This window comes from Camelina sativa, chromosome 4 (assembly GCF_030686135.1).
Source record: "Camelina sativa cultivar CO46 ecotype springtype chromosome 4, ASM3068613v1".
NCBI lineage: Eukaryota > Viridiplantae > Streptophyta > Magnoliopsida > Brassicales > Brassicaceae > Camelina > Camelina sativa.
The window spans coordinates 8,803,725-8,875,813 of record NC_141883.1 but is presented as its reverse complement, the minus strand read 5'-3'; the positions used below and the strand labels follow the sequence as shown (position 1 = coordinate 8,875,813).

General features: G+C 34.7%; 3 protein-coding genes, 1 long non-coding RNA gene and 4 pseudogenes across 9 annotated transcripts; 2 read left to right on the top strand and 6 right to left on the bottom strand.

The window, feature by feature from the left end:
• Nucleotides 1-6,092: 6,092 nt before the first annotated feature.
• On the bottom strand, nucleotides 6,093-10,920 carry LOC147945619 (uncharacterized; annotated as a pseudogene).
• Nucleotides 10,921-15,933: 5,013 nt separating this feature from the next.
• LOC104780210 (basic leucine zipper 43 pseudogene) lies at nucleotides 15,934-16,704 on the bottom strand (annotated as a pseudogene). Its single transcript, XR_015596132.1, has one exon. The product of XR_015596132.1 is annotated as a basic leucine zipper 43 pseudogene (transcript).
• Nucleotides 16,705-27,484: 10,780 nt separating this feature from the next.
• LOC104780209 (putative E3 ubiquitin-protein ligase RHC1A) lies at nucleotides 27,485-28,473 on the bottom strand. The gene has a single exon (XM_010504710.3). It carries the CDS (start codon nucleotides 28,441-28,443, stop codon nucleotides 27,862-27,864), a length of 582 nt encoding a protein of 193 aa, XP_010503012.2. The 5' UTR covers nucleotides 28,444-28,473; the 3' UTR covers nucleotides 27,485-27,861.
• A 797-nt stretch (nucleotides 28,474-29,270) lies between these two features.
• Nucleotides 29,271-30,877, bottom strand: LOC147945618 (uncharacterized). 3 transcript variants are annotated; one of them, XR_015596667.1, is made up of 6 exons: nucleotides 30,687-30,826; nucleotides 30,387-30,512; nucleotides 30,203-30,298; nucleotides 29,970-30,032; nucleotides 29,772-29,875; nucleotides 29,271-29,545 (listed from the first exon to the last, which is right to left on the bottom strand). It is a non-coding gene; the product is annotated as an uncharacterized LOC147945618 (long non-coding RNA). The 3 variants fall into 3 exon arrangements; XR_015596665.1 differs by lacking the exon at nucleotides 30,203-30,298 and having other exon boundaries at nucleotides 30,687-30,877; XR_015596666.1 differs by lacking the exon at nucleotides 30,203-30,298 and having other exon boundaries at nucleotides 30,387-30,506; nucleotides 30,687-30,839.
• A 6,671-nt stretch (nucleotides 30,878-37,548) lies between these two features.
• Nucleotides 37,549-40,162, top strand: LOC147945617 (uncharacterized; annotated as a pseudogene).
• Nucleotides 40,163-40,340: 178 nt separating this feature from the next.
• On the bottom strand, nucleotides 40,341-40,881 carry LOC109132469 (uncharacterized protein At1g43920, Chloroplastic pseudogene; annotated as a pseudogene).
• A 1,801-nt stretch (nucleotides 40,882-42,682) lies between these two features.
• LOC104780208 (amino acid transporter AVT6A) lies at nucleotides 42,683-45,292 on the top strand. The gene is made up of 6 exons (XM_010504709.3): nucleotides 42,683-42,992; nucleotides 43,199-43,634; nucleotides 43,737-43,889; nucleotides 44,021-44,224; nucleotides 44,329-44,794; nucleotides 44,908-45,292. Exons 2-6 carry the CDS (start codon nucleotides 43,217-43,219, stop codon nucleotides 45,041-45,043), a joined length of 1,377 nt encoding a protein of 458 aa, XP_010503011.1. The 5' UTR covers nucleotides 42,683-42,992; nucleotides 43,199-43,216; the 3' UTR covers nucleotides 45,044-45,292.
• A 152-nt stretch (nucleotides 45,293-45,444) lies between these two features.
• On the bottom strand, nucleotides 45,445-48,153 carry LOC104780207 (uncharacterized). 3 transcript variants are annotated; one of them, XM_087510078.1, is made up of 7 exons: nucleotides 47,858-48,153; nucleotides 47,301-47,742; nucleotides 46,754-46,790; nucleotides 46,427-46,663; nucleotides 46,288-46,335; nucleotides 45,761-46,197; nucleotides 45,445-45,687 (listed from the first exon to the last, which is right to left on the bottom strand). In XM_087510078.1, exons 2-7 carry the CDS (start codon nucleotides 47,597-47,599, stop codon nucleotides 45,615-45,617), a joined length of 1,131 nt encoding a protein of 376 aa, XP_087366204.1. In that variant the 5' UTR covers nucleotides 47,600-47,742; nucleotides 47,858-48,153; the 3' UTR covers nucleotides 45,445-45,614. The 3 variants fall into 3 exon arrangements, with proteins under 3 accessions (XP_087366204.1, XP_087366205.1, XP_087366206.1); XM_087510079.1 differs by having other exon boundaries at nucleotides 47,377-47,742; nucleotides 47,858-48,146; XM_087510080.1 differs by lacking the exons at nucleotides 47,301-47,742; nucleotides 47,858-48,153 and adding an exon at nucleotides 46,887-47,190.
• Between the last annotated feature and the right edge of the window lie 23,936 nt (nucleotides 48,154-72,089).

Sequence of the window (72,089 nt, the reverse complement as noted above, 5' to 3'; positions counted from 1 at the left end):
ACTTCAAGGAGAGAAGGCCAAACCAAGATGGATTGACACCCAATACCTCACCTCTACTCTCATTCTAGCCAAGGAGATGTACCATGGGAAGCACCTTTTCAACTTTGAGCATCCAACAGTGGGGAAGACTCAGATTCTTCTATCTAATCAAGCAATCACCACCATAAGAGAAGGGCTAAACATTGACTTTTGGCCAGCTGCTGAATTGTTGTTTGATGGTACAGATCAAGCTGAAGATGTGGAGATGGCTGATGGGGAAGAGCAGTTATATTTTGAAGATTATGAGACAAGTCCAAGAGATAATAGAGGAGTTAGAGAGACTAGCAAGAGGGTGGAACAAGTGGCATGGCAAGATTGTGGATAAATTGAAGAAGAAAGTGGTGAAGTTGACTAAGTCCATCAAGGGAATGAAGAAAGAGATTGCTGAGTTAAAGAGTGGAAATTCATCCCCAACACAATCTAACCCTTTAAGGAGGAGTAGCTCAACTAGAGCATTGTATAGGGTTGGAAATCCGGTGGAACCAGCAAGAGCTTCACTACATGAGCCAATTTAGAGGAAAAAAGGTCCAGCTCTAACAGAACATCAGTTTCCGAGGCACTCGACCGGTTCACTCGAGCCACCACTCGACCGAGCACCTCTGGAGCACTCGACCGAGTACCTGCCCAAACCTCCTTATGGTTTTTCAGCTCCTACAGGCTATCCATACTTTCCTTATGGCCAAGTTTACCCACCCTACCCACCACAATACTTCATGGACCCTGCCCTCATGCAACACTATTATGGTCAGCAAGGTCAACCATTCTACCCACCACCACCGATTCGACAAATCCACTCGACCGAGCACTCGACCGAGCACTCGACCGAGTCCCAATCGAGGGCCATAGTCGAGTTCCCTCCTTCACCATCAGCAAGTCAATTCCAAGCTCTAGGCTCCAGCTACACATATGATAGCATGAGTGAGGATGTGGATAGCTTCTTCCACAACCCATGAGGTACCAACATCACCCATTTCATTATAAATACCATTGCATTTCTTGTTTTTGTTTAATTTTAGGTCTTAAATCATCTTTCAAATTTCTCTTACACAGAGAGTGTGCAATTTAAGTTTGGGGGAGGGTTTGAGATAGTATTTGACACTGTTTTCTATCTTCTTATTTCAAATTCTTAGCATTGTCATGTTTATATTTGCATTTCATCTAAGACATAGAAAAACCAAAAAAAAATTGAAAAAGTTTGCAAAAAATCTTTACAAAAACAGAGTGTTCATGTAGTTTGCATGCATATTAGGATTTTGTTAACATGTTTCATATAGGACTGTTTCATAATTTGCATAAGGGATCTATGATGAGTTTTGCCTTGTTAGCTTGTTTAAATTCACTACACTAGGAACAATGCCCAAGTTAATAGTACTTTGATGCTAGTTGAGTAGCAAAAAACATAAGATTGAACCAAGCCTTGAATTCCTACATTGCATTTTGGTCTAAATTGAAGCATGTTGTGATTTGATGTCATTTCCTATTTATAAGAACCTAATATTGACTCTTAATTATCATATTATGCATTGCTTTAAACTCATGGATACCATATACATATATGGATCATCTTTCCCCTTTTTACCACTCTTGTTGATCCAATTATCTGATTTCATCATTAAAATCAGTTTTCCCTACCCTTAACCAACCTTTCTTTCAAACCATGTTTATTCTTTTGTTTATGAGGCCTTTTTGGGATTGAGCTTGGTAGAAAGTGTTAGGTTTCAGCTGACAGGAATAAAGCCTTGTGTAGTTCTAGTTTGCAATTTTCAAGCTAGATAGGACTAGGTGGTTTAATTTCTGGGTTTGGGACTTGGTTTGTTTGAAAAAGAAAAGAAAAGAGGGAAAAGAAAAAGAAAAGGTTAGAGTCTTTAGGAGGGGAATGTGTATAAGAGAATTTAAGCTCTAGTGGAAGAATGGGGAAGTTTGAATGTGATAAGAGATGGTTCTAGTTAAAAGAAAGAAAGAAAAGAAAGAAAGAAAAGAAGAGTCTAGCAAAACGCTTTGATGTCTTAAGAAATAGAAGAAACGGGAACCATAGCTATAAGAAAGAAACCTCCATTCCACTAGAGAATTCAAATAAAAACCTCTCCTAAGGCTTATAACAAAAAAAAAAGGGTATTTGAGAAAAGATGAAGATAAAGGGTAGAACTAGGATCATTTGGGCATAGAATGATAAGATCAAACATTTTGGGTACTTTTGGGTAGAAAAGGTTTTGTTCTTGTATGTGTCTAAGTGTTCTTACCTTTAGTCTTCTTCTAAAGCTCAATCCATTTTTATGAGAGAACCTTGATATTGATAAGCCTCACTCTAAAGAGAGACCATCATTGTCTCTAAGCCTTTTACTACCAAGCCAAATGAGTTTAAGCATTGGATAAATGTTCATGTTCTTATTTAATGAATGTTAAAGGAAATGGTTGATTTGAATGCATGTGGATGTCTAAGGCTTAAATCATTCAACTTGCATCATAGTATTAGTAACTTGGACATTGATTCTAGCTAGTTTATTAGCAAGCTTTAGGAGCTGAGATCCCACTTTTAAAGCTCACTTCCCTACTTATGTCTTTTTTATTTGCTTGAGGGCAAGCAAAGACTAAGTATGGGGGTGTTGATGTTCATATATTTCACTATGTTTTACCTTAGTTTATTTACACCTTTTGCATGATTTACTAGCTTGTTTAGCCATTATTGAGTAGTTTAAGTACTGTTTGTGCATTAGAGTAGGTTTGCATTGAATTTGCATGGTTTCTTGCATAAACAGGTGATTTGAGACCCAAAGGAGCATGGAGAAGTGCTGAAGGAGAGTGGAGCCATCAAGTGAAGCAGACAAAGGAGCTAGAGCAGAAGAGAACCAAGGTCTGGAAGTCCACTCGACCGTGTGAGGAGAGGGACTCGACCGATTGGAAAAAGCAGAAGAAGAGGTCACTCGACCATGCACTCGACCGAGTAAATGGTCGAGTTGACCGAGCCGCCTCTCTATTTTGTCTTCTAGCCATTTTAGGGCTTCCCTTCCCTCCTATATAAACCCATTGTACTCTATGGCCGCAAAAAAAAACCACTATAGAGAGAAAATATCTGAGAAACCTAGTTTTTACCCTTTTGGGAATATTTACTTTTTGCTTAGATCATTAGCCACCTTTTATTGTATTTTCTCTAGATTTTTGATACTTGTTGGTTCTATAACTTTCTAAGTATTAAGAATTTGAGTTTGCTTCCTTGTTCAATATTGTAGATCTTTGTCTTATCTTTCTAATCATGCAAGTTTCATTAATTTCTGGGTTTATGATTTTGTTCATCATGTTTAGTGATTCTGAGTAGTGTGTTACGATCTTAGGGATGGATAAGGCTGGATAAGAGTTATGGTTGCTTAGACTGATCAAGATTGATTGTTTTAATATCTCTTCTAGATTAGATATGCTCTATGATGTTCTTATATCTGAGAGGGTAAGGATAGATTTTAAGCTTCTTAGCATCACACCAATGTCTAAGTTGTTAGATAAAGTTAATGCTAGAGATTATCATACTTAACCTGAGAGATTGGATGTTTAAGGTGATTTTTGACATTGATGATCTGGATCTTTAATGCCTGTTTTTATATGTCTTAGCTAGTGAGAACTAGGTCTAGCAGTGTTTAAACTTGATTGTCATTATCATGAGAATGGATTAACAAGTATTAGAAGATCATTGTTTGGAGATAGCTCTTTGTTGATTGAGGTTTGTTGATCAGTTTAGGTAATTATAGCTTGAGTCCAGCCCATGAATCCATCTCTAGGACCCACTTTGTTTATTGAATTCTCTATTTGATTACTGTTATTCGCTTCCTGTTTGATTTACTTGCATTTTGTTCTGTTTTGATTGTTGAGTTTGATTATGTTCTTCGTATCAATCCACTCGATCGAGCATACGATCGAGTGCTTGCTCGAGCTCAGTCCAGAGTTCTTGTTTACATTTTGCATCTTTCCTGTTCCATTTCTGTTTAGTTGCATCCATTCCTGTTTAATCATGCTTCATCATTCATATTGCATTAGAATAGTTCATGTTCTTGTTAGTTCCACTTCTGTTCATTTGCACTGTTCTTCTTGCTTTTAGTATCTTATCTTAGCAATTTTACATTCTGCATTTCATCATTGTCATTAGGTTGTTAGAATAAAACCATTTTCATAATTGGCTTTTCTTAGATAAGTGTTCACATCCTGATTGCTTGCATCTTACTCATTATGGATTGACATCTCTTATATTACAACAACATAAGAGTAATTGAAACCTCTTGCATTCCACCTGATCATTCATCATCATCACTGCTTATGTCTCTAATTGCATGTTTGCATACATTCATTGCATAAGTATCATCTTCATCACCACACACCCACAAAAAAGTTTATGTTTCATCAATGAAATGGTAATTGAGAATTTTGAAAAGGGAGCATACAAAGCCCTGATCATGCCAGTCCCAAATCTTCGTGTGGCATACAAAGCCCTGATCATGCCAGTCCCGAATGTAGCTAACCTAACCCCTTCACCAAACGATGATGGTGGAAGGAAACTTGCTCCACCGTTTGTTCGAAGACCACCAGGACGCCCACGCAAATCTCGTATATTTTCGAAGGGCGAGTTCAAGGTAATTACTGTGATATTAGATAACTATTGTAGTTCCTAACGAATCACTTAATTTAGTAATGTTGAACCTTGAATCATTGCAGCGGACTTCGCGGAAGAAGTGCACACAATGCCGTTCACTGGGGCATAACCGTGCCACGTGTTGCGGTCCAATACCGGTAAATATTATAATCAAACTACAATTAATTCCACCCTTATAAGAATATGATACTAGTAAGTTCTATATGGTATGTCTAATATTACAATCGGGTTATGTCGGTTGATGCAGGATGTGTAAGATCAATAAAGGGAACTGTTTTTTGGCTGTGAAGCATGATGTAAGATCCATGGTCCAACAACTACAAAGTAAGCGGGAGACAGAAGATTTCATTTTTCGATGTTAACAGACGAAATCTTGCTGCGAAAGGGTATCTACTTCACTTCATAAGGGAGTCGGCTAGCGTTAGAGAACATTTTCACTGTACATAACCTAACTCTAACTACAAATGTATAATTATCAAGAAGAGGGAAGCCTCATCCATATGTGGAATCAAAAATGTAATGACCATGGAACCTAAATGAATATAAGCATGCTTAATTACAAAGTTGATCGCTCGGGTACACAAATTTTGGGTAACATTACAGCCGACGTGTATTATGATTTAAACAGTTATCTACACACCTTGTTAGTTACGAACTAAATGATAACTTACCTCGTTTACAACAAGGTCTTGTGTCTGCTTCAAAACAATCCAGTAGTCTCTTAGATGCTAATATTGTTATCAATACTTGTTTTTAATACTTGTAGTGTTAGATGGTCTCCGTTATCTGGTAACAGTTGAGTATCTAGTAGATATATTACCTGTTAACAATGCTTTAACAGGATAATATGGGCTCTTTTGAAAACACTGTTATTAGAATATGTAAACTGTTAGAAGGGATAAGAAAATGTTATCATTTAGATGCTAATGTTATCAGTGTTATCAGTTCGTTGTAAACAGCACCGCATAAATATATAAGGAAAAGAAAAAACACTACCGAACAGAGGTAACCGTTTAAATTTTTTGATAATACTTAAGTTAATCACTAACATAACGGCTGTATGTACAAATTGCAAAAGATAAAAAAATTGCAGACGGTAAACCTTGCAATAACTCTTGTAACATATATTGAATGTTAGCAACGACCATGAGCCACTGTTATTATATTATTCAAACGAGATATTAGTTGAGTCGAATGTCATCATACCAATGAAAATGTTATCATACAAAAATATATAAGATAAGCACATCTGAGAAACGTAACACATAAAACACTACCCCACATAGGTAAAGTTTTAAATTCTTGATACTGCATAAGTTAATCACTAACATATCCGCTCTTCGTAGGAAGCACAAACGAAAAAAAATTGCAGTAGTCTGAAACAAATCCAAATTAACTGATACGGGTTAAAATAAAGGTACTAGATGCCAAATAAAATTATGGCAGACACAAGTTTTTTGGTCTCGGTATCCAACTCGCCAACATCGAATGCAACACATTCTTCCATTTTGCCTGCAGCATGGGCATGGATGAAAAAGACAGACATGATCCCGGAGTCGTGAGGTGAGTTGGCCAGAGGGATTACATGAGGCCTTCCTACTACATATGCGGAGGTCACAGGAATATGTGCCATACTGGAATCCAATTCGGCCTGTTTGAATAGGAAAGGAAGCATTACCGCTAAGGGCTGGATGTCACCAATGATAGTTGAATCATTCCGGATGTGGATGTTGAAATCAAGGACAATGATTTTCCGGCTAAGGAGATCAACACACAGTGCCACCCAATGCATTTTGTCAAAGTTGAAAGGCATGTAGAGGTAATCAGCCTGAGGAAACAGCTCGACACGCTCATAATCACCCCGACAAACAACAGCCTAAAGTAAGGGTTTTGGAATTTTGAAATCCTCAAGATTTTTACACTTGCTAAACTTTGGGTACAGCCTCGCCAATTGAGATACAAACTTCGAGTCAAGCACGTCCACACGGAGCTTTGCACCGTCTACCTCATCCACCCTCAAAAGATGCCTGCTGAACTTAATAAGGTCGTCCATTATCTGATAAAAACAATATTAACCAGTTAATCCACTTGCAAATGAAGTAGCTTCAATGAAAAGAAAAACAACCAACCAAATAAAGTAAATTTTACCTTAGACACCATCGGTTTCTTCCTATCAATTAGGTCAACTATATCTTTGCTTCCAATATAAAAATCGCCACCAAGACATATAGAAATGGCATAGTTAAATGGAAAATTGCAATATTAAGTTTTTATACCTAAAAGAGAAGTGATAAGGTAAATCAATAGTTGGTGGACCTACCTTGTCGCATTCAACTTCTTCATTGAGTTTTGGAAACGCTCCTATGGGTCCGATATGGTAGCGGCATCAGGAAAAATCGGCGATGGGTGGCCTAGCAGGTACTTAGTTTTCTTGTCAAAATGGTAGCGCGTGTCCAGTCTAGTCGACAGCGTCCTAAGTCTTTTTTTCCTCTGGACCCCCATCGGTTGTCCACCTAACACCCCCTCTTGGATGCTGCCAACAGTAAAAATTCCTTACCAGCCATTAACGGTGACGTTTGGGCCTACAACGTGTTATTAGTACAACGATTAAGTGGTTAAAAATTGGTGTACAACTAGGTAACGTCGTGTATAAAGAGGTAACGCCGTGTATAAAGAGGTAACGCAGTTAACACAAAGTTCATAGAGTTAACACCAACCTCATCATGTTGCCCGTCGTGTGTGGGTTCATTAACACCAAACTCGTCATGTAGTCCGTGGTGTGTGGGTTCATCAAAACAAACCTATTACCAAGGGGAAGGGTTTAAGCAAAAGTACAACGATCACAACTACCATTTGATAACAATACTGACCTCATCGTTAACACCATCCTTTATAGCCACATTGCCAGCCTAACCGAAGAATGTTAAAACAAAGTTAGTAATTTATGTTTCTTCGAACCACATTTTGCATATTCAATTTCACACATTAACATGGCCGTTAGCAGGAAGCATAAATATATATAGCGTTACCAAAAATTTTACAAAGTACTATACATTTCCAGATAAAGTCAACATACCTTGCCGTTTGGACCGCTTGGTAAGGTTTCAGAACCAACCTGGTGGACAAAGAAAAAGGGGGGTTAGCAGGTAACAGAGACATTTTGTTTATGTGCCAGCTTTAGTAACAAAACAAACCTCGCCGTTGACACCTGGATTGGTAGACACGCAGCCAGCCTAACCGAACAATGGTAAAAAAACGTTAGCAACCTCGAAAGTATAGTAGCATAGAACAACAAAACATTACCCCCGCCAAACTCACTACCGTTAACAGATAGCATGATTAGGACTTCACATGATCAATTTTTCACATTAACATGACCGTTAACAGATAGCACAAATATATATAGCGCTAACAGATTTTTTACGTCATAAAACATAACATACCTCGTCGTTTGGGCCGTCTGGTAAGGTTTCAGAACCAACCTGGTTCACAAACAAATGGGGGATTAGAGAAGGTGATGACAATATCAGGTATAAATACATAGTAACATACGCATTATTCCGTAACAAAAATATTTTGCGGTAACTAAGGTTACACCAAGCCATCATAAAATTATGATAAACACATCAAACCTCATTGTTTGGGTCTTCAAGTAAGGAATCAGAAGCACCCTCGGGCACAATTTAGAAGGGGGTAAGAGGAACTTAACCCGATATCAAGTAAAATGCAATTTGCCATGATAACAAATATAGTGATCACCAATGTGGATACAACTTTAAATTGCATTACAAACCTGGCAATCGTCTTTCTCCGGACAAGGAACACCTCTGTCCTGAGTCAATCATATAGCACATTAGCAATGGAGATATATAGTTAACTCCTTAGTTATCGTATGTTACATTTAGTTGGCTTCACAAGACAACAAGGTAGCCTCCATAACAGGTGATGGTGTTGCGCCAACAACATCCCTCTACACAGCATTTACAAAATAATAAATGCAGACCCAAACAAAAACCCCGACGGAACAAAACTATATAAAATATGGCAACACACTTACCGGTGACTCCATCCTGCGGTTACCCAGACCATCTCGGGCCTGCTCTGACTGGCTATAGTAAGCAGCTACCTCAGCAACAGAAATGGTCATCGTCGGGAACCCCCGGCCCAAATCGTCTCCAGAATGGTTGCCATAATTGTTCAAATTGTTGCCAACCGTAGGGGGCCACAGACCACCGTCCTCCTTGTCCATATCTTTAGAAGCATCAACACCAGTTTGGGGCATCCTCGACTCCGTGTTTACTTCAGCTTTGCCATCTTCGGCGGCAATGGTTGCGTACTTTTTAAACCAGCCAATAACACCTTGAATAATTCTAGCCTCCTGACTCGCTAGCTTCTCGTTGAGAAGCCGAGATATCACGTTTATGTCTACACCCCCTAGATGTGTGGCCTCGACATTGTTGGATGCCGACAGATTGGTGGGATTCAAATTAACCCCTCTCCCATGCTGGGCACCTCTCTGTGCACGCAGTGCTTTGCCCCTCACACCCTTCCTACTTTTTTTAGGAGCAATCTCAACGTCTGCTGGAATGCAGCCTCCACGAAACATATCGTTATTCAATTTGAAACCTTCTTCAGCCAACCTAACGATAGTATCTACTTTGGGATCTTCTTCATCATCCTTCCATGAAAGGTCTTCCTCCTCAGCATCGACAACACTCTCCGGTAATATGATGGGAGCAACATGAGCCTGTTCATAACACGTATACACAATGGGGTTAGCAGTTACAAATGTTGTTATGAAACAAAGCTGATATCAGGTTATGATAATATCAGACTATCATGTTATCAGTCGACGATGTTATCAGATATTGTTTCCATCAAGAAAACAATGCTCTACCCCCCACGTATCAAAAAGCTAAAATCTTAACGAGATACCATCATTATAAAAACGTTATCACATAATGCTGGTATCCAGATAAGCTACGGTATCTGCAACTAACCAATGTAGTTACCATGTATTGAGGTTATCAGACAATGTTCCGCAGAAAATGTCGTTATCGACCAATTTATTTAACACAGATACACTAAAATACTGATTGCTAATGTTGATCTCAAACAATGTTTCTATCGGCGTAAGTTGTTATCAGACTCGGATGGTTATAGAAAGTGTTCCGGTCACGCAAACAATAGACTAACCCCACAAAAACAAAAATAGAAATTCGGAAAAGCATAAGGGAATTAGCATATAACATCATTATTAGATAATGATGGTATCCGGTAAAACTATGATACAAACGGATAACCAAGATTATTACCATGTACTACCGTTATCATACAATGATCATCACAAAGGTTGCATCAGCCAATGTTTTTAACAGAGATAATAATCGTTATAATAAACTGATGAAATTGATAGTTATAGATAAACGAAACATAATGGGATTATCGGAACTAACCACGCATTTCGTATCTATTTCTTTGGCGTTACCAAGCATAAGCGGAACCGCCTGGCGTCGCGGGGCTTCATCTTCCTCCTCTGATTCAGAACACAAGGAATCATCTAATGCAGGTCCCTCTTGGATAGAAGGGGCTGCTTGCAAAACCAAGAGCTGGAGAGCATATAATAGACCTTGAACAGACACAGACGTCGTTGCCAGCTGGGGTAGATCTCTCTCTTTAATCAATGTCATCATCATCTCAAACGGCTTCCTCCCCCACGGATATGAAGTAAATGCCTCCAGGCTCTCAGCCATTTCAGCAAAACGAAGCCTCATACAACTATCCGTAACTGTTTTCTTCTTCAGCATGTTTATAACCCAATTCACGGTTACATCATCCTCGAGTCTGAATAGGGTGATGTAAAATGGGATTTGTTTTTCAGCGGTCCCTCTCCTCTTTTTCTTTTGAACGGTCGGGAACTTACCACATCGTAACCCTGTTACTAGTTTGAATTCGCGAAGGGAAAAGCGAATAGGCGTGCCTAAAAAAACAACCCAGATCTCGTTTGATTTCGAAACCGAGAGATGCATGCCCAGTAGAAACAATCCAAAAGTAGCCGACCAGCTTGGTCTGTTCGGGAAATCGAAAAGAGATCCAAGCGGGGAATCCCTAATTGTCTGAATCTCGTTCTGATCCAATGCATCTATGATAGCCATCAGTGTTTTAAACTTGAAGTACACATTAGCTCTCTCGACCAGTGGTTCTTCTCCTTGTGCAATCAATCGATCTCGTAACTCAACAACACCCATCTAAAACCTAAATAAAAAAACAAATAGACTTAGTCAAAAACGCAAACTTATATTGAATCGTCGGATTATAGACAACAGCGTTAAATACGAAAAACCGCTTACCAAAAAAACAGTACGGCCGGATCTGTTAATTTCCTCGACAATAAGCTGCTTGATTCTGCGATTTCTACTCGGTGAGTTTGTGAATAGATCTTGATAAGTAGGTTAAATGTAATATTACCCGATGATATATAACGAAACAAAACGCCATTTGGACTTTCACAACTGCAGGAAATCTTAAATGTTCTTTTTTAGTATATAACGCCAGCTATGACAACACAATCCCCCACATATCTATCACTTAAATCTTCTGACACCCAGAATCTAAAAATAAAAAATATCTTTTCATTTATCTCACATGCATGCGTAGTAGGGGTAAAAGGGTGATGAATATATGTACAGTACAAAGGGAACAGTATTTTTTGTGTCAGTTAATTATGAAGTCGTCTGATGATACAGATTGCAATTTCCCTTTTTTAAATATCATGTCATTCTTTTTTTCCACATAAATAATAAAATCTTTCTCCCCTCATGCACTCTCTCTCTCTTTCAGCTCTGTATTACTCTTTCTCTCTCTTCTCTTCCCTTAAGCTCACTCAGGTCTCTTCTCTTCCCTTATGCTCACTCAGGTTAAAACATCTGTTATTTTTTTTCTCTCTCTCTCTTCTCTCATATCTACTCATTTTGGAACTCTGCTATTATGTTTTGGAACATGCTATTTCTTCGAATTAAATGCAATATTAGTTAATTTATCTTTTCAACATGTTATTTTTTTTTTATAAAACGCTATTTTTATATATTGAACTTTATTTAGTTTAATATAACATATGAAATATAAATATTACATGTTATTTAAAAAAATCTTATGCATCATTCATTCTTTCTAATCTAACATTAAATCACAAGAGGGTAATTATGCATTTTCATTCCATAATAAACGTAGACCCAGTGGTATTTTCTTTCAAAAAATATTTTTGTGGTATTTTCTTCATTTCTTTCTACAATTATGGTATTAGCTAATATTACCCTAAAGAGAACATATATGATAAGGATTTGGCAAAAAAACAATCCATGTGATAAAAAAAACAAAAGAATTCATTTCAGTTATTTCTTTCGTAAACTCTTTTCTTTAAAATTGGGCTATCAATTTTGGAGTTTATTTTTCATTAGTGTTTGGATGACAAAAAAAAAAAAAAATAGTAAGTCTACAAATACAAAGAAGACAATAAACTAAACCATGGATTAGCCATGCAATATTAATGGAACTATGCCTTTGTAAGTGCAAGGAAATTTTAAATGTGCTTAGAACATCTCCAATATAGAAGGGGAATTGGCTTGAGCTTGGAAACCCAACAGTATAGAATTTGTGTTCAGTGTGAGAGAATCTCTCAAAAAGAGGAAAGTTGACTTGAGCTCAGTATAAAATTCATTTCTTAAAAGAAAGTGTTTATAATTAAAATAATATTGGGATACTATGAGAATTTCTTTGCTAGTCTTACATTTTTAACTAACATATAACTAGGCGGTAGGTGAATGTTACTTACTTTCTCAAGTTCACACGGCTGTTTATCCTTTTTATATAAACAAAATTTTGTACCGTATTTTTCGAACGTTATGGCAATTGATTAATGATTTTTTTGTCAAAGATAAGATTAGAAGGATATAATCTAATAAAGTGGTTAATTTTTCTTCATAGTATCGAATTAACTATTCGAAATGGGTCTTAAAGAACTCTTTTAATATTCACAAAAATACCACCACAAAAATTAGTTTATCCTTTTTATCTACCAAATAAATTTTTATATTTTAAGACCGTTATTGCAATTGACTAATGATTCTTTGTTAAAGTAGTAAGATAACCGAAAAAAATTAAAGAAGAGATGGTTAATTCTTTCACATAGTTTCAAATGAACTATTCGTCATTTCCAAATGGGTCTTAAAGAACTCTATACACATTCACATGTTATAAAGGATAAACAAAAGATAAAAACTTTATTTTTTAAAGATAAAAACTTTCCGAAGAAAGAAAAACCAATTGTCGTACGAAACGAAAAAGAAATAAAGGAAGAAACCTATCTTCTGGTCTTAGATACACTCGTACTTTGTACACACACATTTATAGAAAGATACAGACAAAGATTGAGATGATTCTTGATACAATACGCAAAGTGAAAGAGAAAATAAACTGAAAGCGAGAAAAGAAACTCCACTGTTGTTGGAAGATGTAAAAGAACCAAAGATTCTTAGATATTTTAGGACCACAATGCTGATATAATGACTTACGCTTCCCCAAACATATTAAAATAATAGTTATATGTTTTGTGTCAGTCTCAGTTAGCGAATTGTGTAGTGACTAGTGAGTACTGAGACTAAGCTCTAAATGTAGTTTCTTTATTTTTCTTCCAATTTTGTACTGAAAAGGTTTCCTTTCTAAGGGAGACAACCATATAGTGTTATGAATTTGGATGAATCTCAAGAAAACATAATTGAAAAAACGAGTATTTGAGGCTAATATCCTTTAGTCCTCCTTGTACTAAAAATTGGCCGCCTACTCGAAAAATCAGACGCCTAGTATACAATGATATAATCAGTACTGGATATAATTTTATTGTATAATCGATTTCCTCAGTAATAGCAGCCGCGCCTAACCAATTTTTCCCATTTTTACCAATATTCTTTTGGTTATTAGATTTGTTTTTTTACATAATTTAATAAAGGTTTGGTCCAATAACACAAATTCCAGTAACAATCCATTTTTTTAATGATTTTATGTGTAATCCTTGTTTCTGAACCTATAATCGAAACCAAAATACTAAACGAGACCAAACTGATCAAGACCTAATGACTATATTATTTATTGTGTATTTGTATGTAAAAAACACTAAATGCTAAAAATAATTAAAAAAAAATTGTTTCCTATTAAATGCTAAGCCCACCACAAATACCAGTTAGGGCATCATTAGAGGGGAAACAGTTTTGGGTGCTATTAAAGTAAAAATATTATGAAAATAATGTAAGATCATTAGTTTAGATCTTTTGTTAAGAAATTAGTTATTGGGAGAACATGTTTAAAATCATAAGATTTAATAATATAATAATCTTAAATATATTACATTTATAAAAACTTTAAAAATAACATTTAAATTTCAAACTTATAAAACTTTTACTAAAATTCAAAATACAATACCAAATTTTTATGTAACAAAAAAAACATTAAAGATAAAAAAGAAACATATTACTTAATTAAAGCACACAAATATTTTATTTAATTAATACATAGTTTAATGTCCAAATTTATTCCATATATTCTCAATCAGATCCTCTTTTGATTTGTGAAAAATTGTTTGCAAAAAATTGTATCCATTCACAGCTTGCCACGTCAGCTTAGAACTGAACCAAGATCAGTTCTACATCAAGAACTAAAAAAAGTGTTCTAAACCACTATTCATTATTTTTCTAATTTTTTTGGGTTTAGAACACCAAGAGTGTTCTCCCTATAATAATGGCCTTAGGCCTAGCGTTATTTTGAATAGATAGATCCTAAGATTGTATAGTAATAGCATCATTTAAATTTTAAAAAGACACGGTCAACTAACCATTCCAAGAAAAAGAAAAAAAACCTCGGTCTCAGTTGGATTACTAGTGTTCACTCGAACAACGCTTCAATAAAAAAAATGGAACACGGTTTTGAGTCACTTTGTATGACATATAGCTTCTTAGTTGTTCATGTGTTTTCGGCAATATAGTTATTTGGCTTAACTATACAACTTGAACTTGGCATCACCGAAGATTAGTTTCAATATCTAGAGAAAACATGAACGTAAGAGCTATACGTTTTCATGAATGACAAAAAAGAAAAAGAAGTTAAAGGTGTCCATATCTTTCGATATTGTATCTTTTAGTCTTCCACTTAAATTACGTTCTTCGTACTCGATCCCACGACGAAAGAAAAATAAAGGTGAGAGATTGATTGAAGTTTTTAAAAACAATTTTGATGGACACATTTTATACGACCGGAGTGGTTTCTTGGATAGTAAGTTTATGGCAAGGAATCTCACGACACGAAGAAAAGAAAAAAGGTTCGTTTCTTTTGTTGACCACATTTCGAAAGAAGATCTCGTACGTAAGATTGTTTCTTTGTCTATCTGTCTATGTCAGAGAAGGATGATATGAACATGGCGATGCCATGAGTTTGGGTTTACTTTGTAATAAGTTGAATTGAACCCAGATCTTGACCAATCTGTAAAAACCAATTTATGGTCGTTTTGTAGATTTTGACATATCCATTATAATACAAAAATATAGCAGACATGAAAATTCGAAGTGAATAAAAACACAATTGGTACAAACATGTACCAGCGTTTAGATTTTTGGTTTAAATTATTTTGCTTCCTCTTAAAAGTATTTGTTCATAAATCTGACATAAAAGTATTTTTCTTACTTTAATATTTTTCCCCCCAGCACTCTGCTATATAATTGAATCTATGAAAGAAATCTTTCCAAAAAGTTAAATATATTTTCTTAGGTCGATGCACACAACCATAGATATATACTGTTCTTCGTGGGTCTAGAGACTAACAGTTACAGATAAGGTTGTCCTTGGTCTTTGCCTAATATAATCAAATTTAGAAAGTTTTACATAAGAAATCATCATGAATCCACAAACCATCATCTGTTTTTTTTTTCTTTGTCCAAAAGATATATGATACATTTTAAATGATGTCACCATACATATATTTTAGTGTATGTTTTCTTTGTCCAAAAGATGATAACACTTTAAGTGATATCACCATATATATATGTTAAAATGTAAGTGTAAGTATTACTATTTCCTGGTTTTGTAGTTGGAAATTTGGAAATTGTTGTAATAAGAAACAAAACCCACACCACCTTACTCTGTCCCCATCACCAACATGACTCATGCATGATATGACCAACACCACTTATATTTGTTCTTCATTAACACTAATCTTCTTTTGTTTATGAATTTACTGCATTCTAAACGTCGTCGTTAAGGGCCGTATAATCAAAACCCTTGCAACAGAACTCCGGATATACACATACAAAGATACATAGACCGACTCAAACAATCCATAAATGAATCGTGTGAAAATGCTCTATTCAATGGGGATTATATCGTCCCTGAAGCAAGAGAAAGGGCTTTGAATTTGCATATTACTGATCACTTCCTTAAGCTCAGATGTTTCCTCTTTAAGCTGAGCATTCTCTTGAAGAACCTTGTCGTGAGACTCGGAGAGATTGTTAAGCTTATCAAGCAACTGATGATTCTCGATCCTCAACCACATCACTTGTGACCAAAGCTCGTCAAGGTGTCTCTGCTTCCTCATACGCGATCTCCTTGCGGATTCTCTGTTTGATATCATCCTTCTCTGCTTACGCTCGTTGATTATGTTGTTGTTCGTCTGGTGCTCTTCTGCTTCGTCTGAGGTCGAGTTGTTGCTGCTTAAGCTCATGGATTGTGGATTGTTTGTAGAGTTTTGGAATCCATAGAGGGGGTTCGAGTTTTGACAGTTGGATGGAAATGGCGTAGATATCGGGACACTCGAAGGATAGGGAGATGGTATGGAGGAGTTTAGGTAGTTATGAAGATTAAAAACGTCCGTTTGTGGCTGCATTTTGGAGTTGACTTGGGAAGAAAGTTAGGGCTTTTTAATTACTTGAGGAAAATAAATGTAGGTCAAGAGAAAATATGCAAGTTTTTTTTTTTTTTTTTTGTCAAACAGCTTTATAAGTTCTGATGGAGTTTTTGGTGTGTGAAGAGAGAAGATGGTTTTATAGAGTCAGTGAGAGCAGTGGTCAGGGAATGGAGCCCACTTTCTGCAATTGGGTGAAGCAATAAAAAAGTTTCTAACATGAGAATTGAGTAAATATATTCACCTAGATCATGTCACATTAATCTATCTTATATCCATAATTGTCTTGATTTAAGCCAATTGATTAAAATATGTGACAAACGAAGGCAGGGGTCTAAAGTTAGGTGAATGTTGGATAATTGTACATTGTTTCAAATTCTATTTTATAGTGTAATTCAATGGTGTTTAGAAAGTTGAAGAATATTATTGACCACTGGCCCATGGGCATAAAAAGGGAAAAACGTTTTCCTAATTTTGTTTTACCAAATCAAACTGTGAACCATATTGTACATTTTATTTAAGGGAAAAATGAAACTTACTCCGCAATTTTCATACATTTTTATAACAAATACCCTTTTTTAAGAGACAAATATGGATACAAACAAAGTAATTAAACTTTATGTAACCAAGACAAGGAATACTAACAATATCAAACATATGTAAAATCACTGAAGTTATACATATGTAGTACAATCAGTTGATGATATAACTAGGAAAATCACTCACATTGCAAAACACAACAGTCATCAATTTATGCAGATGTGGCTTCCTCCTCGATATATATATATATACACGACAGCTAATTAAAGATTTCACGAACTTACATGATATATATATGTGCGTGCTCCTTATTATACATATCTTGTAGTTATTCGACCACTTACCCGCATTAAAGGAAAGGTATCCGAGGCATCTCAGCCGCAATATTTGGCTTATCCTCGACATGTTCATGTATATATGATATAGTATCGACATCAATCTTCTCCAATGAAATTCTATATCCAAACAGATACATCATAAATGTATAAGCAGGTGCATGAGGGGAGTAGTGGATAATCATTTAAAAAAAAAAATTGAATTGCTTTTTCTTATTACATTACTTTTTTGTATTTTACATTTTGTCTTAAATGTATAATGAATATCAGACCACCGGGTGGTGCTGATGTGAGGAGTCATATGTCTTTCAGATCCCATTCTTTCTTTGCGTCAATAAAGAAACCTGTCTATTCTACCCATTTAGAAAATTTTAACCCAATTGTTTTCTTTTCAATCATAAAAAATTAAAACCAGATTTATTTTTGTTTTATAAAAGATAAAGCAAGCGCTTATTTACAAAAAAAAGAAAAATGCATTTTGACTATACAAATTGTATATAGTTAAACTCTAGGGATTTTTATATACAAGTAAAATTATTATTGACGTGCAAAATTCAACATAATTAAAGTTTTGTTTTGTTACTAGTAGAAACCAAGCTAAATTTTATGGTATACTAATGTGATGGTTTAGTTTTGGATCTTACCTGAAAATGTTTATTGATTGAAAATTTTGAAAAGATAAATTCTTTTGATATTGAGAGCTGGCCGAAATAAAAGATAGATTGAGACTTGACGGTAATATATATAGTTGTGGCTGTAAAAATAAGATTTTTTTGAATAAAGGCTGTAAAAATAAGATTACTAAATTATTTCATTCTTAATGAAATTACGTGTTATACTTTCTACCTTGGTGGATAAAGATAAATGTTTATGTACATGAACTTTATTAGCGCATTATACGTACCGTAAAAATGATAATAACAAAATCAAATCACTATCTTTTTAATTAAGAACAATTCAAAATTTACAGTGTCTTGACTCTTGACTTCGCAATGTTTACGTGCCCAGTTAGATCTATTTTTAGATGAGCCTGATGAAGTCCTCTCGATGTCTCTCTCTCTCTCTGTTTTGAATAGACTACATAGTCAAAGATATCATGAGACAAGGCAGGACTCCATTAGACTATTATTAGAAATTAAATTTATGAAGATGATATGACTAAATAATTCTATGTAAGAGTGTTTACACATAAATGCCCAAGTGTGTAGGGAACACATGAACAGTTGAACACCTAGTATTGGGGATTTTTGTCTTAATGTGCTTTTGTTAAATATATACAAATGCATGTGCATAACACAGGCTCCGACCCTACTTTATTTTTCGTTTTAATTTAAATACAGTTACTATATCTTCTTTTAGTTTTCCATAATTTAGTAATATGGCAATGTTCTTTTATTAAACCCTGCGACAGCGGTAGCGACAGAGTTAAACAACATGTCACAAAGAGTAAAAATAAATGAGTCGTAACAACATCATACGAGTCGCTGAAATTAACAGCAACACTTCAGTTATCATCTCCATTAATTTTCTGCGACAATTCTCTTCTCATTACTGTGTTTTCCTTTCTCTCCCAAAACTGTTTTTCTTCTATTTTGTCGATGTTGCAGCGTTTGGTAAAAAAACATGTCCAATAGCTAATTTTTTTATATACTAGTCACACAATATTATATAGCATCTCCAGTGAGAACTTTTTAATTTTCCATAATTTTGTAACATTTTTTATGTTAAAGAAAAAACATAACGACTTGGGATATTTGTCAACTATAGTGTTGGTGTTAGAACTCAAAGATGGATATTGGATAAATAAATTTCACTATAATATTTTGGATGAATATTAAATAGTACATAACGCAAGTTAATTCTATTGATATGAAAAGAATATTGGGATAGAACAAGTTCATACTGGAATTTGGGATATTAAAACATATAATCTAAAAGTTTATTTTATTCATATCATGCAAGAAGTATACGATTGAATCGACCAATTAATAGAGCATTGAAGACATGGTTATAAAAAAAATTATAAAATAAAAATGAAAAATATATAATAAAAGATCATTCTGAATTACTCTAAAATTAGTTTTCTACACTCTCTATCCTAGTTTTTTAAATATTGATTTTTTTTTTTTTTTTTTTAATCTTCTCCCTATTTTGCCAACTTTTACGTCCTTTTTACGTTATATTCTCGTTTGTAAAAGGTTTTGGTGCGATATCTCTGATCGGCTAGACTTACAAATCAGTTTCTACATATACAAATATGAGTTGTTTTTGGGAAAAGACTTTAAAAAAATAACTATAATATTGAGTGTAATTTTCAAATTTCTTTAAAAATTTAGTATATTCTTAAAATTGTCCCAAAAAAAATCTTAACTCCAATGAACAAAAAATGGTAGGCGATGGAACTCCCATACAAACCAGCGAGCATATCATCCTTGGCGAGATCTTGAAAGATTAATTGGATAATGGTTGACTTAGGCCACACGATAAAAAGTCAAACCTTGAACAAAACAACTAAAACTAAAAATCTCTTCAGGTTTATGGTACAACTTGAAAATGCTCATTCTGTAATTAAGAATCAGTCACATATTTGGAGTTTAGTGGTAATATCAAAATCAATACTATAACATTGCCCATTTTTGTGGAACGATTAGAAATATATCATGGTAAACTGAAATGGACCCTAGATTATACATGCTTATAAGTAAAATTACTCTCTCACAGTGGCCAACAATGAGCTCGAGATCACCTATTGAGGGTCATAATATATATTTAACACTTCCACCAATCTCACTCTTATATATCGGTTTGATATAAAGATTCTAAACGTCCGAATGAAACCTAAATGCATAACAAAAAATCTGGAATGTAAGGATTTGTAAGTCGAGTTTGCTTATGGTTATAAATGATCGAAGTGATAAATCTTAGAATTACGAAATTGATATTCTCCAAAAAATCAAATAAATACAAATATGCAAGCTATGACATTGAATCATTGATCGTACACTCAACGATAAGCGCAGCACCAGAAATAGATCTTGTGATTGCTGACACAAGAAGGAGTGAAGGACACATTTCTGACCTAAAGTAACAAACGTTCGTATAATAACTGAAAAACTTCAATTACCAATCACTTTAAAAGAAAAAAAGAAACATGTGATATAATATAACCTGTGGACTGTGGTATCTTTTATTTAGTTGGGTAAGGGGTAGCATTCGAAATCAAAGTCAGTGATTAATTTACATAATAATACACCAGTTATGCCCTTCAATGTCAATTTGTCCTTAGGCAAAATGTAAGGTGAATTTGGGAATATTAATGTCACGACAAAGAACATATCCCTAAAATAACGGCTCTAGTTTTTGCACGGAAAGAGTACTTCGATTTAACTTGTCTTCCAATAACAAATGTAGCACTAACAAAGTCAAGCCAAGCCAAAGGAATCTTTAATATAAAACATAATAATAATCTTTCAGATATTTTCTAAATTTTTTGAAAAATTAGCTTTTTGTATGATGGGTATAATAAGAAATGATTAGCACCTCTGAACATAAATTTGTAGTTGATAAGATATATACCTTTTTTTTTTTTTTTTGTCAAACGATGATTCTATTCATTCAGATAGAAAACATACAAGGAAAGGGATATATTATTCCAGAGTTTAAACGATTACAAGGAAAGACTTTCCCCAAAGCCATAGGCAAGAACAAACATAAAGAAATCATCGAGCAAGATTCCATGAGAGCTATGACACAAGCGCTAAGAAGCAATTGGAGACATGTGGGATCATGGTTGCAGGATTGGACATCATCGAGGATCTCGAGGGATGACAAGTAGGTCACGGTCAAAGGACACAGTGTCGTTGGTAGCATAATCAAAGCCAAGGAGCTAACTGAAGTGAGGAGCACTAGCAGACGCAGAGCCAAGGTAAGGATTTGGGGGTCAAAGACCCGGAGGGTGATGAAGTTGCTGGTGAATATTTGCTCAACAAGGTGGTACCTGAAGTATGTAGCTAGGATCGTCGAGGGGTGGTTGTTGGTAGAGAAAAATCTAAGACCATAACCACAACCTCGACAATTTGAATTCAGGTCTAGTATGCCATGAAACTTCAGGAACTTAGGAGCACTAGATTTCAAGGTTGAAGCTAATACCAGGATTCGCAGAGCATAAGTGTGGAATCGTAACATAACAAGTGGATCCTCTCTACCATGAAAATGGTGATCAAGAATTCCACACAAATTTTGTAGTCGGTAAGACATTAGCGAAGAAAAATCAGACCTGAGCTTTGAAGGAGAGGTTAGTTGCAAGGCAATGAGAACAAATGAGTTTACCAATGAAGCTAATAGTAGGTGCACATAAGAAATGTAATGTTGTAGCAGCTCAGGTGGGTCCTCTCTGCCATGAAAATGGTGATCAAGGAATCCACACAGGGTTTGTGTTCGACAAAACACGGGAACAAGGACAAATGGCCTGAGCTTCAGAAGAGGGTGTGAATGCCGGGAATTAAGACATACATGGTAATTCAAGATTTGAGGACCAACAGACAATGTCGTCAGTTGAGCAGTCGCCATAATTCTAACATATTCTTTGTACATCCAAGACACACTAGCTAAGTGGACCCTCTGATGCAGTCTTCGAACATCGAGGATAGCCAAACAAACTAATAACAGTCTATAGGATAACATAGAGCTATATAGAAAGAACCTGGGCTTTTGGGGGTTGGGCAAGACCATTTGGGGTGCCAACTTACCGAGTTTGGTCCACAATTCATCCGCAGAGATCCGGTGGTGGTGGATGTCCAAGGGAGTTGTATCGCGCAGCGGTTAACCGGAGGGGAGAAGACGATCTGCTCCTCTCGTGGTAGTGGCGATGGGTCTGCGAAGCTCTCAAGGTGACATGTCTGTGAGACAGGAGTCCAATATCGGGGGCAAGTCGCAGCTCTGGAAGATTCTCCGCCAAACATTAATTCCGACGTATTCTGGGGAGGTTCAGATGATGTTGCGGGAAGGGGTTCTTCAGAGGCATAGCACACTCCGGATCGAGAAATTGGGAGATGTAGGGACTTTGAAAACATCGACGGTAGGACTGGGCGAGAGTAGTTGAGGATGGGGTTCGCCGGACTCTACATCCTTTGGTATGAGAGCAAGGTCAAGTCTTCTTCGTCTGGATCTGGGGTGATGGTCGGAGATTGAAAGGGATTCAAAAGGGAAAAATAAAAGGGGAAAAAGAATTAAAAAAGGAAGCGAAAGAGCACAGGAAGCAGCAAAGTAGCGTAGAGGGTGAGAGAACCCAACACCGGCGAGACGGAGCCCTACCAGCGTTGGAGAGTGATGGTGGTCGCGGCATCTCGAAAATAGTGTCTGCGAAAGAATTATTAGGGTGAACTCACAAGTTGTTGGCTTATATATAAATTTGATAAGATATATACTTTATATAAAAAACTTTAATGTTAAAAACTAACTGCTCAAATATATTCATATTTTAAAAATTAAAATTTCCTTATTTTATTATATTTTTTATTTTTTGATAATATGTAAATAATTAAATAAGGACATATTAATCATTACATAATTCTTTAAATGTGTATGTAACATACTAACCTGATAAAGATCTAATTTTACTAGATATATGAGATTAATTATAAAAGAGCTGTAGACATGAATAAATAAATAACTGGAATTTTTTTCTGAAAAGAGGAATAATAATTACTGATTATTTTTTACGATAATAAATGGTTTAGAAAAGTCAAGAAATAAAACCATTGGAAATAATGAAATAATAGAAACTCAATTTTTCTTGGCTAATTATAGAATCAAGCTATTACAATGGGTCCAAACAAAATCAACATATTCATTAGTACATATCGACAGTTTAATCAAATTTTGACACATGTAATGAGGCCACTTATTTTTATGTTTGTCATAGCTTATTTGTGTCAGACAACTACTGGTTATTATTTTATTTCTTTCACATTTGTTCACCTAATTTGTTAATTGTTTTATCACTTGTACAATATGTCACATTGTGTGCTTGAGATAATTAAAATTTCTCTTAATCAAAGATAGTTATATTGAGGATTTGAGATTTTTCTCTTTTTTTTTTGAACTAAAACTTGCTTTTATTCTATTAAGATAGAAACCAAATATAAAATTAGAAGAAATCTGAGATCCCAAAGTTTAAAAGACAACAAAAAAACGTCTAATTGGTCCTCTATTGACTCGTTCTTCAAAGAATTTTCAATAATCTTTTATTTCACATGTACCAAAAAACTTCATAGTTTTTGGCTCTCAAATAATTTTTATCGATTAACTTTATCTATCTTTTATCTATTTTATGTTGGATTTCAGATTTTTTAACTCTAAAATTTTATTAATAAAAATCAATTATTACATTAATATCTATTATTATTTAAAATTAAGTAACTTGTGAGTGAATCATGTTTTCATATAAAAAGACCATTTATCCCCTGCAGTTTTTAAGCACAACACATTATCTACCGGTAATCAAAACTTGCAACAAAACTATAAATTTCGGTATAAAAGCGTTAAAAGGATAGATGAACCTTTAATTAAGCCGGATATAAACATACAAAGATATTCAACCTGTTTGTTATCTAATCGCTGCAATAGCAACGGCGACAGAAAAAAAAAAGACGTCAACAAAGACAAAAGTCAAGGTGATCTGAAAAAATACAGTCGCTAGTGATGGAATTTCTGTCGCTAGTTCCGATGAAACTGCCGCTGTTATTTATAGCGACTGATAAACTACGCTAAAACTAGTCACTGCGACTAATTAAACTGAAGAGGGATCTAAATTTTTCTCTCTTATATTCTTCTACCTTTTTTGTTTTGATCGCTGTCGCAGCGATAAGGTGCCAGACAAAGCCATTATTTTCCGCGATTCTAATCAATGTAGATAATTTTTTTTTTAATAGTTTTCATGTACATTTTGTGGAAAAACTCCCAACGGTGATAAGAAGAAGAAAAAATTAAAGCTTTTGTCTACAATGCCTACATAGCTCTGAAATTGTTTTCTTGTTTCAAAAAAATCTTTTTGGGTTTCATTATTAGTTTGGAATTTGTTTTTTTTATCCCAAATAATTTAAGAACAAGTACGTCATATATATCAAATCACATAATTATTTATTTATAAAAGTTCAAATAAGTCACCAAGATATCCTTCAAAGCCACATAAATCCTACTACATCTAAAATTCATCAGATGAGTCAAAATCTTTGATCAAATACAACTTCTAGTTATCATATATGCTTTAGTTAAAACTTAAAAGGTACTCTTTTGTCTACATTGTATGACTAAAGTAGTATATCATCAAATCATAAATGGTCCATTTCAAATTTATAGATTATAAAAACTAAACTTAATTACCAATATAAAGCTGATAATTATACCATAACTGATATGGAGCCAATACAAGAGAGGAAATTGAACGTATTTCTATTCCAAAGATCTGAACTCTGAAGTTCTAAAGATCCAAAACACTAAAAGCTTGGGTTTGATTAAAATGTACGTGAAAGTAACATCGTAATCTTGAGTCTATATGCTCAATTGGTAAAGACTCTCTCGCTAGCAAAGTCTAGAGGTCGCCGGTTCGAGAGACGGCGCTTAAAAGAGGACCATATAAAATGTTCTGGTCCCTGGTCTGAAAGAATGTACGGACCTAGGCCTGGAACCTCTTAGTAATTCAAAAAAAATCTTGAGTCTATATGACGTAAATCAATCTTATAATAAAAGATAATATATGCTCTTAGATATTGTACCCTCAAGAATAGACACAATCTGAACATCTTGTCACTTTCTAGCATTTATCTCCCTAACACAATGTCTATTTTTCTTCCTTATATCGCACGATTTTTCTAGACACTAGATACTAAGACCATCATTATCCCAGCAAGGCTTTTCATTTCTCAAAATAATATATTTTAATTATTTCTTTTATTATTATTATTTATTTAAATAAAAAAATCTGAAAAAAATAATATTAACCTATTAAAAACTGCTACATGTCATGGTTGTCAAGAGAATCGGTTCCTCCGATTCTGTATGAAGAAGCTTGCTCACCCTTTACCTTCTTTTACTATTACTTTATTATTACTTTTTAATTTTTAATTAAGAATACTTCTAAGAGAAACTACCAGTAATCATGCTCTAATGATCCCTGATAATGCACATACTAATTAGTTCAAAATGTTATTTATAAGTTCACACGTTATGTTATTACATGATAATAAAAATATAAAATTTTGCATACTCCTTACCTTAATTTTTTTTGTATATGTAACACATTAGTTCCACCTAAAATCGCATTATATATAAAAGAATTGTAAAGTTTCTTATAGTATAGGCTGGATGTGAGATAAAATAATATTTATAACTAATAAATCTTAACTTTATTTACAATTCCAAAACATATAAAATAAATCTACTCTGATTTTTTCATCAAATAAAGTTTTTTTGTTGCATTTATTACATTTTTATCATAGTATATTTTAAAAACAATTTTCATAATAACAGAGAATATATAAAATAACTTTTCATTTCAATATATAGAAGACATAAAAAAATAACGATGTTAAATGTAAGTAAAAAAGGTAAAATGAAAAGCATGCAATAAAAAAGCTTTCTCTTATAAATCAACTTTCGAATTGATTATTCCGTGCATTATCATCTGTCATTACTTAATCATGGTGATATTTAAATGTTGGTAATGCCAGTTAGGGTGATAAAATGTTTTTGCGACTTCAAAATTCTTCGTAGTAAATAATTACTAGAGCTGCATACAAACAAAACCAAAAACAAAATGAATTGGATTTAATACAACATGTGAAGGGAGCAGAATCATTTAAAGTATGATTTTGGGCGGATAATGCCAAATTATATAGGGTGGGTGGCTAGGGAGAGGCACATCCAGAACCCTACATCAAAAGAAAGCAAATACAATTGATTTAATTTTTGTTGCCATTTGTTTGATATTATTTTATATATTGGTCAAACACCTAAATTTTTCGTTAAAATGTTAAATTTATTTTGTCAACAAAAAATGTGTTTTGTTTTGGTCAAAAAGTGTTTTGGTGAAAACAAAAAATGTGTTTAATACAATGAGTTTGTGAATGCTAGAACCAGCATTAATTGGAGAAGATCTCCAAGGTTTAGAGTGGTTGAAGACGAAAGAGAGCTAATGCGGTCTTTGATGCCAAAGAGCTAATTAGTACTCCTTCTGTTTTACAAAAAGTTCCATTTTGATACAATTCACATAAATTAAGAAAAATTTGAATTATACATGTTTGTGTTTATTTAATATGTGGTTAATAATCTAAATTCAATAAAAAATAACTTTAAGTTTAGAAGTAAAAAAAAATAGCATTAAAATACTCATTAGAAATATAAAATGACACTTTTTGTGAAACAAAAAAAAATATCTGAAATGACACTTTTTATGAAATAGAAAAAGTATTATTTTTGTTAATAATTTATTTAAATATATATAACTCCGGATAAATATACAACGAGAGTAAACTAGTGACTAGTGACTACGAGTCTACGACATACTCAGCTAAAAGCAAGCATGAAACAATAATGGACCTTTGATCTAGCCTTGTATGGACCGAATAGTGACTAGTGAGTTGAAAGCCCAACACAACCAATCTCTTCAAACTGTATACAGAAACTTCCGCCCTATCCAAAATTTTGTTATTGGTTGAGTTGTGATCTAATTTTTGACACTTTGTTGAACACAGAAACATAAGTTACATAGTGTAAAACCACTGTAACAGCCGTCCGTGTTAAGCCCACCTTTTTCTATTACAAAACACAGACCTGTAAGCTTAAATTTTAAAACGGTTTCTCGGGTAATCCCTAGATAAATTACTCAAAGAGAGCTCATTTAAAGAGTGTAACTTAGATATATACTCAGCTAAAGCAAGCACTAAGAGAATTCTGTTACCTGGTTAGCTCGTTTCCCAAATACAAAGCACAAAAGGATTCAGTAAATTATTTTTCCAATTCATCTTGAAAAGAGTAGAAATCATAACATATAAGTTCCGAACTAATTCACAAAAACTAGACTATACTTGTCAAGCAACCTACGGTCATCTTCGACAAAACACAACTTAATTAGTTTATAGCAATGATATTTAAGGGATGCAATCATACCGCCACTAATGCACTAGGATCCCATCAGAACTCCGCAGTGACGCAACATTTATACTTGGATACGTGACCTCCCCGGAGATTTGTGTTGCATCCCTTTCAAAGATTTTTCGGGAAAGAAAAACAATAATTATATTTTACCAAAAAATAAAACTCTCAGGCACCCGAATGGAGATGGTACGGTGCGGTCTGAATTAGTACAAACAATCTCAACCGTCTTTAGGTAATTCCACATTATGACGACAAAGCGGACAAGTGTTCCGATTACTCAACCAATTTGTGATACAGTCTTTATGGTAATAATGCTGACAAGGAAGCTCAGAGAGTCTCACATTAGCAGCAAACTCCTCTCTACATATGGCGCAAACCACTAAACCTCTCTCCATCATTTCTTCCGCTGTAAACTCCACCACCGGAAGTTCCTCTGCCGCATTCAATCCCCGTGTGGTAGATGATGAATTGCCGAGAACTAGACCAAAGATCTCATCGTAAGAACCAAACGTGTTGATCCCATGGCTGCTCCGTGAATCTAAGTAGTGGAGGTAACGGAGGTATTCGTCGTCTATGAAAGTAGTGTTTGCTTCGAAATCTTCTTCGGTAGGAATCGGATCGTTTTCGATTAAAGGAAGATGAAACTCCTCTGCCATTTTTTGTTGGTTTTTTTTTTTTTTGGAATTTTCGAGGTGTAGATGATGATGATAGTATAAAAGAATGTAAAGATTGGGTTTTTTGAGTGTGAGTGAATGTTTCGGTTCATATGATCCATGAGTGAGGACAAGATTTGTACACATGTCTTGCAAGTGAGTCTCATTTGTGGCCACGCCATATAACTATTACACCGACATATCAATAAATAATGTTTACTGTGGGAAAAAAAATCAAGATTTAATAAATTAAATAAACAAAATCCGTTTAGTGATAACGGTAATGAACAAATATGGTACAGAACTGTAGAATATTTATTTAAAAAAATAAGAGATGTAGAATATAATATTTTTTTGAGTGTGAGTGAATATATATATATATACAAATAAACTGCGTTATGTTTCCCCGGTTACGAACTATTTGGAGAGATCAGATACAATTTTTACAGAAAAAAAAAAAACTTATTAAGTATATTGATCGTCAAGTTTGCAATAGATTTTTAAAAACGAGAATAGGATTTGCCAAGTTCGAAGCTGGACTCAACTTTTGGTTTATTATACATCACGAGAAACCCTGTTTAACATCCCTAATAGTTGGGACTCGTTATTCACAAGCAGAGTGTGTCTTTTACATCACGACCACAAAAAACGATTTTTTTAAGAAAAATTCTAATTCTAGTTTCTTTTTTTTTCATTTAGTGGGTCAGTTCCTAAAGCCAAGAAGGTCTAAGGGCATCTCCTTTGGTGGTGTGTTAACTAAGTTGTTTAAAAAAAAAAATATTGTAAATTTTGAATAAAAGTGAAGTTAACATCTTCTTAAGCAACTTAATAATTTTATGGGTCCATTGGTAGTATCTAAAATTAGGGTCCTTTTAAGTTAAAATTTTAATGTTAGAAATTATTATAATAGAATGAATTTTGTTTAAGCTTTTGATATCAGAACTTCAAATTTTTCCTCATGCATGGACCCAATATACTGCACAATCAAAAAGTTTGATTTCTGTGAGATAAAATGAACATTTGAGAACTAGTAAGCTCCTAACTCAAACAACACGAACTACACTCTTCTTAAATATATAATATGAAACTAAAAAAAGAAGATAACAGTATCAGATATGAGTATATGAGAAACTGGGCACAAACATATGTGATATATATAGAAACCTGAAAATTTATATGAACTTTTTTTTAGGGTACTTCATCACTAGATCCCGTTGGTGCTTTCTTGACTTCAGAGCTTGGAGGATCACTGCAAAGCAAAAGAAATACTAAGATAACACAAAATAATATTAAATTTTGCGGAAAGCAGCTATTTAGAGACACTAAAACCATATTGATACGACCCAAATTCTTTCTTGACGATAATCATTATGCTTCAACTAGTTGTTTCTGTTAGTCTTTAGATTGCTAGACTACCATACAAATGAACACAACTGTAACAATATAATCTAGAGCTATTAAACATGACATCTTACCTGTTAATGATATAATCAAGCAAAAGAGGGTATATGCCATTGCTAACAACTAGCTGAACAGGGGAAGCATCGTTTGTATTGCGATTCTCCAAGAGGCAAAGGACCTTAAGAAAAACCGAAACAAGACCTCAACATTAGCAAACGCTACAAACGAAACCCATTGAGAAGGCATAAACCAATGCTTATATAGACACTTACAGTTTTGCAAGCCAGAGATTTCACTACTGCAGAATCCGCCTTGAGACCAACTTGCAGAACAGGCTTAAAAAAAAAGACCAAACAATTAAATCAGACTACAACAAATATAGCAATTAGCTCAAACCTATTTTCATCCTGATAATTATAAACACAAATAACAGGAACACAAATCTAAAAATAGAAATCAGTGAGTCTTATCATATACTGAGGAATGAGTGAAGCGCCATACTTACCTACCTTACACAAGTCGTAACACCTTTAACATGGCTACTCAGAACAAAAACAAATTCCTCACAAGCTTTCCTTTTTTTTTTTTTTTATGCAGAGCTCTACTTCAATTAAACAAATTCGAAACTAAAAAAAAAAACCCAGGAAACAAAATAAAAAGAGAGAGAGGAAAAGCTTGAAATAGAGAACCTTGAGAAAGGAGACGATTAACAGCTTCATCAGGATCCATATTGCACTCAACTAGCATCGCATAGATCTCTAACTTTGTTAACATCAATTCCCAATCGTTTTAAGAAGATGATAACCCATCTGAAACTAAAACATTAATACATGAAGTCAAACATTAGCAATTAGCAATTCCCAATCGGCTAAACAACCTAGAACTCTAACTTTGTTAACATCAATTCCCAATTTGTTTAACCCTAATTTCTTATCACATCAAAACCCTAATTCATCATGCTCTACAACTGAAATCAGAGAGATTCTTACCAATATAAACATATTGAACCATCATTTAACATCGACAAGAGAGACGAAGAGAGGAAGTTGGGGAAAAGAGCAAGAGTAGGGAAAAAAAAAATAACTTATTTTTCTCTCATCCAATCAGAAGGTGACACGCACAAGGTTCTTAATGGTTCTAAAACTCTTTCTCCTTCTGTAAGCATTGATTGTTAATAATTAACTAGGTTAGACGGCGGGATAATTTTTATAACTTTTTTTAGATATATTAAATTATTGAAAATATGTTTTTTTAATTGGATTAATTATAAAAACTATAGTTTAAACAACATGAAAATAGAAAAATGCATTAGTAAATATAAATAGAGAAATCTCAAAATTAAATCTAGGATGGTTTATAAATGTTTCATTTAAATCGAGTAAAAATATTATATATAAATATTCTAATTAATCCTAATTTAAATATATTAGTGTACTTTAAATGTGTGGTGTAATTTTTGTAGTTTTTACAAATTTAAGATAACTATTATATACTGTTTTTATATCGATCTTATTTTCGGGTAAATTCAAACTACTGAGTTTGGAAAGATGTACCTGTTAATTTTTTAGTGCCATCATATTTGGATCAATTTTCAATTGCTTCAATCATCTATGGTGTATATATATTTGATCATATCATCACCTGCCGGTTTGGTTTTCATTATTCTTTTTATATTATATTTCTTATATACTTTTTATTTCATAAATTAATATATGTTGTTTAGAATCAAGTATCATAATTAATCAAATTTTTGATAATTTTGTTTGCTATTATTATTTTCATCATAATATGATACTTGAGGTTTTGATTTCATTAATTAAGTTTTTGAATATATTTTATTTAATATATAAGTATAATTTGTACAAATTTAAAATGTTGTATGATTTATAATTTTTTATTTGCTCGGATTTTAGTAGTTTTCCCAAAGTTATTTTCATGAAAATTTAATTTAAAAAAAAACGAAAACTTAGCTATAGAAATTAAGAAAAAAAATATAAAAAACAATTCTCATGATTAGAATGACCAACTAAATCCACAACAGTTGTCTAATGCAATATTATGCAAGTTAAGCAATAATTAGGAACAAAACTGATACCAAACTTACTCTAAGCACACTAAGATTATCTCCACCAAAAAAAGTACACTAAGATTATGAGATTAGCTCTAATAGGAAAAAAATAAATCAAAATAAAATTAAAAAAAAAAACAAATTAAGAAAACAAATTTTGTATTCTTTTATTTAAAGAAAGTTATATATTGGTTTGATTTTGATTTTATAATTAAAACGAGGTTATATATCGGTTTGGGTTTATAAATGAGAATTAGGGTTTAGATTTTACAATTAAAACGAAATTATATATCGATTTGGGTTTATAAATGAAGTGGTTAGGGTTTAGATTTTACAATTAAAACAAAATTATATGTCGGTTTGGGTTTACAAATGAGATGGTTAGGGTTTAGATTTTACAATTAGAACGAAATTATATGTCGATTTGGGTTTACAAATGAGATGGTTAGGGTTTAGATTTTACAATTAAAACGAAATTATATGTCGGTTTGAGTTTACAAATGAGATTATTAGGGGTTAGATTTTACAATTAGAACAAAAATATATGTCGGTTTGTACAAATGAGATGGTTATGGTTTATATTTTACAATTACAATAAAATTATATATCGGTTTGGGTTTATAAAAGAGCGGTTTAAATTTTTAATTTTAGAATAATAAATACAGATTTTATTTCCTTATATTATGAGGAGGTGAATGAAGAGGTTCACCCCTAGGGGTGAACTCACATACTGTTCATCTCCGCTTATATGTTTGTAATATCTTCGATCATTGTTTTTCATATGTTACTCTCATGATGTTTTTCTGTTCATTAAAGAATAATAATCTGATGATTTCTTTCTTCTGTATTGTGATTGGTTTTTTTACATATGATGATAATTAGAAAATTATTTATTTTCAGGTCAGATGGCTTTCAAAAGAAGATTTTAATTGGTGATGGAAATGATTTGGCTTTTTCATCGAGAGATAAGATTGAAGGCATGCCATATATTAGTCTTTATCTCTTGATTATGTTTACACAGCCTATTAGGGGTGAACCTAAGTATTTTTCAGCCGAGATTACAACATCCTCTCCACTGGTCACTGCACAATAATGACGTTGACTCAATGTCAATGGATAAAATTAGCCGGATTTATAAACCGGAACAAACTCCAAAAAGGTCTCTTCATTCTTTTGTGTTTTTTACAGCAGAAACATAACATAAAAAACCATAGAGAATTCTCTTAGAATCATGTATGATATAGCCGTTACCTTTAAAGTATTTCACCCAAGAGTTCACCGCCTTGGCATAGCCTAACCAGAGGAGATAAAGAAAGTTGATTAACTACTTTCATCTCAATCGTTCAGTGGAAAATGATAATGAGTTATAGAAAACAAAAGTCAAATCTGAATAGGGGTATGTGATAATGAGATTCTCAAACAGCCTCCAAACCAAACTAAAGCAACAAGTTATGGTACTTTCACATGGTGATTAAGTCACCTGCAGCTCAAAGACAGTATCACTGTCAGAACCAATAATAGATTCTATTGAAAGATCAAAACCAAATCACAAATTCAAAAAGATTTCACCTTTCCACTCCTCTTATCATCTTCTTGATTCTCAGCTTCCCTGTCTCTCACTTCAGCATTACAATCAATATCTTCAATAACCAAAATCGAACGGTTCGTCGTTGATAACAAAACCCTCTTCAGCTCACCATTGTCATAAATACTACTAAGCTCAAGATCAAACACATCGAACTTCAAGTAATTAGCCATTGCAGCAATCAAGCTTGATTTACCCGTTCATGGAGGACCGTACAACAAGTAACCTCGTTTCCAAGCTTTACCAACTCTCTTGTAAGACTCTCTCCTCTTCAAGAACCTCTCTAGATCATCAATGATCTTCTTCTTCGCATCCGGATCCATCGCCAACGTATCAAACGTCGCTGGATGCTCGAGATTGATACATCCCCAGTTCCCACCAGCCATACCATCATCATCATCCTTGGCGTACACATCTCTGCTATAAAGCTTCACCACTCTCATGTTCCTCTTAATCTCCTCTTGGATCAGATAAGAGTCCATGACTTTGTCTCTAAGCTTCTTCTCGAACGTGAGCTCGTATAAACGTTTCACTTTATCACCTTTCTCGTTCTATGATTGAACATAGCTCCATGTCACCTCGGAACTCTCGAAAGTATCGAGGATCTCTTCGCCTTTCTCGATGGAGATCGTGAAATGTTTCTGCTTAGGGATCTTTCTCGATGGAGATCGTGAAATGTTCCAAAAAACTCTGACAAATCACTATGAGTCGATTGACCCAGTGGGAGCAGCTGCAGATTTACAAAGAAGATTTATTGATTGAGTAAACGCGCAGTCGGACCATCGTATAAACGGCGAGGAATAAATCGAGCCGTTTCTCTCTTTTGTTTTGTCCATCTAGGAGTAAAAAAACTGATGTGATTAATTGTTATAATTTGATTGAATATTCATTTTAACTAATTTATCAGTCTCTGTTTCAATACAAAAGCTGATGTGTCATGCTCTGGAGAGAAACACCTTCTTCTTTTATTGTATTGATATTTTGCTTCATTTTTACATATAATTATTTATTTTTATCACTAAGCAACTTTGTCATCTTTATCTAAATACCACCAATGGAGATGACCTAAGGTCCGCCGAACTTAATCACTGTCCATACAAAGTCTATTTATCACACCACTAATACCATTACCAAGTCTAAATATTAGAAAAAAGGCAATGCCAAAGTTCTGGAGTTTAAGAAGTTGAGTCCACATAGATACTTAGGTAACACCTAGTAGCATCACCAAATTCTATAAACAAAACCCTCGTCTTTATCGTACAACTTATAATGAAGCCGGTCACGTTCAATAACTAGCTGCATCACTATTCAATAACTTTACAAATTCAAATCATAGTTTTTGAGGTTAATTGTTAGTTTTGATTTTTAATTTCTTGTTGTTTTCCTTTTGAACTTATTAAATTCGTAAAAAAAAGTTACAAATCCGATGACTAATTTAATTTCAAATTTATATCGATTGATCGCTAACTACTTAGTTGTTAAACTATATATGAGACCAAACAGAATCATCAAATCCATACTATCGGCTTTGATTTGTATTAAACATTGTCAAAGCATAAAATTTTATAAAATTCTATTTTAATATTTTATTATCGCGGACACAACACTTGCTAGCTGTAATATTCTTAGCTTTGGCTTGCTGTTAAAATATTGTCAAGGCAACGATTTCGTTTTGGTTAGAATAGAGCAAAATTTCACGATGGAAATGTTGCTTTAGTTTGTTTAGATGACTAATATAGCTTGATTTATCTTAGAACAATTATAGTTATATATACATTTTCCAATGACAACTACACGGGATTATAACTACATTCTTTTGTGGAAGCGAGAAAAAATCTTTTTTGTCATTTATGCTTTCAATAATTAACTAATCTCACAAACATGCATGGAAGTAGAGTGGTTATAAGTTATAACACAATCAAACAACTTAAACAAAAAAACCTCTAAAAAAGCCCCACGGCATAGCACGGTTATTTCCATAGTACATGTAATTTGTGAAGCTTTCCTTGTTACAACGACAAGAATTTATTTTGCTCCAGATGTTATGAATTAACCATTTCATGAAAATAAAAATACAACCAAATTTGAGAATCTTTTGTTAATAAAATACTTGTGAATAGTCGAATTTACATCTTAAATTCTGGACGTGGAAACCCGTTCAATTATATATGTTGTTACGAATTACGAACTATGAATACATGATGTAACTCGAGACGACGTAAACATTATACTTTCTTAATGGCTTTGATTGGAAGCACCCAAACGCATCGTTTGCAAACGAGCCGCTACAATAACCACCAATCAACAAGTCTTCTGGAGAAAGCGGTTAAATATCAAGATTGGGAAAAACAATTGAAGATGGTGGTTAGAATCTATTTTTGGTGGTTGCAAACACTAATCCTAATCACTAACAAAAACCAGCGTTTGACATTTATAAAGAGGTTGCACAGTTCATTTTATTTTGTTTAGCAAAATATTGCATAGTTTTTTATTCTTTTATTCACTATTCAAATCATAATCTTGATTTAATATGTGTTGCTATTCTTTTTAATGTTTTTAGGAAAAGGTTAGTAAGCCAAAAAAAAAATAGTAATTTAAGATTATGATTTGAATAATAAGATTTTAAAATATACATTTGATAATTTCATTAATTTCATTAATATCAAATTTGATCATTTAGTTAATATTATTTAAATATATTGATATTTTATATTATGAATTAGATACTAATTTACCATTTCATTTATTTTTTCATTTTTAATTATATTAATTTATTTTTTTAAATTTTTATTATAACTTATACTATTCAACCGCAGTAATGTTACCAATCAAATTAAATACTCAACCGTTTTGTTTTATTCTACCATATTTTCCATCCGCTAACTTAAACTGCTTTCTTTTTAATAATCTTTTTTATAACCGCTATAAAAATTTTAACCGCCTCTTTTAAATATGGTTCTTTTAAATATGGTTACGAATGAGAGCCAATATAATAATACATGGCTCTGCTTCGCCTTACTGTCTCTATATACCTGACTGGGTATGCAATTAAATAATGGGCATGAGGATATGACGCATGATGATTAATCGAATTAATACTTTACATAATTTTAATACATATTGATTAAGATTTGACGCTTTGATTGCCACTTAGAGACAAAATTTGGTAATATTCAGTGATCATAATCATAATTGATTAGGAATTAGTCCTACCAATCTTTCGTCCACACATTATTTTGAAATAAAATAATGAATGAAGATGTCTTTTGATGAATGTGAAGTGAAGAGGGGGAAAAAGAAAAAGAAAAAAACAAATTCACTATGTGTTAATAGTTTAACTGGTAAGAAGTTTTAGACAAAGCTCAGAAATCGTCTAATCGCTAACCTGAAAAAATGTATAGACCTAAATTTAGAATCTCTTCATTATCGAAATATATATATATATATATATATGTATCAAATTCAGACTAAAATGGTAAGATGTCTTTAGTTAATAATTACATGAAATAATGACATAGAGCTACTAAAGTCAATCTTACATTTGGTAACTATATTACCAAAAAAATTTCCAAATTTTGAAAACTAAGACTAAATTTTTACTTTTTTTGTCACTTTCAAGGATCATATTAAATGCTCAAACAACTGAGTACTTCGAAAAACGAACATCTACATAAGAGATATCTATCACGTATATCTAATACGTTAAGCCAAACATTCGGCTAAACTAATAAAAATCAAGGAATATTAGATATTTCAAAATTAAGTAACCACCGTAAGGATGTGAAAGAGTCGAAGGGCACTAAGAAGGTGGGAAAAAAGCCATAAAAATCCTCAACTTATCATTTTCGTTGAATTAAAGCCCGAACTTTGTATATGGTGAATTTAATATCGAACTCTTATTGATGTAACAATAAAACCTCGAACTTATGTTGACCAGACCAATTTCAGCACCACGTTAACTCAATAAACGGAGGAAATAAACGTGGTTAAATCTCTGTTAGTTTTACCCGTTAGCAATTAAACACAGTCGTTTTTAACAAAACGAAAACCCCCAAATCGTAACTCAAATATTTCTTTCTCAGAACCCTAAAAATTGAAAACTCCCAAATTCGATTCCTCTCTTCTTATTCTTCGATTCCTCTCTATTTCTTCTTAGTTCCTCTTCCATTCTTCAATTCTTCTTCTAAATCGTTAAGTGATGGTGAATAAAAAGAAGCCTTCTAAGCGTCGTTCTAAACGAAAGAGGGTTGATGTCGAATCGACTGCTCTCGAATTGGCTGCTCCCGAAGCGACTAATGGTGAAGGTAATGCTCTTTTAGTGTTCGGTGGTGATGCTGTTGGTGATAAAAACCGTGAGGACGTTAGTGAGGATGATTGTGAGGTTGTAGGCGATGATGATTGCGATGGTATTGGGTATGAAGATACTGGCGAAGCAGATAGAAATTGTGTTGGTTTAGAAGAAATTATTTGTGAAGACATGGCAAATCAGTTTGGAGAGGATGCGAGAGACGAGGAAGACTTGACTGATGCGGATAGTGGAGATGATATTTGGGATGAGGAGAAGATTCCAGATCGTCTATCAGATAGTGAAGACGAAGACAATGTTGATGGCGATAATCATGTCGAACCTGAAGATGCTGAAGAGATGCTGCATTTGGGGAAAACGTTTAGTTCTCCAAATGATTTCAAGCTTGCTGTTTTGAGGTACTCTCTTAAAACTAGATACGATATTAAGCTATATAGATCGCAATCTTTGAAGCTTGGAGCAAAATGTGCTTATGTTGACGAGAATGGTAAGTGTCTATGGAGATGCTATTGTGCTTCTGATAAGAAGAAACACAAGATGCAAATCAATCGATATGAGGGTAAGCATAGATGTGTGAGGTCTGGTTACATTCATATGTTAAAGAGAGGAACAATAGCTTGGTTATTTTCAGAGAGGTTAAGAAAGCACCCAAAGATTACCGCACATGAGATGAAGGCAGAGATTAAGAGAGAGTACAACCTGGAAGTTAGTGAAGAACAATGCTCAAAGGCAAAATCAAAACTTAGGCGTGAAGCGAGTGCTAGTCATCAAGAACACTTTTCACGGATTTGGGATTATCAAGCTGAAATTCTCCGATCAAATGAAGGGTCAATCTTTGAGATTGAGACAATTCCAGGACCAACAATAGGAAGCTTGCAACGGTTTTATCGTTTATTTGTGTGTTTTAAATCACAAAAAGATGCATGGAAGCAAACATGTAGACCAATATTAGGAATAGATGGTGCTTTCTTGAAATGGGATATAAAAGGACATCTATTAGCTGCAGTTGGAAGAGATGGAGACAATAGGATAGTACCAGTTGCTTGGGCAGTGGTTGAGATTGAGAATGATGACAATTTGGACTGGTTTATGAGGTTGGTCTCTAGGAGTTTGGGTCTTGAGGATGGAAGCAAAATTGCTATAATATCTGACAAGCAATCGGTAAGTATATTTCTGCTTGATGTGTTTTTTGTGTTCATATATTATGGAGAATTTTATCTAAGCTTATTTATTTTGCAGGGTCTTGTGAAAGCTATCCATAACATTCTCCCCCAAGCAGAACATCGTCAGTGTGCTAAGCATATTATGGAGAATTGGAAAAGGGATAGTCATGATATGGAACTACAGCGCCTGTTTTGGAAGATTGCTCGCAGCTACACCATTGGAAAATTTAATGTGAATATGGCAGCATTGCAGAGATATAATCCAGGTGCTTTTGCTTCCCTATTAAAGACTAAGCCAAAGACATGGTCTAGAGCTTTTTTCAGAGTAGGTACATGTTGCAATGATAACTTGAACAACCTGAGTGAATCATTTAATAGAACCATACGCCAAGTTAGGAGGAAGTCTTTACTAGAAATGCTTGAGGATATTAGGAGACAGTGTATGGTGAGAAATCAGAAGAGGCATGTTATAGCTGGTAGATTAAAGACAAGATTCACGAAGAGGGCACATTCGGAGATAGAAAAAATGATAGAAGGGTCACAGTTTTGCATAAGAAGCATGGCTAGGAATGATAGACACGAGGTAGAGTTACATGATGATACTTACAGTGTAGATATGAATGATCGAACATGTGGATGAATTAAGTGGCAGATGACTGGAATCCCATGCGTCCATGCCGCTTCTGTTATCATAGCAAAAAAAAAGAAGGTTGAAGATTATGTTGTCGACTGGTACACAACAAAAATGTGGCAAAAAACTTATGAAGATGGTATTGCGCCTGTTCAAGGTCAGTCGGAGTGGCCTAGGATGAATAGATTAGGAGTTTTTCCACCACCATGGAGAAAAGGCAATCGTGGTAGACCTCCTAACCATGCTAGGAGGAAGGGAAGATTTGAAACTGCCTCTTCAAGCACCACCAGGTTATCACGACAAGGTAGAGTCATGACATGTACAAACTGCAAACAAGGTCACAATAGGACATCTTGTACAAACCCGAGTGTTGCAGATCAACCTAAAAGGCCAAGAGGTCGACCAAGGAAGAACCAGGTTTGTTATATTTACAAAATTCTCGTTTTATTATTGTTAACACAACAAGTGGTCATAATCAATATCATCTCTTATCTCTTATCGCTTGAACTAGGAACCAAGGAATGCCTTGTTTGGACAAGGACAAGCACAATCAGAAGGAGAATCACAACCACAAGCAACACAATGGGAACCTCAACAAGGATCACAACTCTCTCAAGGATCACTTATGCCAGCACCACAATGGGAACAACAAGCACCACAAAGGCAACAAGCATCAGGAGGCTGGACATCATGGTTTCAATGCTCAAGTTAGGATGGAATGTTTTGGTGTGTTTTAGGACCAGCAACTTACTTATTTTGCGGTTTTTAGACAATGAGTTATGTCTCTTTTGTTATCAAACCATGAATGATGTCTCTTTTGTTGTTTACTAACTCTTTTATTATGAATGAACCATTACCACACATACAAACCAACATACAAGTAAACAACACTAATAACCGAGAACAAACTTGGGTTGTTTTACATTACCAACCATAAGGTAAACAATGAAAATTGTTATTACACAAAGCCACAAAAAACACATTTTCCACAACAGTTTAAGCTTGCATATGTCTCTTTTCCTTTGCATTGCATCTTCCTTCAACTCTTGCATAGCAACATTGAGCTCATGTATCTCAGCTTTGGCTTTAACAATCTCGTTTGCCATGATTCCTAGTTTTGGTAATGCATCTTCAACTTCCTCATAGATAGCATCCTCCACCCACTTAAATAAGTGACCCTAATGCATAAACAAACAACATTACCATTACCATAACACACATAAACAACATAAAAAAAAACCACGAGCTTGAGCTTACATCTCTCTTGCTTGTCCATGAGCTTGCATCTCGTTTGCTGATGCAACGGAAGAACGGTCGGCCAGGATTATCTTGAGTTTTTGATGTAAATTTCGATACCCTTTCACCACATACACACTTCGAGGGCAATCCACGATCACCGATTATCACCGACGTCTCCGAGCTAGAACTCATAGTAATTGCAAGAATAAATCAAAATCTGATGAAAGTGAGAAGAATAAAGAGGTATCGAAAAGAAATAGAGACAAATCAAGAAGAAATAGAGAGAAATTTGGGGGTTTACAATTTTTAGGGTTCTAAGAAATAGAGAATTGGGGGTTTTCGTTTTGATTAAAAGGACTCGTTTAACAGCTAACGGTGGTATTGATAGAAACTTAACCGCGTTTGATCTGTCAGTTTAGTGACTTAACGTTGTGCCCAAATTGACCGAGTCAACAAAAGTTTGAGATATAAAAGGTAAGTCAACAAAAAGTTAGATATTAAATTCACCATATACAAAGTTCGGGCTTTAATTCAACGAAAATGATAAGTTGAGGATTTTTATGGCTTTTTTCCCCCTAAGAAGGTTAGCCACTTAGTATACATATGTACAGACACATCTTGTTTATGTGTTTTCCATGCAGTATGTTAATGTCACGATGATATACTTTATCTAATGTCTAATGATGTTATGTTTAGAATAATAGTGTAGATGAGATCATGAGAGCCTCCAAGGCTCCAACTACGAATACGAAAAGCTTCTTCGCTGATGTTTGTAGTCCCATACAAAAATTAGTCATCTTAGTTTTGCTTGTGCTGCCTTAGTTAAAATATTCGTTTTACAAAAAAAAAACATCTCAGTAGTCAGTACATACATTTTATTCCTCAATAGTTTAGCGGATACGTGACCATGTCATTCAAACACTAAAGGTAAACTAATCGTCCGCTACATTGAATTTCACAGCTTCATGAACAATAATAATATTTTAAACAATTTTTTTATTACAACTTTTTTAAATAAACTGTAAAATCTACACAAATACTTGTCTCCATCATTTGAAACAAATTTTGACACAAAGCATACACACGTCTATTCCACTTAACAGATCTTGTATGGTAGCATTAACTGAATTAGATGAACACATTTAAACAAAACATGATTTATGAATTTTGTCTTTGCACCTCATCATATACATTTTTTTTGAATATAATGATAAATTAGATTCAAAGAAAAAATATTTTTTGTACAACTAATGTAACATTTAGCTAAATAGAGATTGAAAAACTATGAATTTAAATATAAGCTCTTGAACCAACGGAGGATGTCCTTGTGGTAGCGTCTATCACCCATGCCTTGTATCGATAATAGGCAGTTCCGAACCTGTTTTGTCAATCCATTTTATTAAAAGAGGAGCTGGGTTCGGAGTTCCCCCATGCGTTCTTCCATTTTTTTCACGCCAAACCGCGTAGACCGTGGCTTGAAAAAAGTAACGAGCTATGAAACCCTCTAGTCGATTTTGCAATGTTTCAGAGATAGTTTTAAGTAAGTCCATGAAGTATCTTGATTTGTAAACGTTTTCGGCTAGAGCTTTCCAAACCTGTGAGATAAAACCACAAGCAAAAACAGTAGTTTCTAGTCTATGTATCGTTGTTGCAGAAAACACATGTACATTAACGATCACATAATACTTCTTCCTAAACTTGTAGAACTCTTAAACATCTTGAAATGGCAAGCTCACATCAAAATTTAATATATATTAACCATCCTCTCTCTCTCTTTTTTTTTTTTTGACAGCAAACAGAAAAAATTCAGTGTCTTTCTATTTTTTAACACCATATTGTACTTCTATTCATTTTAGATAATTTCAAGCATATTATTATATACGAATTCAGTGAATCCTGAAAACACTGCGTCGATTCTCACCCAAATCTAATCAGCACCACCTAAGGGTCAAATAAATCGTCAGCAGCACAATAATAATAATACAGTAAATTTGACAATATTTAATTCACCTCTTCCGGCTAAACACGTTTCTCATTATCCAATAACAAACAAAAGACTCTTCTCTTTTTAGAAAAGATTAAACAGAGTTTCGTACAGAAACATCATTTGCATCGTCAGCAAAACCAAATTCCTGTGGCCTATAATTTCCCATCATCCCCCAAATCTCTTTCTCCTCAAAAACTCTTCTTCAGGAGACAAATCAATCTTCTCTCTAATCTAATTTCCCCTAATTTCTTCTTCTACTTTGGTGTCTGATCTCTCCAACTTAGGTCTTTTTGATTCCCCTACTTTGTCTAATCCTGTAAGTTTATCAATCAAAGTTCAAATCTTTATCCCAATAACAAAAGTCAAATTCGCCTAATTTCAATCTTGACAGCTTAATAATCAGATTCCATTTTCTGGGTCGAACCAGTTTTGCTCAACTTCAACTGGGTTTGAATCAATTTTACGACTTTATGTTGAATCAAACCTCGTCTCTTTAATGGTTTTTTTTAATGATGTTGACAGCTTGTGGAATAGAAGAAGATGACGATTGAAGATGTAACTCCGGTTCCAAAGAGGAACGGTTCTTCATCTGATGAAATCGTTGCTCCGTTATTACCAAAGTCTCAAGGAGACGAAGTTGCTTTTGATGAATTCAACGGAGCTTCGTTTAGTGGAGCGGTTTTTAATCTCGCTACGACTGTAATTGGTGCTGGTATCATGGCTTTGCCTGCTACGATGAAGATACTTGGGCTTGTACTTGGAATCATTATGATTGTTGTTATGGCTTTCTTGACTGATGCCTCCATTGAGTTCTTGCTTAGGTTTAGTAAAGCTGGCAAGAATCGATCTTATGGTGGTTTGATGGGTGGTTCTTTTGGTAATCCTGGAAGGATTTTGCTTCAAGTCGCTGTTTTAGTTAACAACATCGGTGTTTTGATTGTCTACATGATCATCATTGGTATTGTAAAATCATCTCCTTGTTTTTTTCTAGATTCTGATCATTTGTTGTTGCTACTACTGTGGTTGTTGAATCTTTTTTTTTTCTTTTGTGTGTTTGAAGGTGATGTGTTGGCTGGAAAGACAGAAGATGGAACCCACCATTTCGGTGTTCTTGAAGGATGGTTCGGTCACCATTGGTGGAACGGAAGAGCTGCTGTTCTTCTTATTACAACTCTTGGTGTGTTTGCTCCTTTGGCTTGCTTCAAGCGAATTGGTTAGTGTTTTTGAGTTCGAATACGAATTGTCTGATTCTTTCCTTTTGTCGTAGATATTCCTAGAATGAGATGGGGACTGTGTTACTTTGTATCTTTAGTCCTGATGTATAATGATGCTTTTTCTTTGCAGATTCTTTGAAATTTACATCTGCCTTATCGGTAGCTCTGGCGGTTGTGTTTCTCATCATCACAGCGGGAATTTCGATTATGAAGTTGATCAGTGGTGGCGTGGCAATGCCAAGATTGCTACCAGATGTTACTGACTTAACATCCTTTTGGAATCTTTTCACAGTTGTGCCCGTTCTTGTCACAGCATTTATTTGCCATTACAATAGTATGTATCTGAGTTGTTATTTTGAAAGCATAGCTTTGATGAATAATAAAAAAAAAACAAAAAAAAAAACTCATGTGTTATTGGTTTTGCTTGATTTGTTGCAGTTCACAGCATACAGAACGAGCTCGAAGACCCTACTCAGATAAGACCTGTTGTCAGATCAGCACTTATGCTCTGCTCATCTGTTTACATAATGACAAGTATTTTTGGGTTCCTCTTGTTTGGCGATGATACTCTTGATGACGTCCTTGCAAACTTTGACACCGATCTTGGAATCCCTTTTGGCTCGGTCCTTAATGATGCGGTTCGAGTTAGCTATGCGCTTCATCTGATGCTTGTATTCCCAATTGTTTTCTACCCTCTACGGATTAACATTGACGGGCTCTTGTTCCCTTCTGCTCGATCATTAACTTCCTCAAATGTGAGGTTCGGTTGCCTCACTGCCGGTCTCATTTCTGTAATCTTCTTGGGTGCAAACTTCATCCCAAGCATTTGGGATGCTTTCCAATTCACTGGAGCAACTGCAGCCGTTTGTCTCGGCTTCATCTTCCCAGCTTCTATTATTCTAAAGTAAGTTGATTGTTTATATATATATATATATATATATATATATATCTACACACAATCTTTAAGCAGGTTTGTTTTTTTGGTAATTTATTTTGATTTTTATGTTGTTGTTGCAGGGATCGTCATAGCAAAGCAACAAACAGGGACACGACCTTAGCCATTTTCATGATCGTTCTTGCGGTATTGTCCAATGCAATTGCCATTTACAGTGATGCTTATGCGTTATTCAAGAAGAACGCACCTCGTGAGTAAATCTTGGCCGAGAAAGTTGTGTAATATCGTGTTTCTGGATGAAGGGAAGAAAAAGAAAACATTCGTTTTTTCTTCTATGTGAGATCGAATAATGAAGAAGACGAGACTTCTCTTCTCTATATGTTTGTACCATTGTTGTTGAGTGTTCTAAGCGGACTTTTTCCTTGCTTCTTGATAGATACCACCTTGAGTGTTGTTTATAGAAACTCTGTATAAAATGTAATGAAGATATATATTTTTATTTTTTCATGGCTCTGATTTGATTGCTTCATATTACCAATTGCGACAGTTGGTGCTCCTTGGCAGGAAGGCGATATTTATGGTGTCTATAATCTAAATGAGCCAGCATGCATTGTAGATTTCTCATACATTAAGTGTCAAGTACGCGTAGCATATTCTGATTTGTTGTAACCAAAATCAAGCTTTTGAAATCCAGCAGGACTTGTTAAATTTCAAAACACAAGAGGAAGTAAGTGGCAAAGAGATAACAAACCATCAAACAATTATAATTAGATGTTTTGAATCCATGTGTGAGTGAGTGTCTATGTGTGTTCATGTTTCTTCTTTCACCTCACTTGGTTGTTGTTGTAGGCTTGAAACAGTCTATGTTGCAAAATCCTACTGATCTTATCATCTCCCCAAACCTGTCATCAAGTGATCAAACATCACAATCATCATATGACCAAATCATGTAAATCTGAGAAACTGTTTTTTTACCTGTCAATGCTATTCCTCCCTTTCTCTGGTTGTAGCTGCAGTTCCGTGGAATTACTCGGTTTCTGAGACCCATCAACGCTTTTTCTCGTTCTTTCTCTCTTATCAACGCTAGCCCTCGCTTTATCTGTACTCAACTTCGGCATCTCTCTTTGGTCCATGCTTGTTCTTGATTTCTCTCTTTGATCTGTGCTCGGTCTTGCAGGTTCTCTAATATCAGTACTGCTCCTCGCCTTCTCTGTTTGTGGCACAGGTCCGTTTCTAAGATGAGGTGATTTCTCAATTGCCGACACAAATTTCCTTAAATGTTTTATGTATTGCGGGTATAGCTCCAAGTCACAGTGGTTTCCTCCTTTGATCCAAAGCGGTTCATATTTTTCTTTACACAGATCAAACAATTGCTTCCCATGAGACCAATTAACAACATCATCTGATGTTCCCTGCACACACAACCGGAAGCCTCGGATGAACAATGAAACTGAGTTTGAAAGGAAACTAAGAAACCGAAATGGACACGAGATGATACGCACGTGAATTACCAAAACCGGACATTTGACAAAAGATATCTTCTCAATATTCTGCAATTCACAAAACATATTAGAACAGCAGTAATATCAAGAATCAAGAAAAAAGAAAAAAATAAGCCGATAAGGAGAAATGTAATATTGCCTTGTAAATGTCAAACCAGTAAGTTCGTTTGACAGGGTACATGACTCTAAGACCAGACGCAATAGCACTATGAAGAACAACAGCTCGTAGGTTTGGCAAACGAGAAGCCAATTCTAATGTCGGACCGCTTCCTACAGATTGTCCATATAAGATAACATCTTGTTCCTTCACACCATATTTCTCTTCCAAACATCTATATACTGATTCTATATCGCAATACGTGTTCTGCTCACTAGGCTGTTGGGAAAAACACCAGAGTAACATCATATGCATATACATCATCTTTGAGAGATTTGATAGATTATAATCAAACACAATGGATCATACCTTCCCTGAAGACCTCCCATAACCCGAATAATCATACCTTTTTCATATAACACATTCAAAAAAAAAACAAATCAATATTCATACAATGGATCTCACTTATGTCTGATTTTAACAACTAAACAAAGCCACTAACCGAGAAACCAAAAACTTGTCCTAAATCCTAATCCGTGAGAATAACTTCAAACTTCCTCGAATTTTATCTACGCAACCCAAATATTGCAGAAATCAATCCAACGGATCCCACTTATGTATGTTGTAATAAGTCAGATCATGTTCTAGTTGGCATAAAATGAATATGTTACTACTAGAAGAGCCCTACTCGAAGGAGCAAAGTAACGCTACGTTCCTGTTTGGGTCGGGTTTTGGGCGATTTGCACCAAATCACAGCAGATCCATTAACATTCATTCTCAATGACTAATGATTCATTCTCCATTATCTTTCAAACCGACAAAACAAAACAACTTGTCTTTATCCTTAGAAACATCTTCAAAATGTCTGAACCAACCAAATTTCAAGCAAGAAGAGTAACTAATTAAATTAAATTACCCAATTAAGTTGACACGAAGATGAAGGCTGAGCTCAGAGAAAAGCTCAAACATCTGACCAAGATCAGCTGCGTTACCATGAGAATACAGAAGCGTAAGTGAAGCTGTAGGGTTCTTAATATACGCCGCAACCACCTGATTCCCTCTCTTCGTCTTCAGCTTCAATACTTCAACGTTCTCCTTCACGTTCTCCACACCAACCAGCTTCAGCTCTCCTCCCACCACCTCTACGCCGTACGACGGCGGATTTGGCGGGAAGAACGCAAACTTCGCCGCCATTGATGACGTCACCGCCCCCATTATATCCAGAAGAAAAAATGATAAACCTTTCAACGAATTCAAAGATTCTGAGAGCTACCCTTTTCTTTATACGAACCAAGATATCGAAAAAACCGAACTTTTCTAGGATAATTACAAACTTTGCTCTGTTTTGAATTCGATTACTACAGATGCAGAACAAAGTTCAGATTAAAAAAAAAAAAAAAAGTTTTTGTGAGAAGCTGATAATAAAAAAAAATTTAAAAATTCAAAATTTGATCTAGATTCGGGTTGACTCACCGACCCGGAGAGAGAGAAGATAAAAATTTGAAATTGAAAGATTTTATCGAGTAAACGAAGAAGACATCAATGGAGGACTTTTTTTTTTTTTTTTAATTATTACAAAAAGTGAAAGAGGAAAGTGGAGCGAGAGAATTTAGGGTTAGGGGGGGGGAATCTGGAAGATAGGAAAATAAATGCAGTTTTCACGGGGGAGGAAGAGGAAAATCCGGTGATGCGGAGGAGGAGGAGGAGGAGGAGGAGGAGGAGCACTAGCACGTGTTTTTTGTTTGTATTCATTCAATTCCTCTTTTTTTTTTTTATATATAACATGAATATTAATGACTCTTTATAATCATAAGTAGCCTTTACTTTTTTTTTTCTTTCATATTACTAATTTTACTTATTTTCTTTAAACCCCTCTCTTACATAAGGATTATTGCGGTTTTGTGTTCCATAAAAATTTGTTAAAATTGAATTGTAAATATATGTTAACTTTTTTAAAAGAGTTTTCTACTTTTCAAAGAAATTCAGTTTTCCTTTTTTGAAATTTTGTTATTAAAACATTTCTAATATTAAATGTTGTGGTACGAAATCTATACTAATAAAAAGTATGAGCTATAAGCTCATAAGACCGTCCACATAGGATTTTAAACAACCAATAGAAATTTGACATATCACTTATTAACATTTTATACAATTTACAGAATTTTCTATATTAAGAATTATTTTAAACAACCTATCATGATTTGACATTTCATTCATTAACATTTTTTAAATTTACAGAATTTTTTAGAAAAAGGAAAATTTTAAATTTATGGAAATCAAAGAACTAAGCACAATATCCCACATCGGCTAGAAATTTTTTAGACAATGGTTCAGAACCAGTATAAATAAAATTAATATGCTTCCAACAACGAATGAGCAGGAAAGCTTGATTTATCATGCGTCCAAGTTTAAAAGTTTTATTTGGTTTGATCTGTTTTTTTTATTTGATCAAATTAAAACTTTAAACAGTTTCAAAAAAAAATTATAATATTTAAAAATTTTAAAAGTTTAAATATTATAAATATTGAAACTTTTAAAAGTTCTTAGCTTTTAAAAAGTTTTTAAATATTATAGTTTTAAGTTTTAAAAGTTTAAGATATTATAAATATTGAAAATTAATTTGAACCTTTTAAAAGTTTTAAATATTATAAATATTGATGCAAAACATAAATTATCTTATTTATCTACATTTGTGCTTTTTATTTCTTATGAGCTGTAAAACATATTTTTGTGTATGATTTTATAGATGAGTTGATATTGTTTCATTAATTTTTTATTTTTGGGTTTAAGGAAGAAGGATTGACATCGCAAGACCTTAATTTGATGTTTGAGTCAAATTTTGAGGTTTAAAGAAGAAAGATGGACGACAAACACACATGTTTTATTAGCTAAACATAGGCATGACCAGGGTTACAGTTGTCACGGTTAAGGTTTATTAACCATCAATTATGGTTAGAAATTTTTGTAACCTTAACCAGAACCGTTTAACAAACGGTTAAACGGTTATGGTTCAAGCGGTTACTGTTATATACGAATATGATTATTTGATAATATGATAAGGTTGATATTATTTGATGATATAATATAATTGATATTATTTATTTATAATTAATATGTTTCTATATATCATATTTGTATTCATATTTCTATATATCATATGATTCATATTAAAGAAATAATTATTAGTATAGTTTATTATGTTTTTAAAATATTATAAACTAAGTAAGAATTTTGGTTTGAGAAGTTTCTAAACGCATGGATCTAAAACCAAATAAGTATATGGATAAAATTGTCAATAATTGGGTGTATGTGTTGACTATGCTGGTAATCTGAATTTCACAAATTTTATGAGAAAAGAAATGATTTTGTTATTGGAGTTTGATGGGTTAACAAGTTGTGTGGTAGTCTAAAAAAAGGTTTTTCAGTGGAAGAATGTGAAGAAGTTGACGAGGAAGAAGAAGAAAAGAATATAACGAATAACCAAAAGGTAAAAGTTACGATGACAATTAACACAAAATTTGACAATGAAAATGACAAAAAAGAATATGAAGAATAAGAAAACATTGAATAAAAAACATGAAAACATAGGTGGTAGCGATCAATTAAATATGAAAACGAGTTAAATTCATGATTATAAAATTGTTTCATTTTCTGGTGGTCAAAGAAAATGGTTTAGGATATGTGAGGTCATCAGTTTGATTTGCCTCGCCTGGACGTCAAGTTAAACTTATGATTTTTTTATCAGATTTGATTTTATAACACAACTGATTTTTATATTTTTAAAATTGTGTATCTGAAATTTAATTTTTTCCTTAGTACTAATTTTAATTTTTTTTATGAGATAATATTTTATTACCATAATCAATCATATATAATTTTTATCAAAATATATCAAATAAACCCACGCGTAGCGTGGGTTCAAAACCTAGTAGAATGTTAAAAAACAATTTGTTTTGAGTAACATTAGAGTATAATATAAAATCAATGGTAACGACTTTTTTTTTGTTGTTGCAAAATACGAAATTTTTAAATTAAAATAAAACTTTATTTAGACTATATATATATATATTCTTCAAGAATTTTACTTGTCTAATGTCTATAAACATATTTAAAAATGTTTTTATTATGTTATCGTAAGTATAAAATGTTGTTATGAAATTTGTAATAATTTCTATTTTATTATGTTAAATTAAACATAAAGTCTATGTGGTGAGTTTCATATTTATGATTATCATAAATAACATTGTAAAAATGTTAAGATTTAGAGTATCAAACTTAAAGTCTATGTGATGACTTCATCCTTTATGATTATCATAAATAACATTGATATTATTTATTAATCATTATCAAAATATTATATTATTTTGTTAATCTGAATTTTTCTACAGAAACTATTATATTATTCTGCTCAAAGTAATTAAATGAAAAAAAAAAAGGGATATAACCTCAATCCGCTACTATTCAATTACTGATTCTTAAGGATGCTTTAAAGTAATGTATTTGTGAATCACGTTACAAGGGTGTATTCAACTTGACATTTTAAATGATTTGTGCAAAATTTATAAATCATATGTTAATTAATCATGAATTTTTTTTTTTTTTTTGAAATCCACTGTTATTGAACTCATGATTTAAAAATCTACCTTAAAATCAATTGTTATTCAAAACAGTTTGTGAATTTAGATTTTGATAACTTTTAAGGATTCTGGAAGATTTGAGAGGATATTTTTAGTTAAAAACAAAAAAAATCCAAAATCTCATTGTTTTAGATGGGATTTGAAATAATTTTACAATAAATCATATCAATTTTATTAAAATTATTAAAATCATTTTAAATCTCATGAAAACTAAAATCATTTGGAATATTAGATTGAATACATCCCCTATATTTTTTTGTTATTCAATTAGAATTTCAAGTAGTTTATTAAAATTTACTGTTATTCAAACAAAAAAAATATATATATATATATATATAAATTAGAATTTCATGTAGTTTATTAAAATTTACTGGTATTCAAACTATATATATATATATATATATATATATATATATTGTAGTATGCAGTCATTTGATATGAAATCTTATAGAGTTTCATGAGTAAATGATTAGAATCAAAATCCAAAGTATATTGCATATAATTTGAAATCCACACATTTTTAAAATTATAATTTAAAATATTTTAAAATTTTAAAGATTGTTAAACCTAGAGAATTCACTTTAAATTTATTGTTGACAAACATCCCCTAGTTATTGGTTTTTGGGATTTGTTTGGATAGAAAATTACAAATTAAAAAATTTAGACATTTTTCTCACTTAATAGATTTTTTTCTTTATTCCAATAACATATAGTGTAATAGTCAACAGATTTAATATTAGTTTTAAATGTACACTTCCCTCTTAATAGTACAATGGGATAATCTGATAGATTTAAATGTAAATAATTTTCTTAACACATTTAAATTAATATTCCAGTGGCGAAAAGCACATGTTCCTTTTGGGAGGGACACGATTGAGGATCTTAAATGTCAATTGGAAGTGGCTCAGGCGGATGATGCGGTAGAACCGGGGGCTATATTGGTTTTAATCTCTCGTTTGCGTGAGGCTTAGAGGGATGAGGAGATTTATTGGCATCAGAAAAGTAGAAATAGATGGATGCCTGTGGGGGATAAAAACACAAAGTATTTTCGAGCGCAGACAAAGCAGCGACGAGCTCGGAATCAACTTACTCGTCTGTTTGATAGGAATAATATTTTGTCTACGAAGGATGATGATATTTGCAATACTGCTATATCGTATTTTGAAGATTTGTTTACATTGATTAATCCAAGTACTTTCGAAGAGGCTCTAAGTGAGGTAGAAACGGTACTATCGGAAGAGGATAATGAGCGGTTAACAGCCCCGGTTACGGAGGCGGAGGTACGAAGAGATTTGTTTATGATGCATCCGGATAAGGCGCCAGGACCAGATGGAATGACCACGTTGTTTTTCCAGAAGGCCTGGGGGATTATAAAGGCAGATCTGGTAGCTATGGTTAATCGGTTTTTTGAGGAGGGTTTTTTTGAAAAGAGTTTAAATCGAACGCATATCTGTCTTATTCCCAAGGTGGCCAAGCCAACCAGGATGGCAGAGTTACGACCGATTAGTCTGTGTAATGTGGGGTACAAGATCATCTCCAAGATCTTGTGTCAACGGCTCCAAATGGTGTTACCAAGTCTAGTCTCGGAGACTCAATCAGCTTTTGTGCCAGGTCGGCGTATTTCCGATAATATTTTGATTGCTCAGGAGATGTTTCATGGTCTTAGGACTAATCCGTCTTGTAAAGGAAAATATATGGCAATAAAGACAGACATGAGTAAAGCATATGATAGGGTCGAGTGGGGTTTCATCGAAGTTTACTAAGGAAAATGGGTTTTGTGGAAAAATCGGTCTCCTAGGTTTTGTTTTGTGTATCTTCGGTTGAGTACAAGATACTGATTAATGGTCAACCCAATGGTTTGATAGTTCCGGAGCGAGGGTTGCGTCAGGGGGACCCTTTGTCTCCCTATTTGTTTATTCTCTGTACGGAGGTACTAATTGCTAATATTGGGAAGGCTGAGCGGGATAAACAGATAACAGGGATAAAGGTTGCTAATAAGTGCCCACCGATTACGCATTTGTTGTTTGCGGATGATAGTTTTTTCTTTTGCAAGGCCACAAAAGATCAATGTGGGGTAGTTTTGGACATCTTGAAGAAATATGAGGCGGTCTCGGGCCAACAAATAAATTTTGATAAGTCCTCACTTCAATTTGGACATAAGGTTGATGAAGTGGTAAAAAGTGAGGTGAAGGGGGTGCTTGGGATATCGAATTTGGGCGGGATGGGGTCTTATTTAGGGATTCCCGAGAGTTTGGGAGGGTCCAAAACGAAAGTTTTTTCCTTTGTTCGGGATAGACTACATGGCCGAACGAAGGGTTGGACGGCAAAACAACTTTCGAGGGGAGGAAAAGAGGTAATGATAAAATCAGTTGCAACTGCGGTACCGACTTTTGTCATTTCGTGTTTTCGGTTGCCAAAAACAGTCACGTCCAAGCTTACTAGTGCAGTGGCAAACTTTGGTGGAGTTCAGCGCAGTTTGGGTGTATGCATTGGTTAGTTTGGGAGAAGTTATGTCAGAGTAAGCAGTTGGGTGGTTTGGGCTTTAGGAATGTGGATGATTTTAATTCCGCTTTGTTGGGTAAACAATTGTGGTGGCTGATTGAGGCACCCGACTCTCATTTTTCTCGGGTTTTTAAAGGCAGATATTATAGGAATTCAAATCCTATGGATCCGATACATTCATACTCCCCTTCTTATGGGTGACAGAGTATCGTTTCAGCTAGATCTTTGGTAAACAAAGGGCTTATTATACGAGTTGGCTCAGGATAGTCCATTTCTATATGGACGGATCCATGGATACCTGCTCAATCCCCAAGACCAGCTTTGAGTAAGGGACCTTTCCAGGACCCTTCGTTAAAAATTTCACATCTTATTGATCGCCAAACTAATTCTTGGCGTATGGATATGCTCTATGAGCATTTTATTCCGGAGGATACTGCTTTGATTGGGGCATTGCCTTTGGGTAGTTCTCAAAGGGAGGACTTGTTGGGTTGGCATTTTATGAAATCCGGAAAGTATACAGTTAGATCAGGGTATGACACGGAACGCTTGGCAAAGCAGAGGCTTTCTCAGGTTACTCGGTATGGACCGGACATTATCCCTGTCCTTGCGGGAGTTTGGCGGGTGGCGTGTCCACCAAAGATCAAGCATTTTATGTGGCAAGTTTTATCCGGTTGCATATCGGTTTCGGAAAATCTGAAGAGGCGGGGCATTGCTTGTGATTCAGTTTGTGCTAGATGTGGAGCTGACGAGGAAACAATTAATCATGCTATTTTGTGTCCACCAGCTCGACAGGCTTGGGCTTTAGCTCAGGTGATGGTGGATCCAGTCTCCTTTCCTACGAACTTCTTGTATGCCAACGTGGATCATTTCCTGGGTTTGTCCAATCCGGGTTCTGAAGTTGCACATTTCCCTAAGATCATGTGGTATATATGGAAGGCGAGGAATGCTTGCGTTTTTGAGAATGTTAGGGACAAGGCAGAGGATGTTGTTAGGTTAGCAGTGGGGGAGGCGAACACGTGGCTACATGCTCAGGCAGATGATGGGGACGAGGTTTTCTCCCAATTTCCCAGTGCCTCTGGTGGTCGGGAGCTAGGATGCGGGAGTTACATGCCTACGGTCTTCTCAGGTTATCGGTGATTTGTTGATGGCTCGTGGAAAGAGGGTGATTTTTTTGCGGGTGCAGGATGGGTGTGTTCCTCTTTTCAGGATGTTTCGCCGACGAGGGGTGCCGCCAATTTCCGCCGTTGTCTTTCCCCTTTGCATGCTGAAGTAGAAGCTTTTGTTTAGGCTTTACGGTGCATGATTGGCCATGACTATCGAGATGTCACATTTTATACAGATTGCTCAGACTTGGTCAAGATGGTGTCTTCTCCTCACAACTGGCCGATTTTCAAGACATATCTCGACGATATCAAGATGGATAGGAATGAGTTTTTGTCTTTCTATTTATCTCTAATCTCAAGAAATGCTAATGTCAGTGTGAATTCTTTGGCACACCGAACGCATACTTCTCCGCATTCTGTTTTGTTTGTAAATGATTTTCATCTATATTGATTTTTATGATTTTTATGAGCTGATTTTTTTGTTGTAAAAAAAATTAAATTAATAAATTACCAGGTTTGGCTATTTGGGATGTGACTTTTGTGACTGTGTGAGTGAGTGTGTGAAAGTTACGATGACGGCGTAAATGATAAATCTATGATACGTGTCACTTGAGAAGTAGTGATATCTTAGATTTTTGCAAGAAGAAGAATGCCAACAAATTGAAAAAATAAAAATCTCTTTTGTTTATGTCCTTTTTTCCGTTCTTTTTTGGTTGAGTATTTTTTTTTTTTTTTGTGCAAACAGCTAACTGAAATGATAAGACACGCTTTCAGATAACGTTTCTCTGCCTTTATTAATTGTCTTTTTTTTTTTTTTGTGTTTGTCTCAAGAAATATTAATATTAAAATCAAAACCAATAATGATGCAAGAATTATTAAAGAAAAAAGAAGTAAAGTACGGATTATTGAGGTTGATCAGATTTTTCCTATATTTTTCAGTTTCCATCTAATTCTACTATACAACTTATATTCTATTCAGTTCCATTCGGATTATATAAACATACTCAATTGACTAAAATTAATTAAATTCTTTAATTGTATTTTAAAATTGATGATCTGACTAGTTTTTCATTCTGTTTTTGCTTTGTTCTCAATTGGAGCTGGGAATCTGAAGTGTCATAGTCGGAATCAAGCAGTACTCATACAAAGATGTTATAAGTTGTAACATCCACGAACCGAAATCCCGGTTTAGGGGTTGCATTGGTCGATGCAAGGTTGTTTTTCTGTGGTTCGACTTAAGTTAAACGCTGCGTTTTGGGTTAGGGAAAAACCCTTAAAACTCGAGTTTTGTCTCATTGGACGGATTTGACCGTTTTTGAGAGAAAACAAAAGACAAAAGAGTTCTTAACCGTTCTTAAGCGTTTTGGGAGATTCTTGGAAGTTTTGGTGTTTCCTGGTGAGATCTGAGGCTTAGGACGTTGTAGGAGCTTGCTAGGAGTGTAGATCTTGCGTTTTAGAGTCAGAATCGTCTTGGCAAAGGTAAGTGCATGACCATGGCTTATCTAAGCTGGATATTTCGCTGATCTGCTTGTTTATGTGTTGTTTGGCTTGTTAGAATGTTATTTGGGACGTTAGGAAGCTTTCTTGTGGCTTGGGATCGAGTTTTGTGGTTGTAGGAACGAAGATCCGGCGAAAAGCTTCGGGGAAAAACGATGCTCGGCATGTGCATCGGTCGATGCAAGTGCGAGGACGACGCGTAAAACTTTAGGGTTTTCGTGCTATGTCGAGCATGCGTCAGTCGATGCAATGGTAGTATCGTTAAATGCTAGTGAACCTTGCATTGGTCGATGCATATCATGCGTCGGTCGACGCAACCCGAACTGGTGTCGGTCGATGCATGTTTGGTGTCGGTCGATGTAGAGTCCTGGTTTGTTATTGATGATTGTTGATTGTTGGTTGATGGTTAGAGATGTCTCTATTGCTTGTATGTATAGCCCAATAGATGGGAGGATTGCCTTACTGAGTGTTTATAAAATACTCATGCATTGCAATTTGTGTTTGTGGTGCAGGTAAAGGCAAAGTGTGATCGTGGAATCAAGGAAATGAAGAGGAAGATGTTCTAGGGACTCGATTGATTGTTGTCTGGCATTGTAGGTTGCTAGTGTTGGTCACTAGAAACATTGCTAGGTTGATGGTTTTATGATTCCTGTTGGTTGATTGTTGGATATTGTTTATGTTAGAATATTGGTTCTTATTAGTGGATATTAATTTGATATTGGTATTGGTTATTTCCGCTGTTGGTTGTGATTGTGGTTAGGTGGCTAGTGGGTATGAGACCACTAGTTATAGTTTATTTATTATTATTATTATTTTTATTATTTATTATTTATTAAAAAAAAAACGGGTCAGGTCGTTTCAGTTTGGTATCAGAGCCCTTATGGTTCTAGGTTTGGGTTCACTAGGCTTTGTGCTATAGATGTTTGGGATTGCATGTCTTGATTGATTATGCAAGTTAGTCAATTGTGTGTGACATGAAGTCCTAGAACATCCTTTTCGAACCTACAGTGTGATTCCACGGTGAGTTTATGTTTTTGTGTTATGTTAATTGTGTGGTTAGTCTTCTGTTCATGATAGTGCAGATGGTTAGAGAGGGTGCTGTTGTTGGTCGTGGTCGAGGACGCGGACGTGGTCGTGGACGCGGACGTAGTTGTGGTAGGGGCAGAGTCCCAGCGGTTAGTTAGACTGCGGACCAGAGTGTGACAGCTGAGGGTGTTGGCGAGTCGCAGGGTGTCCAGGGGGATTCCATGAGTATGGCCGGATGGGACGGTGTTGATGCTCCAGTAGCCGGTGATGCTAGGGTTCCGGGTGTGGGAGTCCCAGCGGGTGGAGTCCGTAGTGTTGATCTTGCGGGCTTGTTAGCATAGGTGTTGGAGCGGTTACCATCAGTGGTACCGGCTCAGGCTCAGGTAGTGCCACCGGTGGTGGCGTAGGAGCGGCAGCCAGTGGCTGCGGATGTGGGAGGGCATAGTCATTATTTGTGTTGGTCAAGGAGATGCGTGGCATCGATACTGCACAGTTTTCTTGTGGTACAGATCCTACTGTTGCAGATGCGTGGAGGACGAGTGTGGAACGTAATTTCCATACTCTGAGATGTCCTGAGGAGTTTTGGGTGGACATAGGGGTCCACCACTTGACTGGTGATGCTCAGGTGTGGTGGAGATCAGTGGCTGCTAGGAGAGTGCAGGGGAGATGACTTGGGCTGACTTCGTGGGGGATTTCAACCGCAAGTATTTTCCGAGAGAGACTTTGGGCTGGTTGGAGGTGCAGTTCCTTCAGTTATCTTAGGGGACTCGGTCAGTGCGGAAGCTGGACTTGGAGTTCAGTCGACTTCTATCTTATGGGGGTCGGGCTATGGAGTCTGAGGAGGCTCAGATCAGGAGGTTTTTGAGGGCCCTACGTGATGATTTGAGGGTTCACTGTAGAGGGCAGAGTTATGCTACGCGTGCAGAGCTGGTTGAGACTGCGGCAGAGATCTAGGAGGACATCCGATCATAATCAATGGTGGTTAGTCCAGCAGTTCAGCCAAGTAAGGCTCAGCAGCATGGATGTTCTAGCAAGGGCGGCAAGCCTGCGCAGGGAACCAAGAGGAGGTGGGAGGCTATGCAGAGGCCGAGTGGTGCGAGTTGCTTCGGTTGTGGGAGCAAGGATCACAAGGTTGCTAGCTGTCCCAAGAGTAGTGCTCTGACGGCAGCGGCTCGTGTATGCTATCATTGTAGGGAGCCATGGCACATTAGGCCCTTGCGTCCCAAGTAGCAGCTTGTGGCAGTGGCAGCATTGCAGCAGGTGCAGCCGGGAGGGCAGCAGGTGGCACAGATTGAGCAGGCGCCACGGGTTTACACGACTGCAGAGACTAGTGGAACCAGTGTCGGGACGATCACAAGTATAATTTCTGGTACTCTATCTTTGTGAATTCTTAGTAAGTTCAGATTTTATGTTGCCTGTGATAAACTGTTAGGGGGATTCTTGGAAGTTTTGGTGTTTCCTGGTGAGATCTGAGGCTTAGGACGTTGTAGGAGCGTGCTACGAGTGTAGATCTTGCGTTTTAGAGTCAGAATCGTCTTGGCAAAGGTAAGTGCATGATCATGGCTTATCTAAGCTGGAGATTACTCTGATCTGCTTGTTTATGTGTTGTTTGGCTTGTTAGAATGTTATTTGGGACGTTAGGAAGCTTTCTTGTGGCTTGGGATCGAGTTTTGTGGTTGTAGGAACAAAGATCCGACGAGAAGCTTCAGGGAAAAACGATGCAAGTGCGAGGACAACGGGTAAAACTTTAGCGTTTTCGTGCTATGTCGAGCATGCGTCGGTCGATGCAATGGGAGTATCGGTCGATGCATATCATGCGTCGGTCGACGCAACCCCAACTGGTGTCGGTCGACGCATGTTTGGTGTCGGTCGATGCAGAGTCCTGGTATTGGTTATTTCCGTTGTTGGTTGTGATTGTGGTTAGGTGGCTAGTGGGTATAGGACCACTAGTTGTAGTTTATTTATTATTATTATTATTATTATTATTTATTATTTATTAAAAAAAAAACGGATCGAGTCTTTCATAAGTGTTATATTTTCTTAGTTGTTATTGATGTTGGATTTGTTTGAATTTGTCAATAATTAATCGAATTTTAAAACGTGAATTATCGATTTTTAACGTAATTGATAAGCTTTCTTGATTCTGGTTAATTAGGTAGATTTATATAATGTGGAATTGAATAGAATATAAGTTGTATAGGTGGAATTGGGTAGAGACTAAAAATCCATAGAAAATCTAGTTGAAACACTATATTACAAGGAGAATGGTACATGCAGCCCATTACCCAAAATGGTTCCAACATCACAAATCCATTAATTTATCAAATTGAACCAAGCCTCAACATTGTCAAATTAAACCGTACCAGCGTCGACATACACAAACAAAATTACTAAACCAATAGAAGTGAATCCAAAAACGTAAACTGGATTACAATCCCCGACCTGTTAATTACAAACCTAACAAGTGATAATGAAGATCAAATCAAGAGAAAAAACTAAGAGGGAATGGGAACTATGACAGTATCATGCTACCCAAAAGCTTACGAATAAAAAATATTAAAATAATCTATTTATAGTGGTACAATAGCTTAGGAAGCAAGTTTACATAAACTTTGAAACAAAACTACCTGGAAGCTAAGTTACTTAGACCATCTCCAATGGTAAAATTCTTAACAAGTTTGTTAGCAATATTTTAATTACAAAAATACAAATTAAGCTACAAAAAATACGAATTCTTAAGCTAAAGTTTTTTTAAGGTTAAGTAAAATTTATCTGTCCAATCAGCCCCAACTCAAGTAGGGTGGGCAGAGGGGCCACTGCCCATGGATCCATCTTCAGTTTTAAAATGTTTGTTTAGTAAAAGAACCCATTTTCATTTTAAAATACTAAAAGAGGGTCCAAAAAGTATTCATTTAAGGGTCAATTTTCGACATACTTATTTAAATTTAATGAAAAAGCGTATTTTTATTAGTCAAATATTGAGAAAGGCTAAATTTTGTTTTTGTGTAAATTGAAAGGCTTTTTTTTTGTTTTGCCTTATGGTCCTTAAAACTATTGAGTCGAGACTCTTTTCAATGGTAAAGTTGTAAACAAGTTTCTAAGTACAATTTTTTTTTCCTTTTTTTATTTAACTTCCAAACAATCACAAATGGATACATATAGCTAAGGATCAACATCTAAAATTCCTTAGCTAAGGATTATTTCTTAACTTAATACACATTTTTGATTTTTTCTTTTAGCTTTAAATACTAAGCAACTTGCTAAAACCTTGCATTGGAGATACTCTTAGAGGTTAAGTATTCTATCGATTAAGTTTTCAAATAGGATGTATATGAGAGAGATGTATCTTTAACGAAGAAGTAATTAGATTAATCACATGTTAAAAATCATGTTTCTGTTGTGAACTATAACTACAAAACACTTAATGTGTTTGTAATACTTTGTAAAGAAAACAAGAAATAATAAAGAGAGAGAGGGAGGATAAGCCACGAGAGTGAGAGAGACTTTCTTTGATCAAAGACGACTTCTATTATTTCACTCTTCTTACAACACCTTATTTATAGTGAACTCCAAAATACATGAGTCACACACTTATACATTTGGTAATGATAAGTGGAGAACTACAAAAGACAAGTGGTGTATTGTGTAATATGACATGAACAAGTATCATGACATGTGTCTTGTGATGGATTAATCACAATTATATTTTATAATACTTCCCCTTGATTATCCATCACAATTGATGAGTTACGTACTACCTCATTAAAAACCTTGTCAAGGGAAAAAGAGTATAGTAACATAATCTCCCCCTCGAAAAGATATGCATAATCTTTCTTCATAAATCTCGTAGATGACGCATTCCAATACTGTGAATATGCTTTCTGAATGTGGTAGTCGGAAGCGCCTGTGTAAATAGATATGCTGCATTGTCAGTTGTACGGATATGTTGGATATCAACTTCCTTCTTTTTCTCGAGTTCTTGAGTGTAGGAGAAAAATTTTGGAGGTATAATTTTTATTTTGTCGCTCTTGATGTAACCTTCTTTGATTTGGGCGACACAAGCAGCATTGTCTTCAAATAATGTTGTTGGCTCTTTACTAGTGACTATTCCACTCGATTCTTGTATGTGGTTAGTCATTGTTCTGAGCCATACACATTCCTTCGATGCTTCATGAAGAGCAATTATTTCCGCATGATTTGAGGATGTGATGACCAAAGTCTGTTTCTGTGAGCGCCATGACATTGTAGTTTCTCAAATTGTGAAAACATATCCAGTTTGGGATCGGAAATTTTGTGGATCTGATAAATATCCTGCATATGCAAAACCAACTAGACCAACCGAAGAATTTCTAGGATAGAATAATCCCAAGTCAATCGTACCTTGAGATACGGAGAATATGTTTTATCCCATTCCAATGCCTGCGGGTAGGGGATGAGTTGTATCTTGCAAGTAGATTCGTAGCAAATGCAATATCTGGTCTAGTGCAATTTGCAAGGTACATGAGTCCACCAATAGCACTCATATAAGGTACTTCGGGACCAAGAATTTTTTGGCTATCCTCACAAGGCCTGAATGGATCACTATCAACATTCAGAGATCTATTGACCATTGGAGTACTCAAAGGAGTCGCTTTGTCCATATTAAAGCGCTTTAAAATCTTTTTCGTATAATTTGATTGATGCACAAATATTCCATCTTGGAAATGTTCTATTTGGAGACCAAGACAAAATTTAGTCTTTCCAAGATCTTTCATTTCGAACTCTTCTTTCATATCAGTTCTTGCATCATCAATCTCTTTTTGAGTTCCAATTATATTTAGATCATCAACATATACAGCAATGATCACAAATCCCGATTGAGATTTCTTTATAAAGATGCATGGGCATATTTCATTGTTTACATACCCTTTCTTCAATAGGTATTCGCTTAAGCGATTATACCACATGTCCCCAGATTGTTTTAATCCGTAAAGTGATCGCTGTAATTTGATCGCACAAATTTCATTAGACTTAGAGTCTAATGCTTCAGAAATCTTAAATCCTTATGGGATTTTCATGTATATATCATTATCCAATGATCCATACAAATATGCTGTCACTACATCCATAAGGTACATTTCTAAATTCTTAGAAGCCGTTAGACTCATTAAGTACCTGAATGTAATTGGATCTATGACTCGAGAATATGTTTCTTCATAATCAACTCCAGGTCTTTGAGAAAACCTTGTGCAACAAGTCGGGCTTTGTATCTTGTGAGATCATCTTTCTCATTTCTTTTTCGCACAAATACCCACTTGCAACCAACAGCTTTTACATCTTTAGATGCAATGACAAGAGGTTCAAAGACATTTCTTTTATTAAGGGAGAGCAACTCAAGTTGCATAGCCTTTTTCCATTTCTCCCAATCAGGCCTATGTTGGCATTCTGATACAGACCTTGGATCTAGATTATCTTTTTCATGATCGATCTCTTTAGATATAGAATAGAGAATATTCCATTATCATCATCTATTTCATCTCGATACCATAATATTGCATTTTGGGCATAGTTAATAGAAATCTCATATTTTTCTGTATCATCCTGAGGACTTTTCTCTTTATTTGGTTCTTCTTGAACATTTTCATCTCCCATTTTCTTTTTCTTTCGGGGATTTTTATCTTTAGAGCCCATTGGCCTCCCCCGTTTCAATTGAACCTTAGGTTCATTAGCTTTGCTTCCATCGAATTCCTCTCTAGGAATTTCAACTCTTGATGGTGCATTTGCAGCGGGGATATATGACTTTGTCACCCTTTTTGTATCTATGAACGCATATGGTAATTGATTTGCCAAACTTTGTAAATGTACAATTTTCTGAACTTCTTGTTCACATTGATTTGTAGGGGATCAATATATATCAAAGATGGTGTATACTATGTAATATCTTTTGGTACTTGTTTAATTCCTCCCCCTAACGCTGGATATTCATCTTCATTAAAATGGCAATTGGCAAAACGTGTTGTAAACATATCACCAGTTTGCGGTTCAAGACATCGAATTATACTCGGTGATGCATAACCGACATATATACCTAATATTCTCTGTGGCTCCATTTTTGTTCTTTGCGGTCGGGCTATAGGAACATAACCCGCACATCCAAAAATACGGAGATAGGATATGTTTGGCTCTTGGCCAGATGCTATATGTAAGGGTGAATATTTATTATATGCGCTTGGTCGTATTTGGACCAATGCCGCTACATGCAATAAAGCATGACCCCATATAGAAATTGGGAGCTTTGTTCTCAATATTAACGGTCTAGCAATGAGTTGTAGCCGTTTAATCATAGATTCAGCCATGCCATTTTGTGTATGAACATGAGGAACCGAATGCTCAACATCGATTCCTATTGACATACAATAATCATTGAAAGCTTGTGAAGTGAATTCACCAGCGTTATCAAGTCTGACTTTTTTTATGGCATAATCAGGGAATTGAGCTTTCAACCTGATTATTTGGGCAATGAATTTTGCGAAGGCCGTGTTTCTTGTTGTCAATAGACACACATTTGACCATCTACTAGATGCGTCAATCATTACCATAAAATAACGAAACGGCCCGCATGAAGGGTGGATAGGTCTACATATATCACCATGTATTCTCTCTAAGAACAATGGTGATTCATTCCCAATTTTGGCTGGTGATGGCCGAATTATGAGTTTTCCTTGAGAACATGCATCACATGAAAACTCATCAGATCTAAACATCTTTTGGTTCTTTAATGGATGACCATTAGAATTTCGCACAATTTTTTGCATCATGACTGAACCAGGATGTCAAAGTCTTTCATGCCATATCTTTAATGTACTAGTAAACTTAGATTTTACTGTAACATAAGATGCAAAATTATTTATTTTTGTGCAATACAATCCAGAGGATAACATTGACAATTCTTCCAATATATGTTTCTCCTCATATGTTATGATATTCAATGCCATACTTATTCAGAGTCTCTATATGATATCCATTTCTTCGGTAATCTCTGAAACTAATCAAGTTTCTATGAGACTTAGGGAAATATAATGCATCAATTTCAAATTTTGTTCCCCTTGGCATTGAAAAATTGGCTTTTCCAAAGCCTATAATAATCTTTGCATTACCACATATAGTGTTCACGCTTCTAGAGGAGTCTTTTAGTTTGAGAGAGGAGAAATAATTTTTCTCTTTAAGTATTGAATGCGTTGTAGCACTGTCTACCAGACACATATCTCCATTCTCAATCTCAAAATTTGACATTTACTGAGATAAAATATTTATAAAATAAACATTAATAATATAACAGAAAGTCTTACAAAAAGGCTTATTATATATTACAATAAAACTATTATCCAAAAAGACATATATTAAAACATAAATTACATATCAAAGTATGACATAGCATATTATGGCATATGGGCCTTATTTGCATGATTTTCCGTTTTCATGATCAACGAAAAAATCTGCTATATCAAGATGGGGTTCATCGTTTAGGCCATGGAAAGAAGGTCAAGCTTCATCAGAGATGAGGTTGGTCTCAACATCCCTTTCTTTTGCTTGTTGAGATGCTTGATACAGATCTGCCAAATGTTTTGGAATACGACAGGTTTGATACCAATGTCCTTTCATGTCGCATCTCTGTAACAAGTACTTTCACCTTGTTTCTTTAAAACGCGACCAACATTATTGATTTGAAGATGCTTGTTGGTTTTTCTTGCGTTGAAATCATTAGGAGAGAAACCTCTTCCTTTTCCTCGTCCACAAACTTCTCCATGACCTCCTCCACGACCATGACCACGACCTCGACCGTGTCCGCGTCCACCTCCTCATCCTCGTCATTGCCAATTATTATAGCTGGATGTAGCAACATTCACTTCTGAAAGTGGAGCTGATCCAATTGGACGGGTTTAATGATTTATCATCACGAGCTCATTATTTTTTTCAGCAACATGTAGAACTTGCATCAATTCAGAATATCGAGTATATCCTCTTTCTCGATATTGTTGCTGCAGGAGTACATTTGAAGGATGGAAAGTTTGGAATGTTTTCTCGATCATATCATAATGGGAAACTTCTTCTCCGCAGAGAGCCATCCTTGAAGTGATTCCGAACAAAGCAGAATTGTACTCACTTACAGTTTTATAATCCTGAAACCGCAGGTTTAGCCATTCATGTTTGGCTTTTGGTAAGATCACATACTTTTGGTTATCACACCTATCCTTGAGAGCGATTCAGAGATCTGTGGTATTTTCTCTCGTGATGTATTCATTTTTTAAACCATCGTGGAGATGGTGACACAAGAACATCATGGTTCTTGCTTTTTCCTCTTCTAACCCCGTTTCTAACGGATCGAGGGTTTTGAGAAGCTCATTCCCTTTCAGATAGAATATTACATCTAATGCCCATGTCATATAGTTTTTCCCAGAGACATCAAGGGCGGCGCATTCAAGCTTTGCCAAGTTTGACATGATTACTATATAAATAATAAAACAATTTGTTAAATATAAAATTTTATGAAACACTTTTGTAAAATCTTGTTTTAGCAATAAATATAAACTATAAAACAATATAAGCTATATAATATATTCATAAATTAAAAACAATCATTTGAGGAGGCATAGCCTTCCATATGATTTATAATATATAGATCTAAACATATGATCAAGGAGGCAGAGCCTACCATTAGATCAAGAATGTAAATCTAAATGATCAAGGAGGCAGAACCTACTATTATGATCAAAAAGTATATATATAGTCTTTTACTCTATAAGTAATACATATAGTAATGTGCATATAAACTAATTAAATTAAATTAAATTTAAACAAATTTAACATCAGTTAAATGTTATCTCAAACTGATGACGGATTGAGAGTCGGTCGTGCTGATAGTGTGTTGTGAACTATAACTACAAAACACTTAATGTGTTTGTAATACTTTGTAAAGAGAACAAGAAATAATAAAGAGAGAGAGGGAGGAGAAGCCACAAGAGTGAGAGAGACATGAGTCATAAACGTATACATTTGGTAATGACAAGTGGTGAACTACAAAAGACAAGTGGTGTGTTGTGTAATATTACATGAACAAATGTCATGACATGTGTCTTGTGATGGATTAATCACAATTATATTTTCTAATAGTTTCATAATAATCTCAAGCCTTATTTCTATTTTTCCAGTGCAGAAAAAGTTTATTATACGTACCAAAAATGCAATACAATATTTAGGGGTTTTTCAAAACAGTACTTTATCATGCGTCGATTCATAAGAGTTATAATTAATATATGCAATATATATTTACCAACCGTCAATAGTTCAACTAGTAAAGACTCTATGGCAAAGTTTAGAGGTCGCCGGTTCCAGGAACGGCGATTGGAAGGAGACCATATAAAAAATGCTCTAGTCCATGTCCTGAAGGGATGTACGTTCCTAGGTTCGGAACCTATATATATATATATATATATATATGCAATATATGTCGAATAAATTTATAATTAGCAACCCCATATTTTATTTGTATGGATTACAGAAATAAAGTTTTAATTAGCATTCACATACTCGCAAATAACACAAAAATAAGTTTATGTTCAAATTTAGCACATCATTTTGAAAGGTTAAAAAATAGCACATGTTTTGAAATTAAACCCTAATTTCTAATTACTAAACCCTACACCCTCAAAAATATACCATAAATATAAAATAGAAAACCCAAACCTAAAAAATGAATTTTAAAAATTAATTGAAAATATTTTCATTGTGTCAGTTAGTGCAACTTTTGGAAATTTATGAATTGTGTGCTATTTTTGTCAATACAAACTGTTTACAATGTTTCACTAAGTGCCTTTGTTTTTGCAAGTAGATTTTGAAGCATGATATTTTTACTATGCTTCTGTTTCAAAGAAAAATCCTTCTCTTTCAAAGCCAAATCCTTTTGCTTTATGTCATACATCCTCTGCAGCTCCATCATCTGAAACTCATTTCATAGCCTTCGCTTCTCCCTCAGTGTGTGTATTGTTCACGTCCTTTTCGATTTACCCTTTAAAGCCTTAACACTAGGACGACAAGTCATTAATTCATCCTCTTTATATCTTAGTTGTTGAGAGATTTAAGACTGTGCAGAACCGTCCTCGCACTTTCTTCTTTTTGTCATTCCACTACCTTTAGTATATGAAGATGCACACCAGTTCTGATCATGTCTAAACACTTTCCAAACATGCTTCAAGGTGAACTTCACGTTCTGATCATTGATTTATTTTTTGTTTGTTAGATTTATTACATCATCCTTATTCTGGCCCCTCGATTTCTCCTTTATCGCAACCTCATAACATCCAACAAATTTTCACACTATATCATTTATATTTTTCCACATCTGCTTACAGTGACTGGCCTTTCTCTATGGCCGACGTGCAACCTTCATACCTGCTGCAAAATAATTCGCAATAAGTTTTCAAAAGGTTTCACATTTTTGCTGATTTGAAACTATAGGATCCTTGCTTGTGTTTAGCCATGCACTGGTGAGCACAACATCAGCTGTTGGTGACCATGTATTTGTTGATCTATGATCTACATGTGTGCACCCATCTTCACTTGGAGCATCAAGACATTGGGGGCTAAAAACAGGGACTTGTGATGCACCAAATTCAATACTTGGTAAACACTATCATAAGGACTGGCGTCTAGACTATGGGTTTCTTGTTGACTATGTAAGAGGTCCATGAAGCCAGAAGAGTTATATGGATTCATGGAATCGTATGAATCCATATGTTGTATTTCGTGTGTGTTAAAGGAGAAGGAAACATATTGCTAATGGGTAATGGGGTGTGTTTTTACTTTGAAGAGGAAGGCTTTTATTTATAAGGTTTTAGGTGTATGTTAGTTTTAAAACCTTTTGGTCTGTGTTGTTGTTAGCAATCAATGTCAAAGTAAAAGTGTGTACCTAAACTAAAACAACCAAGCACTGAACACACAAACCATAAACACTAAGCACTGAACAATAAGTATTATGTAGACACTCATAAGCAACATATAACAAGCATTTATCACAACCAACAAACACAAACTCAATCAATACAAGACTCAACGCTTAGGTAATCTGGGCGAAAAAAATCAATACAGTAGGGGACGATAAATTACCTTTCTTCAATGGTGAAAAGGTAGCAGATTCAATATCCTTCCATCTGTCCAAGTTTTTCCATTTAACCTAAAATAAAACAGAGACTTTGATCAAATTAAATCAAATTCAAGAACAAACTACAAGCTAATAAGTTAAAATTTACATAGTTGATCCTTTGCCTTACATATAATCTGATAGAAGAATAAAATTGTAGTGTTTTAAAGACTATGTTTATCAATTCAAGGTTAAACTCACACCATAAACACATGATATCCAATACCACATTCAGAAAAAATGTATAATCAAACAATGGACCTCCTTTATTACTGAGCGGTCATTTAGGGGCCTTAGCTGGTGATCTGGGCTGTTTCCCTGGAACGAACAATCTATACCTAATGTCATCTTCATGGCTAATTTCGCTAACCCTAATTACAATCATGCCTAGGAACATAGACAGAAGCAGATTTTCAAGAACCCTAATTTCCGAAAATCAAAGAACCCTAATTTCCAAACCCTCACTAAACTAGAATTCATACAATCAGAAAGAGGAACTTACCATAAAAAAGAGATTGGTTAATCAAAATCTCTGATTTGGTGAAGGTAACACTTTGATTTGGTGAAGAAGACAACACTTTCAATTAAACTCGTCGATTAGCTGAACCACTGTCGCCATTGAGACTCAACCTCAGTGGAGATGATGATATAACAGTCTGATAACCTCATATATCAAATTCTTCTCCTCCAATATGTTGTTTCGATTTTGTCAAAAATTGCTTATGCTTTGTGGTTTGGAGAGTAGAGAGAGAGAGAGAGAGAGAGAGAGAGAGAGAGAGAGAGAGAGAGAGAGAGAGAGAGAGAGAGAGAGAGAGAGAGAGAGAGAGAGAGAGAGAGAGAGAGAGAGAGAGAGAGAGAGAGAGAGAGAGAGGAAACAAATTTCTGTTTTATATTAAATCTACACCAAACAAACTATGACACATATAGAATAAGAGAGGACTTTTAAGTTTACTAAATAATAGTTGACTCTTATTTTTTCATTCAATTCTGATTTATTTTTAATCCCATTTAGCATTGAGCTTTTTATAAATCCTCCCATTGGAGATGTTCTAATTTTCTTATAATTGTTTGACTACAAGAAATGGGTCTTGAAAATTTGTGCTCACATACCATGTTTTTTAGATATTGGTCCATCGTTGGGTCTGTTTCTTACTGGGAGTTAGAATAATGTTTTTTTACAATTGTTTTTTTTTATCACGGAAAACAAACTGAAGAGTCTTTTTTCAAGTAATAATCTTTACTTCAAAAAATTTAAATCGTTTGAAAATTATCACTATAAAATCAAATATGTTCTTATATATATATATGAATTTTCCTCTTCGTCTTTTTTCTTTTGTTTTTCATCTGTTTTTACGATAAGCTCCATTCATGGACTTATCAATGGTATCAACTATCAAGACTAGCCATTGCTATACAATCCGGCACTATTTGAACTATGACTTTACAAAAGAAAGGTAAAACATGAAATACTTGATTGTATAAAGAAGACCAAGTCTTCGAAGATTTTAAACGAATGATGCGTCAATTTCTACAAAAAAAATATTAAACAAACCATCTGAACAAAATAGTGGGTGCTTAGCATTTTTACCTAACTAAATTGATGATTGGTGCATGTTAATCTTATGATTAGGAATATAAGTTTTTATTAATTGATTAATACATATTAATACAATATATATACAAAGAGTTTCTCTCCTGTGTTGACACCTCAACTATTAAGAGTTTTAGGAGAATGACATATCAACCATTTTATCTTCCAATAAAAATATTTTATGAATATGATACAGCTTGTTATAGAAGTCAAGACTTTGCATATTGATTTTCAAGTGGAGCCCATTGACATTTATTATCACCGTAGTATATGTCTATTTCCTACACTATATATACAAATGTTTTTGTATTTCTTCTGTTTTTCATCTTTTTTTATAAGCTCCATTCATGGACTTATCAATGGTATCAACTATCAAGACCAACCATTTCTCTACAATCTGACACTATTTGAACTATGACTCTAGGAAATAAATGTTTATGAAATACTTGATTGTACAAGGAAGACCAAGTCTTCGAAGATTTTAAACGAATGATGCGTCAATTTCTACGAAAAAACATTAAACGAACCATCTGAACAAAATAGTGGGTGCTTAGCATTTTTATCTAACTAAATTGATGATTAATGCATGTTAATCTTATGATTAGGAATATAATTTTTTGTTAATTGATTAATACATATCAATACAATATATATACAAAGAGTTTCTCTCTTGTGTTGTGATACTAAGAATCTTATCTCTCCTGGCAGGTCTCAATTAACCTAATGCAGTTGTAGTACAGAAAGTGTCAGTCAAAATGGGAAACTTTACTAACAATCGAGATGCAATCAAGCAGTCACAAGTTAAGCCAAATTCAAAATGAGTTTTTGTCTAACAACCTAGAGTGAACGAGATGCAAGAACTAAACGAGTTTGCAGAACAATAGCTAAAATGCAATAACAGAAGAGAGCAAAAACAAGTTAAACGAGCAGAGACAAATGAGCAACCTATTGCAACTAAAACAAAGAACAAGCTTAAAGATGTAGAAACAATCAGATAAGTAGAGGCCTTAAGGATGGGGTTATTGATTTCAGTGGAGTCTCTTAATTTACCTTGAACGCCTAACTGAACACAATCAAGCTATCCATAGACAACGAACATCACAGCTTAGCTAATTCAATCTCTTAATAGAAGCTACTCGGACTCAATCACTTCCAAACCTATCTCTCGCTAGAGAAACATGATTAAACTGGCATGACAAACAAGTTCATTCACATCAATAAACACCCTAGACATCCAATCTCTTAGGCTAGGAATGCAAATCTCTGGTATTAGTTTGTTCAAGCATCCCATGGAACACCTTTTGGGTGCTGTGATGCTTAAGATCTAATCCCAAATAATCAGTAAGAAATTAGCAGTAAGAACACTAATCCAGAAAGGAAATCAAACAATCTAAGCTTAGGCATCCTATTAGACTAAGATTTTCCACCTTATCTATCCCATCCTCAAGAACCCTATTTCACTACTCAAGAACAATCATCATCAAAAATCCAGAAAACCCAGAAAACATAGAATTAAGCATGACTAGATAGATAAAGATGAGATAAACAATTTTGCAGAAGAATTCAATTGCAAAAAGTAAAAGGATTAAGAGATATCTTGATTACAAACTTAGAAACGTTTTGGTGGCTACCTAAAAATCCTAGGATAAAAGCTATACCCCTTGGGTAAAGACTTAAAAGAGTATTTATAGCAAAACATGGAAAACCCTAAAACATAAAACGACAAAATAGAAAGGCGGTTCAGGAATCCTTCTCAGACGCGTCTTCAGAACAAATCCAGGACGTCGGTTTAAGATCGTCGATCGAGTAGCGTCGTGAGAGTGTTGATCGAGTCGGATTCTAGGAAGTTTGATCGAATGGCTGCTTGAGATTGTCGATCGAGTGGCAGCTTGAAAACATCGATCGAGAGACAGCTTGAAAACATCGATCGAGAGGCAGCTTGAAAACATCGATCGAGAGGCAGCTTGAAATGTGTCTTCTAGCAGCTGCTGATCGAGTCGCGTCTTGAGGGTGCTCAGGAGCCCTCCTGGGACGTCTTGGTCGAGTCGCTGCTAACATGTACGATAGAGTGGAGTTCTCCTTCGCGTGCAGGTCGAGTCGGAATTCAGAATGTACGTGCATCCGCTAAAACGGTGATAACTTTTGAACCACACCTTCGATTGTCTTGAAATTA

Excerpts from the sequence above, each read along its gene's own strand:
- LOC104780209 (XM_010504710.3), bottom strand. The coding sequence starts at position 28,443 with ATGTGTACAAATCTTGTCCTCACTCATGGATCATATGAACCGAAACAT.
- LOC104780208 (XM_010504709.3), top strand. The coding sequence starts at position 43,217 with ATGACGATTGAAGATGTAACTCCGGTTCCAAAGAGGAACGGTTCTTCA. Across the intron at positions 44,225-44,328 it reads ATTTATTTGCCATTACAATA|TTCACAGCATACAGAACGAG; the intron begins GTATGTATCTGA and ends GATTTGTTGCAG. Across the intron at positions 44,795-44,907 it reads CCAGCTTCTATTATTCTAAA|GGATCGTCATAGCAAAGCAA; the intron begins GTAAGTTGATTG and ends TTGTTGTTGCAG.
- LOC104780207 (XM_087510078.1), bottom strand. The coding sequence starts at position 47,599 with ATGGGGGCGGTGACGTCATCAATGGCGGCGAAGTTTGCGTTCTTCCCG. Across the intron at positions 46,198-46,287 it reads GTCCGGTTTTGGTAATTCAC|GGAACATCAGATGATGTTGT; the intron begins GTGCGTATCATC and ends TTGTGTGTGCAG. Across the intron at positions 45,688-45,760 it reads GGGAGGAATAGCATTGACAG|GTTTGGGGAGATGATAAGAT; the intron begins GTAAAAAAACAG and ends ACTTGATGACAG.